At 32.4% G+C, this 72,089-nt stretch overlaps 4 protein-coding genes across 7 annotated transcripts; 2 read left to right on the forward strand and 2 right to left on the reverse strand.

The window, feature by feature from the left end:
* Positions 1 to 4,100: 4,100 nt before the first annotated feature.
* Positions 4,101 to 10,380, forward strand: LOC139491272 (galactoside alpha-(1,2)-fucosyltransferase 1-like). Its single transcript, XM_071278820.1, has 3 exons — positions 4,101 to 4,197; positions 8,258 to 8,297; positions 9,376 to 10,380. Exons 1-3 carry the CDS (start codon positions 4,144 to 4,146, stop codon positions 10,320 to 10,322), a joined length of 1,041 nt encoding a protein of 346 aa, XP_071134921.1. The 5' UTR covers positions 4,101 to 4,143; the 3' UTR covers positions 10,323 to 10,380.
* Positions 10,381 to 16,586: 6,206 nt separating this feature from the next.
* LOC139491295 (uncharacterized) lies at positions 16,587 to 37,233 on the reverse strand. Of its 2 annotated transcripts, XM_071278888.1 has the most exons (4): positions 37,088 to 37,233; positions 35,142 to 35,216; positions 17,696 to 17,841; positions 16,587 to 16,867 (listed from the first exon to the last, which is right to left on the reverse strand). In XM_071278888.1, exons 1-4 carry the CDS (start codon positions 37,162 to 37,164, stop codon positions 16,791 to 16,793), a joined length of 375 nt encoding a protein of 124 aa, XP_071134989.1. In that variant the 5' UTR covers positions 37,165 to 37,233; the 3' UTR covers positions 16,587 to 16,790. The 2 variants fall into 2 exon arrangements, with proteins under 2 accessions (XP_071134989.1, XP_071134978.1); XM_071278877.1 differs by lacking the exons at positions 35,142 to 35,216; positions 37,088 to 37,233 and adding an exon at positions 19,393 to 19,867 and having other exon boundaries at positions 17,692 to 17,841.
* On the forward strand, positions 22,386 to 29,130 carry LOC139491294 (putative nuclease HARBI1). The gene is made up of 4 exons (XM_071278861.1): positions 22,386 to 22,793; positions 24,733 to 25,066; positions 25,548 to 26,030; positions 28,995 to 29,130. Exons 1-3 carry the CDS (start codon positions 22,584 to 22,586, stop codon positions 26,027 to 26,029), a joined length of 1,026 nt encoding a protein of 341 aa, XP_071134962.1. The 5' UTR covers positions 22,386 to 22,583; the 3' UTR covers position 26,030; positions 28,995 to 29,130.
* Positions 26,025 to 34,525, reverse strand: LOC139491277 (nuclear apoptosis-inducing factor 1-like). 3 transcript variants are annotated; one of them, XM_071278841.1, is made up of 4 exons: positions 33,988 to 34,525; positions 28,988 to 29,102; positions 28,592 to 28,763; positions 26,025 to 26,449 (listed from the first exon to the last, which is right to left on the reverse strand). In XM_071278841.1, the coding sequence occupies exons 1-4, from the start codon at positions 34,427 to 34,429 to the stop codon at positions 26,243 to 26,245; spliced, it is 936 nt and encodes a 311-aa protein (XP_071134942.1). In that variant the 5' UTR covers positions 34,430 to 34,525; the 3' UTR covers positions 26,025 to 26,242. The 3 variants fall into 3 exon arrangements, with proteins under 3 accessions (XP_071134942.1, XP_071134934.1, XP_071134949.1); XM_071278833.1 differs by having other exon boundaries at positions 28,592 to 28,766; XM_071278848.1 differs by lacking the exon at positions 33,988 to 34,525 and adding an exon at positions 30,650 to 31,017 and having other exon boundaries at positions 28,592 to 28,766.
* Positions 37,234 to 72,089: the final 34,856 nt, after the last annotated feature.

The raw sequence follows: 72,089 nt of genomic DNA on the forward strand, positions 1-72,089 counted from the left end.
TAAATGAAATGGGATTTAGTAAGCTTGATATATATGTAAGATATCTGCATAGTTTGATGAAAATCCAAGTTGATTTGAAAAAGTTATAAAAAAAATTAAAGATGCCTATCTGAATTTTTATATAATAATTTCTTTTTTACATATTGTAAAATTAAATTCTTTCATTTCACAGCAATAAATCAAACAACTTATAAGCTTGAATTTTGTAAGATCAATATTTAATTTAGTTAGATGGGCTGATTTACACCAGTCAAAACTAGATTTGAAGGTCAAGACTAGTCGAGATAGATCGAGACTAGTCAAGACAGGTCGAGACAGGTCGAGCCTTGGTCAAGACCATTTCAGACTACACAAAGATCATCAAGTACTGAATCAGACTAATTAAGTAAAGTCGAGACCTAGTCGAGTACACTTAAGTACAGTTAAGTACAGTCGAGACAATGTCGAGACTAGTCGAGTAAAATGTGTGCTCGATTTTACTGGTCGAGCACAAAAACTGGTCAATTCAGACTCTGAGGAGTTTGTAGTGAATACATCCATACAGTTTAACGTTTACTTTATATATCAGAGCTTTTAAGGCTAGGTCGCACACTGACGTCAACCCTAGATACAAAACGGTAAAACGCAACGTCTTAACTCCAGCGGAATTCTCAACAAGTGCAGTAACATTGGTTTATGTGTTTATGTTATGACTACCACTGAGTAGATACCTCTGCGGGTGGACTATTATTTCCCGGGGGTATTACTAACCTAGTAGCAAGGACTTTATACTGGCATGCTATTTATAACAAAGAGTCATTACCTAACATTTTAATGAAACAACTCGTACTCATGATAAAGATTAAAAAAAATTGCAAAAGGTAAGATAGCAAAAATACCGAAGTCCGGGTAAAATACTAAACGGAAAATTCCTAAGCAAATGACAAAATCATAAGCTCAAACACATCAAACGAATGGATAACAACTTTCAAATTCCTGACTTTTGTAGAAAGTTTTTTATTCAAATAGCTTAACCTCCAACTTTTATGACTTTATAGTTTCTGCACTCCCAGATCACACATATGTTTGTACAAAAACACACAGTTTGTCTTTCGAAAAATCAAAAGAAAAGATAAATGCTTAGCCGTACAGATATTTTGTATGTCTTTCAGCATGACATAATTTTCTTGATACATGAGTCAAAAAACATATTATAAAATGACTTGCATGATATTCTTTATTTATACTGCACTCGTTCTATTTGAGCAGTCAAACTGCGTTGACAGTATATTTCTATGTCATATACAGTCATTGACCCGATATCACATTTCCTCATGAATATTTAAATAGAAGTTGCCGAAACTATATTCAATTATTTATACGACCTCTTCAACCTGTCCTTGTTTCCAATGACTCAGGCTTATTTCTTTTACATTTTTTGGATAAACATATTTCGCTTATCAATACTGCAGTATACAGACAATAATAGTGCATTGCCAAAAAATCCCCCTTTAAAAAGGTCTCACATCAGGCGGAGAAATATACAACAGAATGAAATGTACATTACCTGTTGAAACCAATGGATGGTGAACGAGTTCGTTTGAGTATGGACTAAAATAAAAAAAAAAATAAGCATAAAACATACTGATTTATAAGTTTCAAACAAAACGTATTAATAAGCGAAATATGTTGTATGTCTTTCAACATGACATAATTTTCTTGATACAAAACATAACATAACATACTTTTGACTTGTATTTCCCCGTTTCTAAGCCTTATATCGTTGATATGTCAAGTCAATGCACTATTATTGTCTATGTCATTAACATACAAGAACTGTTTAATTCTAGTTTATCATTATTGCATAGGCGACATAGGTAACATCATGGACTATATTTATGTCGTAAATAAAGGCAAAAGTAGTATGCCGCTGTTCAAAAGTCATTAATAGATTAAGAGAAAACAAATCCGGGTTACAAACTCGAACCAAGGGAAACACATCAACTATAAGAGGAAAGAATCTGGTTTTGTGGCTAGTCAAATCTCCACACTTGATGGCAATGTTAAATTTACCGGCAAAATGATAACATTACATGGCAGGAATACAGTTCAAATACTTGCAAGAACACCAAAGACAGATAAATACATAAATAAACAATATGATAGTACATTTTGATATGTTAAACACATAATAACAACCAATAACTAAAATTAATCTAACAAAGAGTGTGTCGTAAGACATACAATTATCAACGTTAGATATTGATTTGATTTATAAAAAAAATAATGTTTGGGATATAATATAGATATCTAAATGGCGGTAATTGAATTCAATTACAGATTCAATTGGTTTAGATATTTAAATAAAAATGTGGCGTCAAGAAAATGTGACCTCTGTAGAAATTACTAATTACGACAATGATAATATGATAAAAAATACTTGTAGACTAATGTTGCGACTGTCTTTGTGAAAATAGTGTAGTACATTTAAATGTCGTATGTAATCTTTGAGTTCTATCAATACAATAATCAATAATGTTTTTCGTATTGATGAACATTTTGGTCAACTATGTTATTCAGTCTCAAAATGTGTGCTGCTAAATCTTTATATAATTATTTACCATTCTCTAATAACTTGTGTTCATTTCAACTAAATAATTGTAACCAAAATTTAAAAACGTGTCAAATATACTTCATCCTATCTGTAAACAAATTACCGTACTCTATTCATTTTGAAACACAAGAATCTTTAAAAAAAAAACTTTTAGTCTAACATTATACTGCTCATGTCTTCTAAGTTTTATGACAAATTGATTTACAATCATGGCCATATCAATGACAATGTATATCCACACAGAAGTGCTGACTAATTTGCTGGTGATAACCTCAGAAGTGTCATCGACATGGTGGTTATAAATATATCATCATAGATACCAAAATGCATTTTTTGCGCCAGATGTTAAAATCAAAGTAGAAAATGACAACCAAAGTACGAAGTTGAAGAACATTGAGGACCGAACATTCATCAAAATGTTGCCAACTACATTTATTGTAATGTAAATGTGTATTAATTTGAATTGAAAATAACATGTCTCTGTTAACCCTTATACTAGTTGAAAGCAACTCATATTTGGAAAAGGAGTGGCATATTTTATTTCAGACATTTTCTAAAATAACTGAGACAAAATGAGTCAGAAAGAAAATCAATAATTTGTCAATGGAGAATAAAATAAATTCCACAATGAGTAAAAGAACATCTTGTTCCTTTGTATAATTGAAAATTAATTGTTTTCTTTTTGTTTAAGAAAATGTGCTTGTCACCTCCTTCCTCCATAGAAAGCTGAACGGTCATTTCTTTATAAAAACTGCCCTTTTGATTCGAAGTATTTTTAGGGTTCTATGTATGTCATGATTGCGCAATAAAAGATAGGATCGAATTTCTATTAATTTATTAATACCACTGATTGACTACGTTAAGGAAACATGTGTATCCATGATCTTCATACGGCTCTGACAATCTCGCCAAAGTTAGACGTTCGTTTGGTTGTACAGGTCGTGTAAAGAGTGCTGAACACTTTTGGGAAAAAAATCATATTTTTGTAACAATTTAAACCTGAAGAAGCATGCTTAGTAAGTCCATGTAATGACTTCACAAAAACTTCTTTCATCTAGATTTGGCTGATAATCACATTCTTTGATAACATGTTTTTGATGCTGTAAAATGTAATTGAACCTTGAAGTATATGTTTTTCGGTTGCTGTTTAGGAAACATTTTTTAAACAAACAATTAATATTTAAACAACACTTTATCATAATTTTAAAAAACAATGGTCTTAGAAAAAAAGATATATATTAAATATTTGATATCTGTGCAATGAAAGATGATAATCCCAACTAAACAAAAACTTAATAATATATACATTAGACATTTCATTTTGTAGATATTACTCTGCAAAATTATAAAGAAATTGACGTTTTACAATACTTTTCATGGACAAACTCAATTATGCATTGCTATCTATCATATAAATACTGATACAAACAATAATATATGATTTTATTTCACATGATTGATTTACCGCAAATACATATTGTAAATATAAATATGCGATATGAGAAACAATTTTGGACCAATGAGAGAAAAGGTAACGAACGTTTTGACACATGTGGGCTTTACAAGAAAATAAAAGAAATGAACATAAAGAAATGACAAGTAAGGTAAACGTTTATGAGATAACAAGGCATTGATATGAAACCCAAGAGTAAAAACATCTTGACCAAGAAATTCAGTGTTCAGAACAAAGTCAACAGTAGTCTACCGCTGTTCGAAAGACATTAATCGATTGAGACAAAAACAAATCCGGGTTACAAACTAAAACCGACGGAAACACATCAACTGAAAGACATGCCTCAGAAGTAAATATCAAAGTTTGATTAAGTTGTGACTTGAGAAAAAAATAGTGTTCTTTCTGATCCGATATATTTGTCGTTGTAAGCATACACACATGTTAAATAATGCTCTAATCTATGCATTCAGCGATTCAACGAGAAAACGTAGCATTAAGTGTTCATTCCGAAACGAGTCAGGTTTTTTTAGTATCTTTGATCTCGAGCTACGATTTATACCAACCATAAACCTATCTATTGTTTTAATTAGTTTTAAACATTGATAAAAACGATATATTGAAATAGTGCTTAAAGTATTATAGATACAATGAATACGCGTTGACTGTTGAAAAAGAAACCTTGAGTCTGAATGGTCATGGCGAACTTTTGAATTTTTTTTAATTAACGCTGATACGTTGCATCTCTTTCTTAAACTATTCTGTTAATGATTTGTTGAATTTAAGGATGTACTCCTCTGAGGAGCCAAAAAATTCGAGAATTAAACTTTTTTTCTTGACCTGATTATTCGGTTTATATGACTCATCATTTGGTTGTGCACTTCTTTTTTTGCTACGGCCCTTTGAAAGTACCCAATTTTGATGATTTTCCCATTTTTCATCAACTTTAACACATTTCGGGGGTTTTATCATGAAAAAAATCACAGTTCCACAAGTAAACTTTCGTTCATACTTTCAATAAAGATGAAGTGGAACACTCTGAATAAATGTTACTTAAAAAAACTATAGGTAGGTGTTAATATAGGAAAGTTTTATCATATTTTGATGCTTTTTCGGGTAAAATTTACCATGCTGATATTTTTGTAAATTTGTGGTCTTTCTCCTTTTTAGGAACAAATTGCATATTTTTTAAACTTCTTTGTTATAAATGATTAAAAATAATACATATCTAAGGAAATTTGAAAAGACAAAAGTGATATGGGATGTACACATTCCTGGTAAAATCATTTCTTGTACCTCTCACCCATTTTCTTCAAATTTTGACTAAAAAGAATGACTTGATTGGCAATAAAATTTATAAAAATTATTACTCAAAAACTACAATTTTTTCACAGGGTTAAGTTTGATTATGACATCTTTAAAATTCATTGATATTTTCCATTTGTATCATATGTTTTGGAAATAATTCCAGAATGAGATTTCAACGAGACTGAACGTCAGAAGAATACATCCTTAAAGCCTTTTCTGAATAAGAAAGTATTGTAAGTGAGTTTAAATAACCATGTCATCATGTTCAACAATGCATTAGTGAATACTTGTATAAGTTCACAATTGATTTGTTAGAGAAATGCAAAAATTACATACCACGTTTTCGTTAAATTATCAGGCACCAGAATATTATCTTTAAATTACAAAATTAGACATCTTCAAACTTATGTTTTTAAAGTACATGTGCAAGCGGCTGTATTCTAGTCGCATCACGATTTACTCGAATAGGGATTTGCGAATAAACAGTTGTAAAGATATGAAGTAAAACAGAAGAAATCATACTATATTTATAAAACAAAAAAGGACAAATTGAATGTAAAAATTTTCCATAATAAACCAGGAATTAGTGGGTAAACCTATGGAACGCCACAGCTGTCTTATGTGGAGCTCTGATATTACGAAGTGTTGTTTTGTTATTATTTGATGACATTTTGTCTTTAAATAATATGGTTTAGTCATTACGTATTGATGTTTTAATATAACTCAATATGGAATAGTCATTATTTAATGATATTTCGATATAACACGATATTGTTTCGTATTGACTTGATATAATTTTGGCATTACTTGATATGGTATTGTCATTACTCGATGTGGTTTCATCATTATTTAATGTGGTTGTTTAATTAGTATGTGACTTAACGTAATTTAGTTGTTTCATTACATGATGTAGTTGTGCTATTTCGTAATGCTTAAACATAAATGATGTTTAATTCAAATATGATGTAATGGTATAGAAAAACCTTGTAGCTGAGTAACAATTGACAAAAACATGCTACATTTGAAAAAAAAGGACTGAAAAGATTTTACCTATTTCTGCCGTCGCCATAATGGAATCGTCGTAATTCCAGTTACGGTTATCAGTTTAACACCAGTGGTATTTAAACATTCCAAATAAATAGCAGTTTGATAATGATTAAAAAACAATATTAAAATTTGACTAAAGTTGAAAAGGTGAACGTGACTGCGTACTTTTACATCCCTCTCAACTGAATATAACCCTGTTATTTAAACTGGTTTAATTGAAAAAATCCTTAAAACTGTAAAAGGTCAGTACAGAACAGAAGTCTGGGTTACTGGAAAGAGTATACATATATAAAGAGTAAAATCACAAAAATACTGAACTCCGATAAAAATTCAAAACGGAAAGTCCCTAATCAAATGGCAAAATCAAATGATAAAACTCATCAAACGAATGGACAAATTACACATCTAAATTGCGAACTATTTGTAACCGAGAGGTTTCGTCTATGTGAGTTAAAGTTTTGTTTTTGAATTAATTTCATTAGTAAACAGAAAATCTGTAAATTAGCCAATTGAAACTTAACTAGTAAGGCAGAAAAAGGAAACAATTGAATATAATTTGGTGAACTCATTTTAGAGACAGATTTAGAAAGCGTTTATTTTACAAAAATAATTATAGGTTGGACAATACTTGATCACGTTTTTATCAATATTTAAAGCGCAAGGCGTAGAAAGGGGTATGTAATACACTTCGTTGGTGCAGTTTAGCGTTCACTTTCACAACTAATCTACAGTGAAAAGTCTTTCAAGTATAGCATTTTATAGTACTATGAAAAATAGAAGGCAAAATACCGATTTTCCATTGAATGAGAATGAGTATATTCTTATCTGTAAATGAATAGACTGACGTCACAGTAATGGTTTCATATTAATAATATGTTTTAGTTCAATATTCTCAAAAAAAAAGGTTTCAAAATAATGCTTAAATTTTATATGCTTGCAAGTCAAAAATCAAAACTCATTTTTATCCGTATTTGTGCGACTTTTGTTGGAGATGAATGGTATATGTGTTCAGCATGTCGAGTGACTTGAACGAATGTCAGTGAAACTAGGAAATGCAACCTCAAAGAGACTGATTTTGTCAATGAAATTGACCTGCAAAAACATCAAACATATACAGGTTACCAGTAAATGTTTTACATTTAATCTATATGTTTTTATGTATGAAAATATTTCAAACAAAATTTGAAAATTGACCATTTATACAGTTACACTTGCTGACCTGTTATCTGTATTTCACATTTACATGTCCGCCCATATGACGCCTAGAAAGAAATGCAATAGTAATGTTATAAATTTTAGATTCCAGACAATATGTTTTGTTTTCTAATGAATTTGATGTTAAGTACATAATGCCACTTTAAGTTATTTGTGAAAATTCCAAAAATTGGCCTAATACAACTAAAGCAAAATATGTTAAAAGGTAAACTAAATTATTGGCATTTTGAAAATATATCAACAAATCTTGTTTGAATTTTCTGGTGTATCAAATGAGAACAAAAACAAATACAGAGTGTGGTGAATCTAGGATTTAGAATTGGGAAAAAAAGGTGGCAGAAAATGCCAAGAAAAACAAATCATAAATTAAGTGAAGCTGACAACCTCTTGACAAAAAAAAAGAAAGACAACGAAACGAAACGACAATAAGTTCACATAATACTAAAAAGAAAATGTATGCAGCACGAACCCTATAAAACTAAAGGTGATCTTAGCTGCTCCGGAATTGTAAGCAGATCCACTTCTTCACTTGAAACCCTTCTTCCGTGTAGACAGGAGGCCTTTATAAATAAAATCGTGGTAGAAAATGTAGATACATAATCAAATATATAGATATGATCATAAATGCAAAACGTGTTTTGTAGACAAAGCCCTTGATACAGAAGCTGTTATATTTAGCTCTATGTGAGTATTATCCATGTCATTAAAACAAACAACATCAGGAAACATGTGAACAAGTTTCATAGACACTATTAAATCAATGCTAAACATATTTTGTTATGGCAATGATTACTATTTTCTTCATTATGTATTTCAACACAAATGTTTATGTGATCATATATAAGCTTTACGTTTGTGGAAGTAGGAGGTATGATAGCTGTTGAATTATCAAAGTAATAACTAATCCAAGAATTCAAACAACGAAGTCATATTCACGATTCAGGGTCATTCTCACCGCCTGTAATTCATAAACAAACAGCATATACAAAGTATAGGCACAATATAAATCAAACACTCTAGAAGGATATCTTTTTCGATAATTAATTTCTTTGATTCGTATTTTTTTTTTATAATCTAAAAATTAGAAGATATTATATGATTACAAGTAAGACAACAGAACTAATGGCGTCGAAGTTTACAACTATAGGTCTACGTACGGACTTTAACAATGAGCATAATCTTCACCTCATATAAAAAAGAAGATGTGATATGATTGCCAATGAGACACAAGTCTCAACAAGACACCAAATGACATAGAAATTACCAACTGTAGGTCACCGTACATCCTTCAACAATGAGCAAAGTCCAAACCGCATAGTCAGCTATAAAAAGCCCCGTAATGAACTATGAAATGCCTAAAAATGACATGTGCCCTTACAATAGTAGAAAATTTCTTTGAAACCAATTTTAAATTGTTTTTATGCTACATCATATGAATGAAATTCACATGTGAAATTATTTGTTTATATCTGTATTGAAAATCACGGTATATAACTGCAACGAATGCAGTGACGCATTTTTATTTTGAGTTCCTCGGGACAGTACATACATTGTTTTTGAGTACATTGAATGCAACCTTGTCTCCTATGTGTTTATACAATTTTCGTCGTTTTCTATCGACAATAGATATTGGGCGTTTCAAAGACTGCGATTCTATCGTAAAAATGAAAATAGTGGTGTTTTCTTTTGTATGAATAGTATGTTTGTATGCATTGATATTTGCCTTAACGTTGTATTCTCTGATTGTTGTTATACATTTAAGGTATCCTGTTACTATTTCCCGTTTACGTTCTTGTCAGACATCTGTTTGAAAGATCCACGGTAACAAATTTACCAGTACCTTTCTACAGGAAAGAAAAGTCACCAACACATGTTGATAGAGTAAATAGGAAAAAGAAAGGGTCGATATGTCCTATTTTACAAGGCGGTCTCGGAAATAGATTGTTTCAATTTTCTACTTCGTTTGCTGCTGCAAGAAATAAACAAATGGAGCTTATCGTACCTCCCGATGCTGAAATCCGAACAGTGTTTGCAATTAATGTGACATCCGATAAACCAATAAGATTATGTAAGGGGTTTCGAAAAGTTTTAGATAACGCATCTCCAACATACAACAAAAATTTACTAAATTTTAGTTCTGAAGATAACATTCAACTAGGATATGGACTTCAGTCGTGGAAATATTTTCACAAGTATGATACGGAGCTACGGAGGCAATTAACATTTCAAAAGCATATTCAAAACACTGCAGAACAGACGATTGGGAAAATATTCCAAAAAAGAAAAATTAAGTCTCGGAAGAGTATTACTTTGGTAGGTGTTCATATAAGGAGAGGTGATAAGGTAGGAAACCATGATGGATTTATCATTGCTACACCTGAGTATTTAAACAGATCTGTGAATTATTACGCTAAAATGTATACAGCTGTTTTATTTCTAGTTATATCAGATGATATAGCTTGGTCTAAAACAAATATGCCAACTCATGTTCCTGTAGAATTTATATCCTTAGGCAAGCGAGAATTTGATATGGCAACTGTCGTTGCTTGTGACCATACAATCATGACAATAGGAACATTTGGCTGGTGGATCGGTTACTTGACTGGTGGTGAAGTGGTGTACGTAAAAGATGCTGCTAAAAAGGGTTCACGATTTGAACGCATACTTAATTTTGAAGACCATTTCTATCCACAATGGGTAGGACTTTAAGCAATTAAGATTTGACAAATTTTGTTTTAATGTGTTATTTATTTTAAGCAAACATATTAAACATGAATCATCTTTCACCTTTGACGTCTTATAATTAGTCTTGTAGAAAATTTACTCCAAGAAAAAAAAAAGACATGAACAAAAGTGCAGTAAAAAGTTATTTCTGCGAAAATTATCAGTAACTACATAATAAACATTTGGAAATAAGCTGTGTCTCCTGTCGTATTCTTATTTTGAGAACTGACAACTAAATTTTACGAACTGATTGTCCAAATTTATCAATGGTTGTTGCTAAATTTGTCTATTATAAATATTGAATAAACATTATAATTGGTTGTCAACCATTCAAAAACATTAAATTGTTCATTATAGGCGAGTAATATGAGAGCCAAATTTACATTTTAAATGGACCTAATGACATATGGCTAAATTATGTATCACTGGAAAGTTAAGAACGTGTAATTACTAAATATCCCGGTCGTCAACAAAAAATATGGTGCATTGTTTTTAAATCAGGGTCAAATGTCATGGGTGCAATTTCAATTCACAGATACTTCCAGTAGAAAAATCGATTCAAAACAAATGCAAAAACGAAACAATACTATAGGATTACTGTATTACTGTTGGGAAAGTATATTTCTATCATAGTATTAATTAATTTTGGTCGATGTTAACGGTAACGTATGTTACGTAACGTTTTCTCTCGGAGTCTTTGAAAATGAACCATTAAGTCACACACATGTATCTGTTGTCGACCTTGCATTATTTAAATCTTATAATAACTACATATCAACTGATTGCACGTATTTACAAACATATATCTGCAAATGTGATATAAATAATCCAAAACAAAATATTTGAAGCAAGGAAAACATAACATATGACGTATTTCATAGAAAAGTCCCATGATGAACTGTACATTGAAAAGCCTGACAACCGCGTCAAAATCAGACAACCGTACGGCAGATTTTTTGTTATTATTGTAGTGTATAATGTTGAGCCTGGATCATACCACAATTTCATTTATATCATTGAATATGATATGATAAGAGTACAAACTAACATTACTAAAATGAGTAATATGCTACTAGCATATTTATATCAACAAATAGACAATTTAGATATAAAACATCACAAGGAAAATATGATCACTCAATATATGTCAAACTGTGTTTGATTTTACTTTGGTCGGCCGTCGTGTATCTTGAAATATCTAATTAATCAAACAACACTTGACAAAGTACTTTGTACTTTTAATTACACTGGTGATGACGTTCGGCTACTTTGGCACTAATATACTTACTTTGTTATAACTTGTTTCACCGCTTCAAGCGAAGAACAAAGTTATCCTAATATTGAACCTTTTATTTGGCTTTCTTATGCTAATATTCCTTTATCGGATAATAAAATGATCGAAACGTCGGACCAATGGGATGTAGGACCATATAGGTGTCGGAATATTGCGATATCGGAATATCAAAGCTTCATTTTATCTTTTAATCTCATCATTGGTATCGGTCAACATATTCATACAAAGACACCTTTCTTGAGATGGGTATATATATCCGTACAGCAGAGGTTTTGCTCGAAAGCGGACACAAGATCTACTACAGATTGATTTTAAAATCTGGACTGGACATGAGGAATGTGTTAAATAAATGCAACAGTAGTATACCGCTGTTCAAAATGCATAAATCGATAGAGAACAAGAATGTGTCCATAGTACACGGATGCCCCACTCCCCTTATCATTTTCCATGTTCCATGGACCGTGAAATTGGGATCAAAACTTTAATTTGGAATTAAAATTAGAAAGATCATATCATGGGGAACATGTGTACTAAGTTTCAAGTTGATTGGACTTCAACTTCATCAAACACTAACTTGACCAAAAACTCTAACCTGAAGTGGAACGAACGGACGGACGAACGAACAGAAGGACGGACGAACGAACAGAAGGACGAACGAACGGACCCACAGACCAGAAAACATAATGCCCCTCTACTATCGTAGGTGGGGCATAAAAACCAAATCCGGGTTACAAACTAAAACTGAGGGAAACGTATCAAATATAAGAGAACTACGACACAACAGAGACACAACACCGAAATGTAACACACACAGAAACGAACTACAATGTTACAATGGCCATTTTCCTGACTTGGTACAGGGCATTCTATGTAAATATGGACGGTTGAACCTGGTTTTGTGGCATGCAAAAATCATACAAGACTAACAAAGGCCAGAGGCTCCTGAATTGGGACAGGTGCAAAAATGCGGCGGAGTTGAACATGTGTTTTGAGATCTCAATCCTCCCTCTATACCTATACCTTTGTGTGAACAGATCAACTCGTGTAGAAAGTCGGATGACATCATACCAGTAAATATAGGTGGCATCGGACCGATGTTGCCTTTTAGCCAACTAAAGTCATACGGAGAACTTTTATTGTTTCTGTAGTTAGGTCGATATTTTCTTGGATAGGGTTTGACCTCCAGAAGAAGAAATAATACTATGTAGAATGCATGCCCCATAATCTGTTTTTCTAAACTCATGATCAGCCAAACTGGTTAATAGTTATTAAAGGTGTGTCCATATATACGGTGCATTTGTAATGATAAACCTAAATGAAAAGGAGTGAAAAAAAATGTCTATTTATAGATATTATACATTATGCTAAAGCCATACATCTTAGACCTCTGTCAATAGGTATATCGTTATCTTAGTTAACTCCCGCGTATGCGCCATCATCCAAAAGACAATACATAAATGTTTTAAAGCAGGTGGCATTATTTCAATTGAATGATCCAGTGAAACGTCTTTAGATAATCGACATTCATCTGATTGGATTACAACTTCACCTATCTGGGTCAACTTTTTTAATTAATTCTCCATAGGCGATAATGGTAACGTTTTCATCCATTGCTCAGTCCATATCGTTTACTTGAACATGTATGATGGCTCATATCGAAGCTGATACATTTATACATGTCTGGTTAAATTTTCGGGGTGGCAAGTGAGATTACTTTTTTCGCAAATTGCTGGACCCCGGAAGATGGTGAAAAATGTCACTCTCCACATGAAATAATCCCAAAATTTTGATCATAAAACTTAATAAAAAATTGTCCTTTCTAATAATTTATTTCAGGTCAAATCTACATATTTCTTTTCTCATCACATCAGCTCTATAAAACAGTTCTTATTGTTCATTTATGTCCATTTTTAAAATCACAGCATCCACAATTGTATGGCGGACTAATATTGTTTTTTAATTACGTCATCTCAAGGTCTATTAGGGATCCTGACCCATATTAGATCAGCAAATGTCAGATTCCACTTGTATTGCAGTATGAATTCCTTCGGTACACCTTTTCGAACAATTCTGTGAAGTTTTTTTCCGCATCTGAAATAAAATAAGTGAATTTTTAGTATTTTTAAGTAAGCATGCTTATTACTGTTCCTTATATCTTTTAGTAGAAAAGCACAAAATCCATATGTTATCAATTCACAATTTAGACATTGATTAAGACTCTTCATAGCTTAAAGTGCCATTCTACAAACCTTCATTACCTAACTGACTTTATAAAAATCATCATGTTTAGATGATGAATCATGAAAATATTGTGTTTTTTACTGTACATAAGGTAGATTTAAGGATTTTTTCACTCAGAAAATAATGTTTTTGATATTTCTTTCTTTCATAGAAGGAATAGAACATTTTTATTTTTTTATAACTGTTAAGATCACCGGGGTCAAAGTCAGTTCCGTGAGGTATTGCGAGCAAAATTTAGTGTCGGTATGTTCCCTGGAGCTACAAAGGCCCAGAAGAATGATATTAAAATAGCTTTTGCCAATGATTTAAAATTACGTTCGCATGGTATAATGAAATGTTTATTTGCAAAATATAATGGTGACCGACAACAAATTTCAAAATGTTTGCCACGCATTGTTAAGTCTGTCGTGAATTGTTATAGTGGTATTTGTAGCGATACGTGTAGATGGAGCATAACACTATGTAATGGTGGTATAAAAACTAGTTGGTGATACAAATCTATTTACCTTAGCAGTCATGGTTTACAAAATGGGTCTTTGAAACCAAATAAGACTGACAAATTATTAATAGAATCATAGTTAGAAATGAAACTGTCTCAGACCGCATTAAATCAGATGCAATATTTCAGCAATACTAATAAGTACGAGTCCGTCAATAGGACAATGTTTACATACCTACCTAAGAATAAGAATTTTTCTCGCAATGCCTTAGGCCGTGCATCTGCAGCAGTCTTGAAAGTCAATAATAAACGGGATGTTGCATTGGCTAAGACCCTAAAAGCTGTAGGTTGTGGTCTGGGTAGAAATTCTCGTGCTGTAGTGGCTCTGAAAAAAATACGTAAACGTGAAATATATGATTGTGCATATCAAAAAAGTTTACGTGTCAAATTAAACAGGTTAAAAGCTCGCAAAAAACAGGCTATCGATTTCTTGTTAAACAAGAGAGTGCGAAACAGGTTGATTAGTGGATATAAAAAACATCAATTAGAACCAAAGCTATGTCAGAATTCAAGTCCGAAAGAATTCGTTCCACAGCCAGGTTGTAGTTCTTGGCCAGATTAACATTTATATTAAAAGGTTACACAATATGGTTTTCTTCCAGCCTTTCAGGAAGCATATTTAGTTATTTATTTATTTATTTATTTATTTATTTATTTATTTACAGAGAATACTAAACATCTAATAATATATTAAAACAAACACTTTTTCAGGAATATATGAGCATGATATGAGTTACATGTAGTTGTGTTTTTTTTTTAAATTAAAAAGTTTGTTTATTTTGAGTTTGTTATGAAAATGGGATAATGGTCCAAGACACTGAAATAAACTTTGTATCAGACAAAAAGACCACTTCATATCTCCCAATGCATGCATGCATCCAACCACAGTACATACAATGACATGAAATAAAATTATAAACAAAATAAAACCATGTAAAATTAATATTACAACATTAGGTCATTCACAGTTTTCCTTTGTAACTCGATGTCATATTTGGATTTTTTTCTTTCTGTTATTCTTTATTTTGTTTTTTGTTGTCTTATTTAATTAATGACTGTCATACTTTGTTCATTGATTTGTCTCTATGTTTCACTTTCATTTAGTTCTCTACCGCATGTTTACTTCCGTTGATCAGCTGTTGATTGAATGACCCAGTTTTCTGACACAGTAATGAAACCATCAAGAGTTACTCCCCTTGCACTGTAAAAATTAGTAAACACTGTCGAAAAAAAACACATAAATGTTTGACTAAGCTTATAATCTTGCATAAACATGTTTACCATGTTTGTTTCAGTGTCTTGGGGTTATGAGGGTGGGCTTTTTTCCCATTTTCGTTTTTTACTTGTGTTAAAAACTTGTATTTTCAGAAATGATTAATGTGGAGGTAAAATGTGCAAGGCATGTTTACTACAAAATAATAACAAACCACAATTTCTGATTCAGCATGCAGTTAGTATAGTTAGTGCCATGCTCAATATGTGTGGTGCATTGGTGTGAAGCTACACATATTTTTCTTTGATTGTTAATCTCCCGAGGTTCTAAAACAATATGGTCTGTATTCAAACACAATGCATTATGACAAAGGTGTGAAGCATCTAAATTTTTGGCTAAATCAGTAGATTTCAATTGCAAAATGTTTGCTAAACGTGCAACATTCATTTTAGTACGTTTGGCATTTGGGAATGTAACATTGATCATCCCTAGAATATAATTATTTCTCCTCTGAGTGGCCCCAGTCCAAATAATGCATGTCCCATTTTCTGCCTCTTCACTGTTTATAAGTATAAAATTGGTATATTTTTGATAAAAATCAAAATTATTGGAAGCCATTTTGTATTCTTTTTAATCAAATAGCACTAAAAGAGTGTAACTGACCTCGATTTCAGCAGCTCCCATCCGAAATTGTGATCATTGAACCATGAAACACTACAACACCTTTGAAATAATAGTTCACAATTTGAGTCAACTTTTTTAATTAATTCTTCATAGGCGACAATGGTAACGCTTTCCTCCATTGCTCAGTCCATATCGTTTACTTGAACATGTATGATGGCTCATATCGAAGCTGATACATTTATACATGTCTGGTTAAATTTTCGGGGTGGCAAGTGAGATTACTTTTTTCGCAAATTGCTGGACCCCGGAAGATGGTGAAAAATGTCACTCTCCACATGAAATAATCCCAAAATTTTGATCATAAAACTTAATAAAAAATTGTCCTTTCTAATAATTTATTTCAGGTCAAATCTACATATTTCTTTTCTCATCACATCAGCTCTATAAAACAGTTCTTATTGTTCATTTATGTCCATTTTTAAAATCACAGCATCCACAATTGTATGGCGGACTAATATTGTTTTTTAATTACGTCATCTCAAGGTCTATTAGGGATCCTGACCCATATTAGATCAGCAAATGTCAGATTCCACTTGTATTGCAGTATGAATTCCTTCGGTACACCTTTTCGAACAATTCTGTGAAGTTTTTTTCCGCATCTGAAATAAAATAAGTGAATTTTTAGTATTTTTAAGTAAGCATGCTTATTACTGTTCCTTATATCTTTTAGTAGAAAAGCACAAAATCCATATGTTATCAATTCACAATTTAGACATTGATTAAGACTCTTCATAGCTTAAAGTGCCATTCTACAAACCTTCATTACCTAACTGACTTTATAAAAATCATCATGTTTAGATGATGAATCATGAAAATATTGTGTTTTTTACTGTACATAAGGTAGATTTAAGGATTTTTTCACTCAGAAAATAATGTTTTTGATATTTCTTTCTTTCATAGAAGGAATAGAACATTTTTATTTTTTTATAACTGTTAAGATCACCGGGGTCAAAGTCAGTTCCGTGAGGTATTGCGAGCAAAATTTAGTGTCGGTATGTTCCCTGGAGCTACAAAGGCCCAGAAGAATGATATTAAAATAGCTTTTGCCAATGATTTAAAATTACGTTCGCATGGTATAATGAAATGTTTATTTGCAAAATATAATGGTGACCGACAACAAATTTCAAAATGTTTGCCACGCATTGTTAAGTCTGTCGTGAATTGTTATAGTGGTATTTGTAGCGATACGTGTAGATGGAGCATAACACTATGTAATGGTGGTATAAAAACTAGTTGGTGATACAAATCTATTTACCTTAGCAGTCATGGTTTACAAAATGGGTCTTTGAAACCAAATAAGACTGACAAATTATTAATAGAATCATAGTTAGAAATGAAACTGTCTCAGACCGCATTAAATCAGATGCAATATTTCAGCAATACTAATAAGTACGAGTCCGTCAATAGGACAATGTTTACATACCTACCTAAGAATAAGAATTTTTCTCGCAATGCCTTAGGCCGTGCATCTGCAGCAGTCTTGAAAGTCAATAATAAACGGGATGTTGCATTGGCTAAGACCCTAAAAGCTGTAGGTTGTGGTCTGGGTAGAAATTCTCGTGCTGTAGTGGCTCTGAAAAAAATACGTAAACGTGAAATATATGATTGTGCATATCAAAAAAGTTTACGTGTCAAATTAAACAGGTTAAAAGCTCGCAAAAAACAGGCTATCGATTTCTTGTTAAACAAGAGAGTGCGAAACAGGTTGATTAGTGGATATAAAAAACATCAATTAGAACCAAAGCTATGTCAGAATTCAAGTCCGAAAGAATTCGTTCCACAGCCAGGTTGTAGTTCTTGGCCAGATTAACATTTATATTAAAAGGTTACACAATATGGTTTTCTTCCAGCCTTTCAGGAAGCATATTTAGTTATTTATTTATTTATTTATTTATTTATTTATTTATTTACAGAGAATACTAAACATCTAATAATATATTAAAACAAACACTTTTTCAGGAATATATGAGCATGATATGAGTTACATGTAGTTGTGTTTTTTTTTTAAATTAAAAAGTTTGTTTATTTTGAGTTTGTTATGAAAATGGGATAATGGTCCAAGACACTGAAATAAACTTTGTATCAGACAAAAAGACCACTTCATATCTCCCAATGCATGCATGCATCCAACCACAGTACATACAATGACATGAAATAAAATTATAAACAAAATAAAACCATGTAAAATTAATATTACAACATTAGGTCATTCACAGTTTTCCTTTGTAACTCGATGTCATATTTGGATTTTTTTCTTTCTGTTATTCTTTATTTTGTTTTTTGTTGTCTTATTTAATTAATGACTGTCATACTTTGTTCATTGATTTGTCTCTATGTTTCACTTTCATTTAGTTCTCTACCGCATGTTTACTTCCGTTGATCAGCTGTTGATTGAATGACCCAGTTTTCTGACACAGTAATGAAACCATCAAGAGTTACTCCCCTTGCACTGTAAAAATTAGTAAACACTGTCGAAAAAAAACACATAAATGTTTGACTAAGCTTATAATCTTGCATAAACATGTTTACCATGTTTGTTTCAGTGTCTTGGGGTTATGAGGGTGGGCTTTTTTCCCATTTTCGTTTTTTACTTGTGTTAAAAACTTGTATTTTCAGAAATGATTAATGTGGAGGTAAAATGTGCAAGGCATGTTTACTACAAAATAATAACAAACCACAATTTCTGATTCAGCATGCAGTTAGTATAGTTAGTGCCATGCTCAATATGTGTGGTGCATTGGTGTGAAGCTACACATATTTTTCTTTGATTGTTAATCTCCCGAGGTTCTAAAACAATATGGTCTGTATTCAAACACAATGCATTATGACAAAGGTGTGAAGCATCTAAATTTTTGGCTAAATCAGTAGATTTCAATTGCAAAATGTTTGCTAAACGTGCAACATTCATTTTAGTACGTTTGGCATTTGGGAATGTAACATTGATCATCCCTAGAATATAATTATTTCTCCTCTGAGTGGCCCCAGTCCAAATAATGCATGTCCCATTTTCTGCCTCTTCACTGTTTATAAGTATAAAATTGGTATATTTTTGATAAAAATCAAAATTATTGGAAGCCATTTTGTATTCTTTTTAATCAAATAGCACTAAAAGAGTGTAACTGACCTCGATTTCAGCAGCTCCCATCCGAAATTGTGATCATTGAACCATGAAACACTACAACACCTTTGAAATAATAGTTCACAATTTGAGTCAACTTTTTTAATTAATTCTTCATAGGCGACAATGGTAACGTTTTCCTCCATTGCTCAGTCCATATCGTTTACTTGAACATGTATGATGGCTCATATCGAAGCTGTTACATTTATACATGTCTGGTTAAATTTTCGGGGTGGCAAGTGAGATTACTTTTTTCGCAAATTGCTGGACCCCGGAAGATGGTGAAAAATGTCACTCTCCACATGAAATAATCCTAAAAGTTTGATCATAAAACTAAATAAAAAAATTGTCCTTTCTAATAATTTATTTCAGGTCAAATCTACATATGTCTTTTCTCATCACATCAGCTCTATAAAACAGTTCATATTGTTCATTTATGTCCATTTTTAAAATCACAGCATCCACAATTGTATGGCGGACTAATATTGTTTTTTAATTACGTCATCTCAAGGTCTATTAGGGATCCTGACCCATCTGCTTCCGTAAAATACTTGCAGCTGCATAAAGTATTTGCAACCAGTTCCGTAATCACTGCTCAGATCTTTAAGTTTGATAGACTGTTTATCACAGTCATTTTAAACTGTTAATTTTCTGTCTTTAAGGCATCAGACAACTAAATATAGCTACTGTATACAAAATTGCACGTATATTGGCCTTGTTGAGGCTGTATACATGTAACTATAAATTGACCGAAATATGTTTTTAGGTTTTGTTGAAGCTGATATTTTGCATTGTTTTCTCGGCTGCAATCCTCGGGCAGAAATTAAGTCCGGTAAACTTATCAATTAAAGTTGTTCACAAGAATACTTAGTGATGGAAGCTTGATGGTAAAAAGCTTTAATAGTATAATTTTCATGAGTTATTTTTTTTTAAATCAGATCATTGTAGGAGATATGTGTAGCAACACTCTATACAGCTTGAGTTTGCTACTCATCGGATACCTTATGAAGTTTTGTAACTTGCTGACAGGCTTTATACATTTGCAAAATATAAAAACAGACAAATCAGAATGAGTTGTAGATCTACTGCCCTCGTTGTCATATGAGAAGAGACTGGCTCGGTAGAATAGGTACTTGTGTACTTGTAGTACAAAGTCTTTGTACAGACAAAACAGAAGACGATAAGTTGTGTTTACTTTTGAAATATGTATAGCAATTCTTACGATATTTTATACTTCCAAATTGTATATTTTCATTTTTGTTTCATATTCATCGACCAGTCTTCTGTAAACTTCATCTTTTAGTTTTCCCACTGCGGCAATGCAACTGTATCTTTATTTAAGTGTTGAACTATATAGTTTCTATGTAGTAAATACCTAAATGACTATGCATCAATGGATACGTTTTGCTTTTTAGAATAGTAAGGGTTTCATTTTAACTGGTCTGGGAAAATCCGACATGACTCGGAAGATTTTCGACAATTTTCAGATATGATTCCTTATTTAGAAATGCGTGAATTCGACAGAACTTAAAAACTATGCTTTAGTTTGATTTGATCTGAATTTTCGGACGATTTAATTGCTATTTAATCTACACTGAAGTGTAAGATAGAAATGAAACCGTTAAAATATGATTTATCGTACTTTAATAGCACTATGAAAGTACACGGAAATCGACTAACATATTCGGTCAAAAACCGATAACGAAGTAGATAAGGAAATCTTGAAACAATAGTAATTTTAACCAACATCATAAAATAGTGATTTTAAGAAATGTTGAGATAAAGTCTTGGTATTGAATGAGAAACGATACATGACGAGTAATTTCGTGTGTTCTAAAACGAATAGAGTGCAAAAACATTTAAAAAAAAAATAATTTTAGATCCGAAAAGGTCATGTTAATGATTTGTTTTGTATAAAATGTCAAATATTTAGAAGGAATGCAAAAGCATGCGGACTTACAGTTGTAAATATTGATTTTCAATATTTTGAGAATCTGATTTACTTGATTATTCTGACTAAAAGAAAAGATACGCCTAATTTCCTTTGTTTGAAAAACATGTCGTAATTATATAATTTTCAAGTAATGTCGGAAATAAACGTCAATTTTACAAAAACTGCACCGTACAATTCTGTGACGACCGGGCAAAAATCAAATTTAAATAATTATTCAATCAATTTAAAAAACAAATTTAAGCCGTTTGTTAGGTGGGTGCATTTAACTGGACGTCTTTTTCAAATATTACACTCGCCAAATAATATAATCCATAATAATGTAGGTCAACAGTAACATTACACCCCGGGTGCTTTACAAAAATACGAAACAATATTAGTATAAAGACCCTTAAACATTAAAAATACCAAATTTCCCTTTTAGTATTTGTTAATTTTAACGCATATTGTGTTACTGGCTACAGTGCTTTATAATCTGAACAAAAAAACAACAATCAAATGCCAAGGTTTTTTTTTTCAATCATATTTAATGGCTATTATTTATTTTGAATTTATTGAACCATACAATTAAATTTTGACTCTTCATATTGAACAATCTGCAGAGTGAATTATGTAAAATGTGAAGAGTCAAAGTTATCAATGAAATGACGTGTGCTACAATGTACGTAACGCAAGGCTACGTAGTTCCCTTAATCAGTACTGGCTGATACAGTGTACCTAATTAGCTAATATTCCGTGATGATCTACATTGTTAATTTCACTAAGACAGTTTTATTCTTATATTGTAAATATTAGATTGAAATATAAAAATGTTTAAACCTTGATAATGCACTAGAAATGTGTATCGATAAATATTTTTTCCCGCAAAATCTGAAATTTTAACACCTCCTTAAGGTTGAGGATATGTGAGACTAATTTATACGAGTTAGTTGACTATTATGACATATCTTTTTCACGGATGTTAACATATATTTTCCTCATGTTTTAATTGTACAATATCGTACCGTTTCTTTGAATGTGACTTACCGTATAAGACTTATTACCAGGACCCGGTTGCACGAACGTTAGTTAAATTTAACTAACCGTTATCTCGGCTTTAACGCGACGTTAAATTTAACGAGGGATTAAAAGCGTTGCACAAAAGTTAACAAGCAGTAAACTGACAGTTAGTTCCCCCAGTTAAGTAACAGATTTAACTAAGCCCGAGGGGTAACATTAAATATTTAACAGTCAGTTTAAATCAAAGATGGCAAACCAGTTATTGTTTGGTAATGTGTTTGCACTGCGAAAACAGCGAGTATATCGCGATAGGATAGAGCTGGCCACCCTTAGTGATAGACAGATACGATCAAGGTTTCGATTCAAAAGAGAATCAATCCAATTTATATCAGATTTGCTACGGAATGATTTGTCCCACACCACAAGAAGGAGTCGGCCAATTTCAGTTGAAATGCAGGTATACTCTTTAGAATATTATCTTTTTGTAAGAGTTAGACAAATATTCATTTTTCTTAGTAACAAAGAAAATCTCTCTCTATAGACTATATATGTGTACCGTTCAGTTTGGGGGTAAGAAAAGTCTCCATTCAAACGTAAACATTACAAAAAATAATTGAAAAATGACTACAAACATGGATTTAATCATCTCTCCCACCACAATCTATCCTAGTATATAATTCCATACACACCAACACACAATAGATCACAATAGCTGTTTCATGGGCTTCGATCGTCAATGAAAATGCGAATGTATCACCCCCTCTTTTTCTAGCTTAATTTTCACACAAGACACACGAGTTTGATATTATGTTTTCCCCGATGGAATTTATAAATATATAATCCAACTCCGGCGTAATTATAAACAAAAATATTGTAGCAGTTTCATATTTTTCCAAATTTCCATCTAGCAGTTTAGATATATGTATGTGTGCCTTTTTTAAAAACAACAGTGCTTTCTATCACGTCCGCAAGCTGGGTCATTTAATAGGTCGTTAATTTTTTTTGGAGGAAATAAAAACGAAACTTAACAAAGGAGAAACGAAGTGGTTTCGTTTCTGATTTTAGTTATTATCCCAATGATATTACACTGTCTTATATATATTTCGGAAAACTATATATACTGTCGTCACTGTGACCTAGAGCTAAATCAACTGTAGAAGTCTGAGAATTTAATTGTTTCGAAGGGATTAAAATAAAAACAAATTTCCGAATTATATAAAAGAATGGGTTTAATTGTATGATCAAATACGTGGAGGCTGTTTTTAATATTTGGATTCAGTGACAAGAAGTCCTTTCGTAGCTTGTAGAATGCTTTCAATGCCTTATTGTACAATTCCTTCTTTTAAGCAAAGAAAAAGATCCTGATGCACTAAATGTTATATACCTAAATATTAACAATGTAGAACACAATCTATCAACATGTCATTAAAATAAAAATTATGTTTTATATGCCTGTCTGCCTTGTTAAATAAATGTAATAACCGACACATTTAAGGATATATGGATGTATGATCATGTATAGGTCTCTCATTTCTGTATTCTTTTTTTTTCGATCATTTTTTTTTTTTTTTAACATAATGGCTACTTTTTTACTTAGGTATTATGTACATTGCCTTTTTTGTAATCAGAAGTTGTTTACCCAAATCATTTTTTTTTCAGTTTATCTTTCAATTTCTACCCACAAGCACTTGTCTCTCAGTTTGATAATTTTATTTACCAAAGGCAAATATGTTATATATTTCAAAATGACCTAGAGCTTAAGTATAATACACATGTGTAATAATAAATTGCTGCTGTTACACCCCCCCCCCCCCCCCCCCCCCACCACCACCAACATTAACCTTTTATGAAAGATTAATTATAATAAGTCTTATGTGAAAAAAATGCTTCAAAAAGTCTTGAAAAGTTTTGGTTGTCAGCCTCCCCCCCCCTCCTCCTCACCCAGTCACTGCAGCGATGTTCTAGATCCGCCACTGTATTGATCTTATATATGTATGGAGTATCTCGTTCCTGAATGACTAGTACTGATGAGCTACATTGTCTTGCCGAACAATATACAGAATACCAGTAGCTAAGCAGTTTGAACAAATAATGAAAATGGTCCTCAACCCATGTATTTCTCAGAACTACACAATTCGCTGAATCAGAATGAAAGTGTTGTATATATGCAACTCTACATATCAGTCTCCTACCAAATATCAAAGAAATCTGTAGAGGAGTTGCAACCACAAGACCCATATTTGGTAAATGTTGAAAAATTGTTCCATAACTCCACAAAATTTGCTGATTCAAACTCATGGTGACGGGGGAAAAACAAATATTTTAACATTTGTATGTATATGTATAAATGAATACTGTACTTAAATATAGTACTAATGTTCATTTTTTTTATTAAGGTAATGCTAGCACTACGATTTTACGCTTCTGGAAGCTTTTTGGAAGTTATAGGAGACACGATGGGTGTGGATAAAGCCACAGCCTGTAGGGCAGTAAATGATGTAACAAATGCTCTCCTCTCAAAGAAGGACCAGTTTATTAAATGGCCAGCACGTCAAGAAGAAAGGGATCGAAATAAGCAGGGTTTCTTCCGCGGAGGTTTATTTCCAGGAGTGATTGGGTGTATCGATGGGACACACGTAAAGATACAAGCCCCATCGGAGGATGAACCCGCCTACGTTAATAGAAAAGGTTGGCACTCCATCAATGTGCAAGGCGTATGTGACCATGAAGGTAAATGTAAAAAAAAACAAATATCTGAATATACGCTTATCTAGAGCCACAAATGTGTCAAGTCTAATGTTTAAAGGCAAATTCTAACTTAACAGCCTTTCTTTTGCGTTCAATATGAGATGAAACAGCGTCACAGGAGATTAACAATTTATCACAATATATCGAACACTTTCATGATTTAATCTCAGCATGTAAAAATAACAAAAAATGAAAAGACCCCGTTATCTCCCCCTTTTTTATTCAGGCAGACAAACATTGAAGTGAAAAAAAATCCCTTATCAGACTTAAGTGTCAGACCAGTAAAGTAGTTCCTTTTGATAATAGTTCTGTATATTGGTTCATTCCTATGGCGTGACATTACATCTATGTCGCGCTTTTTTTATTCTGTTTCATTGTAGTGGTTTGATTAACTTAAACTTATGTAATGCGCCATCATGGAATTGCAAATAATTAAAAGCTTCCTTTGAATTAATCTTAACAGGAAAATTTATAAACGTTAATGCACAGTGGCCAGGAAGTACCCATGACAGCCACATGTTCAGAGCCTCTGATGTCAGTACCTACCTACAAACTAGACACCGTTCCATAGATGATGGTTTTTTACTTGGTGACAGTGGCTATCCATGCTCAAAGTTCCTACTTACACCATATCTACGTCCGGCTACACCTTCCCAAGAGGCATATAATAGAGCACATACCCGCACGCGTTGCACTATAGAAAGGGTTTTTGGTTGGTGGAAGCGAAGGTTTCATGTGTTACATGGAGAAGTTCGCATGAAGCCCGCCAAAGTTTGTAGAATAATTGGTGCTTGTGCTATCCTACATAACATAGCTATCATGCTCCGGGAACCAATGGAAGATGATGAATCTGGTGAAAATCAGGAAGATGTTGGTCAGATGAACTACAATGGTCCAGAGGATGGCAGGACAATAAGAAACTTTATAACCACATCATATTTCTGAAGTATGTAAAGTAAATTTTTATTATTCAATCATAAATAAGCCCGTGAGGGCATACATCAATACATTATATAAACAATATGACTGTTTAAACCCATACATCACTCTCATTAAAAAAAAAACATTCATTCCCTTTTCATCCTAATTTGGTTAATTGGTGAACAATACAAAACATATAAAATTTAAAAGTATCAATACTGTATGTTCAATTAATATCTAGCTACAATAATTGTCTGATTGCACCGCTGACAATGCTAACATTGCATTCTCTTCACTCTGAACAGACTGTTTCAACATCCTTATCTCTAAACGAAGCTTAGTGTTTCTTAATTTCAAGTTCTTTGTTTCAAGCTTTTCTCTGTTTATCTCCATCTTCAGTTTAGTGGTCAACAAATCAGCTTGACTTCTCTGCTTTTCAAGGACCTGTAAAATTAACAAGGCGTGACTATCACATGCATCATACAATCAATGTTTTAAATTACACAAGATAACGTTAATAGTTATATACTGAATTCTATATAAATGTATATATATATAAACAAGTCTAAATTTAAAACAACGTTCAAACGTATACATATATATATAAACGGAGTCATGACAACAGACCTTCACACCAAAAAAACTGATAAACACCAATTTCTCTCTCCGAAGAGTTGTCACCCGAAACACTGCTCCCGGAGCATTCCGTACAGCCAAGCCATCAGGTTAAAACGGATTTGTTCATCGGAATCAAAGTTAAACCATCGTTTAGGGCAACTCAGACAGCAACTCAAATCAAGAGGTTATAAGAACAAAAGTATTTCAGAAGCTTTCGGAAAAGCAAACGAAAAAGAACGAACAAACCTACTTGAATACAAAGAAAAGACGGCCCAGACAAATAAAATCCCGTTTGTTGTTAGCTTTCATCCTCATCTGACAAATATTTCATCAATTGTCCACAAACACTGGCGTCTTATTGAAAATGATCCTTCCTTAAGCGAAATTTTTCCATCACCTCCCGTTATGGCTTACCGCAGACCAAAAAACCTCAAAGATATTCTAGTATCATCCAAAGTATCTAAACGGGAGATATCAACAATCGGAGGTTATAAACAATGCGGAAGGGGCAATTGTAAGTGCTGCAAAGTCGCCAATATAGAAACCCAGTTCATCAGCACAGTCACAAAGAAAAATTACAACATATTTATAACATCAAATTGCAAAACGCAAAATTGCATTTATGTTCTAACGTGTGGAACTTGCAAATTACAATATGTTGGTGAAACAGAAACCCCATTTAACATCCGACTAAATAACCATCGGTCATTTTATACAAAAGAAAGGAACTGCCCAATTACAAGACACCTTTTAAGAGCAGGACATGATTTTGAAAACATCACATTTCAAATCATTGAGAAAAATCAAAATTGGGATACACAAGGAAGACAAAAAAGAGAGAGATTTTGGATGCACCAGTTACGAACTCTTGAACCTGATGGACTCAATGAGAGAGACGAAAAAAGATTTCAAAGCAAATCAAAACCATAGTTATCTTGAAATCATACAAATTAATTTATGAAAATTCATGCAATTAATCGAACATCTATAAATGTGTTAAACTTTTATTCCAACTTCATGTAGTTGTAGCTACAAACATATTTTATGACCGAATTAATATGTTACACCCATCCCTCAAATCTTGTATAGATTAAGCTACAAAAATATTTTTCTGTCATGCATCCGATTTCACCTTGAGAGATGCACACGCCTGATGAAGCTAATTTGTTTAGCGAAATATTGCGTATTTCTATTTAACATCTAATAGAACTTTTTAATGTATCAATAAGTGTGTTTTAGTTATATTCTTAGACATTTATATAATTTTAATTCAGTAACTGTATCAGTTTATTTTCACAAACTGATCCACGCTTAATTAGATTGAATGTTGATTGTTGCTATTTTTAGACATTATATATATATATACACAGTGAAACCTGCTCAAGAGACCACCTTTATTAAGCAATCACCTGTGTGGTCACTATTTATAGATACTCAAGTAGTGCATTTCATTTAAATTGAACCTGTATTTAAAGACCACCTGTTTTATGAGACCACTTTTTTGCTCTCCCTTAGGTGGTCTCTTAATACAGGTTTCACTGTATGTTAATAATAATCAAGCCAGCTCAATTACATTACGCTACGGGCAGCTCACATCAAATTAAACATCGTTGTATGTCTGTTTGTTTGGTTGGGGTTTTACGACGTTTTCAGCACATTTTGGCTATTTCTCAATCCTTGTCAATTAAGATGGGAGTAATACACACCCCGCCACAGTGACATTCGAACTCACAACCTCAGTGTTGACAGGCTAGTGATCATTAGTAGTCATGACGAACTACATAGACCCCTCTGCCACCGAGGCCCCCATCGTTATTTGTTGTATTTAAATATAGTGTTCGGGGCTCATATAGAGTATACAGTATATATATGTATACATAAAATATTTTTTCGAATATAATAATATATAATATATCAGAACTATAGATTAAAAGATTACCGTTTGAAAAGAAAGCTAAGAAAAATTACCTCATACTGCATCGTTTGCAAATCACCAAGAGAAACCCTTTTCCTTTTCCCGTCTGGCTTTTTAGCGATACTGGAAGAACTGGCATCTTCTTCGACTGCAAATTCTTCTGTCAAACTAATAAGTGCTATGGAGGACGTAGAGTCTGTGCTTGATCTTGGTATTGATGTGAAACTACTAAAAAAAATCACTCATCGTTAATCTGTTTTATAATTCTATATTGAGACAAATGTGTTTTACGTTTTCATAAAATTATCAAAAATCATTTCAAATTCCGAGAAGTGTTTGAAAATCTAAATGTACATACAGTATTATAGTGTGTGCGTGTTATATTTTTGAAAGCAGTTAGCAAATTGTTGCTTCAACGAGGACCGCGCTTAATAACTAGTGTTCTTTACCTTTCAGGAAACATTGATGAAACACTGCCTGTCTGGCCATCTCCAACACGTGCGCTAAAACACGGCTGTTGACTGTTGTCTAGTTCAATTTCTACAAAAGATCCATTTGGAGTGCCTACAAAACAAGAGTTGTATATCAAAAGGACATGTTTACACATCATAATACATCATTTATATATTTATTTATCATTAAACGATTTACGTTCACAAATCTTGGCCGAAACAAATGTAGATAATGTAATACCGAAACGTGGTTTGAATATAGAATAGTGGACACTGTGCCTGTGTGCAGGCAAAGAGGGGTGGGGGTTATTTATGTGATTGGTGTTTGTTTGTTGTATTCAGTGAATGTTCTGTGTAACTTGTAAATGTATATTAAATTATGATTGAAAATTGTAATTTGCTTCTTGTGAGACCATAATTGGAATAAACCTTTCTAATATTTTAACTTATCTTAATTATAGAGGGGGGCGAGACCATTTTCGGGACGCCGGGATTGGCCGATTTTAACACCGGGAAATCGGGATTGCCTTGTTTAAAGGTCGGGAATTTGGGATAGATATACATTGGGAAATGGGAAAAGCATGTTTTTAGGCACGGGAAATGGGGATTTTTATGCTAATATTTAACGGGATTGACAAAAAAGTAACTGTTTTTAACTATATCCGGTAATTTGGGAAAACTTACAATTCCGGCAAATCCTTAAGAATTTAAAAATTAAATGAAAAACAGTTTACAGTAAACTTATGATTTCTTTATAAGTTTGCGCGGAAAATCGGAATAATAGTTGGAAAATATAAACTTGCGTGGTTCCTATACTCCGTTTGATTTACATATTTATTTAGTTTTTCTGTATTCCGTGACAGACATGGATAGTAATTAATAACTATTAAACAAAAGCTCAAATACAATTAATTACGTTTATCTGAAAAGGTTGTAAGTTTTCGATTCTTGCAATTCAATTGAAAATAAGCTTTATAACTTTTCTACTTTTCTAAATTCTTTCCCCACAAAAGCCTCGATCAACATTAATTCATACCTGTCAATCACCACTAGAAAATTTGACCCATTATTGATCATTATTGATTTTCACAGGGTCAGACTTTTTATCTCGAAATTACTACCGATGGTAGGTTAAATACCAAATTTATGATCATTTATGACAAACGCGATGATTTTAATTTTCCTATAGTCAAATTTCCATTTATATGTAGCAACATCCCAGCGGCATCAGCATATGGAAATATGTGTCTCAATTAATACATTACTCATTAAAACCGGGAAATCGGGATGAGACCCCCCCCACCCCCCCCCCCCCCCCACCCCCCATTATATGAACGGGTCATAATTTATGTGCAAAAATACATGAATGAATCGGATTTTTCATCTCGAGCAATATTATTAGGGGGGTGTTCAAATTTAAGCGTTCGCCTGTACCCCCCCCCCCCCCGCCCCCCTCTCTCCCGTGTGTGCAGTTGGCCTTCAGGCATCACCAGCCGGTGAATAACGACATGAAGTAAAAGTTAATGCGTTAACCTAGTCTACGTATACCTCAGCAAGAGTTATTCCTCTTTGTATACACCAAAAAGCTTTAATTTCAACAACAAGCAAACCGCGGTTTTTACGAGTCTATAATATTGATCGCATTAACAAGGATATTACCTCCTTGTCTGTAATTAACTATGAACTGTACAATGTTATGTATTAGAGATGAAATATCCCTTGACGAAATATCTTGCAGGCTTGGATATTTTGAGCAAAGAAAGTTCACAAGCTCATCTATCTGGTTTTCGGAGTAACTAGACTCAACTGAGGGTTCCAAGAAAGGTATAAGGTGAACATCATTTGCTCTGGGTAAATTGTACCTTTCAGTATAATTTTCTAAGTAGCTCTGCATCTCTGCATGCATATTTTTAGCTTTCTCTACCAGACCAACTGCAAAAACAGTCAAGCGAATGTAAAAAGTGGTATATTAAAAGAAAGATGGTATGATATGTTGTATATATGATAAATTAATTGAGTCAGGCACCGTTTAGCCCCCCCCCCCCACCCCCCCCCCCCCGAGTTTATTTGGCTATTATCTTAACAATTATAAGAGATAGGTAGCACAAGTAACGATGTCTGAGTTGTGGTCCCTTAGGGAGCAACCATTTGATTTTCTAGAGAGGGGGCATGGATTTTACCCCTGCGACACACTTGGCGAAAAACAAGTGTTTTCTTTCGCAACAAGGCAAAAACATTTTTTTTTATTTCAATTATACCGTTGAAGCAAGTAAACTAAGATGGAAAAACATTTTTTTTTTAATTTCCAAAATTTCCAAAATTGTAGAAGCAAACTATTTTGTTTTAAAAAAAAACCACCCACCCCACCCCTCCCATCCCATCCCAACTTCCCAACTTGATCACTCGCATATCCTCCCCCCCCCCCCCATCAACGCCCCCCTCCCCCGATTTTCAAATGGTTGCTCTCTTAAAGGTCTGTTTTCGTCGATTTTGGTTTATAACTCTGATTATGTTGCATAGCCCTGATTAATTAAGCCTCAAATGCTGGCTATTCTGTAATTACTTGCTGAAGTACTGTTTAATTCAAAATGTATTCATTGGGTTTTTTTTTGTATATTAAATTACCCCATATTTTTTTTTGCAGTTATTCTTTATTTCTTATTCCCCATTATTCTCTGTTTTAAATATTTTGCCTATTTCTCTCCGTATTCTTTCTGTGATTCATTCTTGCCAATTATTCTCTTTTCTGTAAACCCTCATCCACACCCTTATGGTCATAGTTACCCTTGGGTTGCCCCAAGGTTGCCCCTGTTCCGAGGCGATGCAAAAGAAATTTGTGTTATGACGAAAGCTTTATTTGTATTAATTTATTGTCTCATACAACGTGAAAACAATAGAAAAGAAAAAGATGCATCTGATCTTAAAAATTAACAGATTTTTATATATATAACCCAGATAGCAAACATGTGTTGGGCCAATGTTGGCATTCTGTTGGCAACATTGTTGGGCCAACGTTGGAAAACTATGTTGGGCCAACGTCATTTTGCTCATCGGCCCTCAGTTGGCCCAACATATTGGGTCTTTGTTGGCCCAACATCAGTATGCCAACAAAGTTAACTATTTGCCAACAAACTGCCAACAATGTTAACTATTTGCCAACAGTCTACCAACGTCGTCTAGTTTTAAAATTATGTTGGGCCAACGATGGCTTTAGTCTAGTCTGTCAAACATGTTATTCATGCATTTCATATTATGTATTAAGGTATATTTATCTCTATGACATAATGTATATTATGTTGGTAGGTCAATCTCGGCTGTCATATGGAGAGTGTGAATTCACACTCGTGTCAAATGAGCAGCTGAATTTAGATGACTAGATTAACAATTTGCAGAAACTATATTCAAATTTTATTTGTTTTTTTGGGCTGGTTTTAAGTATTTTTTGTTTGTGCATAAAATTATTCAAACATTAAGATAAATACATTTAAATGACTACACAGATTTGAAAATAGTAGATAAAGAGAATGAAGAGCACATTTTTTGGTTCGCATTTTGAAATAATATTTAAAAAAAATAAAAAAAATCTGTGGTATAAAATGGGGAGATAAGAACTTAATACGTTGGCATATTGTTGGCACAATGTTGGCTCATATTTCAATATTGTCATTAAATATCAATGATATGTTGTTTTTTTTTATAAATACTGTTTTAAAAACTTTTGAATTATTCAAAATACTAAGAATTTTCTAGCTCTTGGCACAGACGGTTTAAAATAGTCCTATTTGGTAAGACTTTATTATTTAATTTTTTACTAAGTCCTCAATGCCCTTCAAACACAATCTATATTCTCTACGATAACCTAGAATCATTCAAATAAAGTTCGATTAAAATTGGTTCAGTAGTTTCAGTCAGAAGATCTTACACTGAATCAATGGATAAAGTAAGTCAAATATCGTTGGGCAAGCTACTTAAATAACAGTTGGTAAGAAAATATTGGGCCAACATTGGGCCAATAACACCAAAATGACAGTTGGCGGAAAGTCGTTGGGCCAACAAGGGGCCAATGGTGTCGAAATGACTGTTGGCTGAGTTTTGTTGGGCCAACAAGGGGCCAATAGTGTCAAAATAACTGTTGGCTGAGTTTTGTTGGGCCAACGTCGGTTTCTTGTTGTGCTGCCAACGCCAACTATTCACCAACAGTGCCAACCAATCACCAATGTTGGCCCAACAAAGTATTGCTATCTGGGAAGCAATCAATCAGTCAATTTTATTGTCATAAAACATCTATAATGCTCGTGTTGAAGGCCGTACTTTGACTTATAATTGTTATTTTTTTGTAACATTGTGACTTGGATGGAGAGTTGTCTCATTGGCACTCATACCACATACATGTATTCTTATTTATATATAATACATTATGTTTGTATAAGAAAGTAGTCATGAAGGGCTAACTTTTTTTTTACTTTCGACTCGGCTATTAATTAATTTGGGTGGCCTCTTCTGTGTACACACGTTTTAAAAGATGACGTCACGTCATGTTCTTGATATAAGTGTGCATGATTGGAATGTCAACATTGGGATTATACACTCGAGTTTTACTGGAAATTCATACTTTTTAATCGATAGACATTCAGTGAAAAGTCAGAATGACTATAAACATGTATGATTTTAGAAAACGTCAAACTTGTAATCATGCAATCTAAGTAAAGGGGAAAAAAAAGGATTTAGTGTGTTCAATAATCGCTTACTCTGTTAGATTGAGTACATATAAAGAGAAGGAATAACCAGTATTTGAAAGGTAAGTTCTTTTTTTCTTCGAAATCGTAAAAAATGTGATTATTTTGCATTTTTGTGACGTCATTAAAATGACTGTAACCCCAGCGTTTGTGAACAAAACAAATAGATACATGACAATAAAGAAAGATTGTCTAGCTAATACATGTATCTGTATATTTTATATAAAGTTATTTAGCATATGCATAATAAAATAATCGTACTCTCAAACACTGGAGGCATAGTGGACTCAAAACCACAGGATATTCCACTAAAATTTGGCCTGTCCTTCATCATTTCAATGATTTTTTCTTCCACGGCTGATGGTGGCTTTGGTGCCGGCCCTCCTCCAGTCAATTTCCTCTGTTTTTTTACTTCACTATATGTTTTTTTTGCATTCTGTTGTAAGTTTCCCCATTTATATATTACTTGCTTCACGGTTCTTTTTTGAAGTCCCATTGCGTTAATTTTAGAACATATTTCTGCCCACTTTTCATTTTTTTTGTTATTTGTTATGGTGTTTGTTTGCTTTGATTTTAACACGAACTCATCCTTTTCTACAAGTTCTTGTAATAGAGATATTTCTGAGATGCTCCAGTTTGGTTGCCTTTCTCTCTTAGACGCCATGTCTGCCAAAAGTACGCGAAATTGCGCGAGGTCGAACATAACTGATTGTTAAATACCAAACTACTAGTTAAACGTAAATTAGTAAACTCAAACGTAACTAACTGTTGTGCAACGGATTTTTAATCAATAGTTACGTAACTTGCAGTTAAGATTTAAACTAACAGTTAAAGGCTTAACAGTTAGTTAAACTAACTGACGTTCGTGCAACCGGGTCCAGGTTTGTAACAACATGAACAACACGACGGGTACCACATTCGGAGGAGGGTCTGCTTTCCCTAATACTATGATCAACCCCCGTTTTTGGTTTGGTTCGTGCTGCTCAGTCTTCAGTTGTTTTTTATATATCTATGTTGTGTTTCGTGTACACTATTGTTAGTCTATTGGTCGTTTTCTTTTCTGGACATGGCGTTTTTCTGTTTATTTTTGACTTATGAAATTGACTGTCGCTCTGGTATCTTTTGTCCTTTCTTATACACATTTAAGATATTATTATATATTGAGGTGAATGTGGCTCAACCTTTTAATGTTTAATCATAGATCTACTTACTTCTATTTCAGAAGCTGGTTAAAGTGCGTATATGTTTCCGAGTCGCAGGCTTGACAACAATTAATAATAACGTAATCCGTGTCATTATATCGCTAGCTACCCCTCCACATGGACAAAGAGTTAACGTGCATTAGAACGTCCCAAATGATCTCTTCAAAACTAAAGAACTAATTTCTTTGATATAATGTTATTCTTAGGTCTTACCTTGGATCGAAAGAGTGGACGTCACATCCGTAGGGTTTTACTATAAAATCATCAAAACTGAAGTCGTTGTTTATTCTGCAAGATAATATTAAGCTATTTGTTGCTTTCATAATATTGGTATGAATTGGTCAAAGTACCAGTGTAGACAAATTAATGTATCACTAGCTTATAAATACTGAGGTTGTAAGTTCGATTCTCGCATGTTGCAGGTGCGCTCGACCCCAATCTTCATTGAAAAAGTATCGTGTACTGATTAAACTTGTTTATTCTTGCATGTGTTTGTCAGTATATTGCTCCACATTCAGATATCATTACTTTCATTAAAACGTTCTAACTGCTCTCTTCTTTAAAATATTGTCTCTCATATAAACAATCCTATGTCTTTTGACATTTTGTTACTTGTCCTGCACATATGTACAAATACAAATTGGAAAGGGACCAACAATACCGTTATCTAAATTATTGCATGGATATCATATAACGGGAAAAGAAAAGAAAAAGAACAGGGCACTATGTGTGGATTTATTCAAAATTGCTTGGCTAGAATAATAACAATTACACAAGCAGGTACTTATCATGTTTAAATAACAAATGTCTATTCATTATGGTAATAATTAAAAATCATTAATTTTTTTCATTTATGTTTTAAATTCATGTGAAAGATTTCCCCACAATTTGACAAGCATCACATAACACAGTACAGATATAATTTATTCCTGTTGGTTTGCAAATTAGCTGGACACATGTCATCAACTATGAGAGTCAATTATAATCAACAAAAACACATTTCGAAGGAATATTCAATTTCTATGATATAAATAAAGAAGTCTACATAATTATGTATTGGTATTACAACCCATTGGGTGTGTAATTACTGTTTATTTCATTTCACTGTTTTATGAGAGACATAATTAAAAAACAAATAAATGGTTCAGCATATACTGTGATTTTCCGTAAGTTTAAGTCTAAATAGATATCGATCAATGTGGTGCCACTGAGAAAACTCAGGGGAGGGTTTAGATCCCGCTAACATGTTTAACCCCGCCACATCCTCGATGTATGTGGCTGTCCCAAGTCAGGAGCCTGTAATTCAGTGGTTGTCATTTGTTTATGTGTTACATATTTGTTTTTCGTTCTTTTTTTGTACATAACTTAGGCCGTTAGTTTTCTCGTTTAAATTGTTTAAAATTGTCATTTTCGGGCCATTTATAGCTGACTATGCGGTATGGGCTTTGCTCAATGTTGAAGCCCGTACGGTGACCCATAGTTGTTAATTTCTGTGTCATTTTGGTCTCTTGTGAAAAGTTGTCTCATTGGCAATTACACCACATCATATTTTTTATATTAACTCAATTAAAAACGCAAATTAACACACAATGAACGAATGAATTTGATATGTGATACCTGGATGCAAAAAAATAAATAATGAATAAATAGTTATGGTAAAAAGTAAATAAACCGGTTTAAACAAAGTTAAAATATGATACTGCTGTGAAATGAGAAAAAATTTTTTAGAAAATCATTACTTTTGAAAAAAACTGCGTCAAATAATACACAGGTAAATGAAAATAATTTTGTTGTAAGGGTACTTCATCTTTTGTGTGTGCAATCCTCCGTTCCGGAAAACCAATAAATGTCCTGTATATCAACAAAACCAATCCAAAAGTTAGCACATATGAGTGAATATCAACAATAAAACTATACAATTGGTGCTAGATAAAACTTCCCGTACAGCTGCTAGAACAGTATTTAAGGAGAAAATAATTAATGTTGATGTTCATAGTACGAAGAAGTGAACATTTGTAGCAATTCCAAATAATAAAAGATGGTATATAGACAAGTTCTATGTTTACATTAAATAACAAAAAAAGCATTAAAAATAGTATCAACAGGTAAAATTAACAAGACAGTACGATAATCAGAAACTCAATTTCATTTTGACTCACCCAAATGAATAAACTAAACACGGGACAGGAGGCCTATAAGGTTTGTCATGACAAACATTCCATCCACCATCGGTCATATCACCTATCCGTAACACCTCCTTACAATGTGTTTGTATCGATGTTAAATATCTACAAAGTAAGAATAGAGTCGTTAATTTTACTAGGGCCGTGTTCACATAAAACGCTATGTACAGTAAATATGTTTACAATTAGCTTAATGTAATGAACAGTGGTTTCACATTAAAATTGTTCACATCTATACACCTTGTTTAATTACCTGTACATAAGATTTGTTCACACATATGTCATTTAGATGTTCATTACGTAGAACCGAACGCACATTTTTCGAACAACTTTTTTTTGCAGTAAAGGAACGACCATTTGACTCCAAAAGGGGATTGGGTTGGGGGAGGGGATGGTTAGGGGAATGTATTTTTTCCTTGATAAATATTCTGATCCCCAATTTGATAAAAAAAAATATATATTTTGGTTTTACAGATGATTAAATAGAATATGCTGAATCCAGAGCTTCTCCATACATTAGAGTTAAATATTAAAAAATATTTGATTGCTAGCATCGAAAAAAAAACGGAATAAAAACGTTCGCGCGAAAAAAAATCTGATTCAGACCCCCCTTTTTTTTTTAAAGTTAAGTGGTTGCTCCTTTATGAATGCCATTTCGATGATTTGCAGTAGTTTAAAGATACTATAGATGCCTCGGTTACGCATTGTAAAACGTAGGCTGCACCAGCCTGCTTACAAACGAAGAAAACCGATTGAGATGTTAAGGATCACTACATTTCTATCTTTTCTATTTGTTTCTTTTTCTTTTGTTGGTATTTGGCAAAAGGAGGGGGTAATGTTTTTTTTTAATTTCTAAGTGTATTTTAACGAATCTGAGATACTAGACAAACAAAACAATTTGCCTCACACTTTTTTCAGTTATTGCATTTATGAGTGAACCGTTGTTTGAGTAAATACTAGTGGCAAATATTTCTGTGTACGTCCAGTCGATTCGGTAAGACCTTTTCAACTGAATAAGTTGTTCGGAAATGAGGATGCTTTGAGTCTTGATGAGGGGTTCATAATGCTACGTTAAGTGTTTTTTATAACACATGATTTTAAATATTTTTGTGGAAAGACCTATTGTGTTTCTTCTGATTATTTTTTTTTTTCTTCCGCCTAATATTTGTTTAGCAATATGTTGCTTATATATTTGGTATATGATATCGGACAGTTTATGTGCTTTTCAAATATACCCTGCTAAACCGAATACTTTTCTTTTGTAGGAGTTATCTCCCCAAACACTGTTTTCCTTGTGTCCACTACTCCTTTGCAACCGTAAAAGATTACGACAAATTTATATCCTTCGCATGATTTGTCCTATTTTGACCGAAGCGATATGAACGCTCCATATGAGAGTTATTTCCCCTTATGCATTTGATATAAGTAATATGCATTTCTATCTTGTAAACCATAAGTGATAGAGACCTAGGATCATTTGATTTGAGGTCCTTGGTGCAAAAAAAAATGAAAATTAGGGCAAGGTCAAGGGTCAATGTCATATTCTAATTTTTTAATTTGGCTTATTTCCACTCATTTGCGGAAACCGTGTAAGATATCGACAAATTATTTTTTTCTAAATTGTTAGTTGCGACATATCGTAACATGTAAATTTTGATTGCAAAGGTACGTTGAACGTAAAAGGGAGTTTTCTCCCCTCTTGTATTTAAAAATATGCGTATGGTGATATAACTCATTAACCAAATATAATTAAGACCTATAGTCTTTTGATTTGAGGTCCTTGGTTTATGACCTTGAAATTGATCTCAAGGTCATAGCCTAATTTGACGTTCTAGATTTTAACTTTTGCGTTTACCTCATATGTATACATGATAAAGCCATGAGACTTGTGGCAAAAGGTATCAAACCATTTAACCTTGAAAAAAACCGGAAGTGACCTTGTGTAAACCGGAAGAAGCTATTTTTTGTATAATATTAGTATAAAAGTATATAGAACCAGATATTTTTGGAATCAGTGTCAGTTAAATATTCAAATATTATCGAAAGTAACATTTTTCAAACCGGAAGTAACAAATTATCTCCCTTATTTAAAAAATATTGTATAGAAACCATATATCTATGAATCAGTGTACAATAAGCTGTCATTAGACGATTGAAATGACACTTTAAACTTGATTTTACAACTTTCATATTAAAATACATTGTTTTTAGTGGAAAGACCTTCAATTGTTCTCTGAACAATTAGTTTTTAATTGTTATTTGTTATGTTTATCTTGTCAATTCCATTGGGTATAAATACATGTTTATAATTGTAATAAGGATGATTCGGACTCAGGACTTTTACACTGTACACAGTCCATCTGTAATAAAAATATCTATGCTTTATTATTGTATTATTTATCGCTAGTTCCAGAGTCTCAAAAGTAAGTTTTCTCCAGAGTCTCAGTATCAGAGTTCTCATTGCTATTCAGAGTAATCGTTCATTGTGTGATCAGGTGCATCACACAGTTTCAGAAACAAGGGGCCATTCAGTCAGGCTCTTGTTACACAACATTACAAGTCACAATGTTCCCCGGTGACAGATTTAACTATTGTATACAAAATACATCTAATCTAAAAGTCGTTGCAGAAAAAACATAACAGTATTTTGGTATACAGAAGTTGAAAAATAAATGACAAACAAATGGGAGATATCGTATAAACATGTGAGGCGAAATATGCATGGATGTTAATTCGTTCTTTCGACACATCTGTGCAAGTCAGCTATAAAGGCCCCGAGATGACAACGAAGAACCAGTCAAACGAAAAACTAACGCCCTAATTTATGTACAAAAAATGAACGAAAAACAAAGACGTAACACATAAACAAACGACAACCACTGACTTACAGGCACCTGGCTCGAGAAAGGCACATACATACAGAATGTGGCGGGGTCAAAAACTGTTGTGTGTTTCTTAGATTTCTGCATTTTCGTAAGAATGCCTTTTGATGTTATATATTGTATATTTCCTTCTTCCTCTCAATCCTGTTCTTGTTAGTAATAATGTTTTTTTGGCATTTATACAATACCTCCTTTTGTCTGTGCATACATCAACTAAGTTTAAAAGTCCGATATCAGAACAGGTAACAAGAGAAACTAAGTTAAACGACAATAACACATTCATGAAAGCAGTTACGGACATGCCACTGCCAGACCTCAGTTTAAAATAGTTAAAAGAGTATGTCTTCATCATATGACCATCACGCAAACCTCTACTGTTACGGGTTTCGTATCATATCATCATACAATTTATGATTAGAACTTACCCGTTTCATGCCAATAACTGATGTAAAAATATATGTGTTTATTTCCGATATTTCCGATACCAAAAATTGATATCAAAGTATGCTATCGTTAATGACCCAACTACAGTATCGTAACAATATCCCTTGTAAATAAATCTGTTATAAATGTTAGTAAGCTTTTGATGTTAATGCCGACATTTGTGTGCTTTGTCTAGAATAATAACATAAAGGATTGGAAGTAAAATACCAGAACGTGTAAGATGTGTGCATATTGATCTTATTTACGAATGATGTACTCCCTTTTACCAATGGGAAAACATAGTTATTTGTTTGACTAGTTTATGAAATTCACAATTCATGTGTAATAGTTCTATAGTAACATAGAGATGTATTTCTTTAAAATCAAATACATTGTTACATACACGAGCGAATCGAAGAAATTCAGACATTAGATACGTCACCATCTAAAAATGAATATTTAACAATAGTTAATGATAATATTTTCTTTAAAGATCATTTCTGGTATTGAGCTTCCCTTTAAAGGTATAGATGTTAAGATCTGGGAAAGGGCAGTGTTCATTGTTTGTATTACATTTATTTATAATCAGTTTAGGAGGAATAATTGTTTTAGTGTAAAAACTGAATTCGTCATGATTGAAAGCCAATACAGCATCCAAATATATATATGTGTGTGTGTTTCAGTGTTGTTTTGAATGGTCTATGCTTATTTCAGTCATAACGTGTAGCTCATAACAATACAGAAACAGGTCCGCAATAATTAGTGCACAGTAAGTCCCCAATGAAATTCCGATAACCTGAGGATAACCGGAATCTCCATTGCGAACACAAATGTTATCTAGCAAAAGTTCAAGGGCATATTTAATATCAAAGCCGATACAATTGACACAGTTCTGTTGTTTGTCGTTACTAAATAAATGAACTAAACGAGTTTATACAATGATGTATGATGTGTATTCGCATTCTGAATACTTAAATGCCAATTGAATTAGACGTGTGCACTTCTTTGTATTGCGAGGCAAAGTGGTATATAGAGTAAAACATTAAAAACTTTGAACAGATTCGAAATCACCATTAAAAGCATGAAATTTATTAATTACATTTCACACTCCAAAAGTAAGTAATATCACTTCTTTTGAAGGCCTTATTGGGATAATGTATTACCATGTTTTGCATTGTAAGTTTAGTTATGACCGAAATAATGTTATCTTTCTTTTGTGCGTTTTTGTCAGCCTTTGCCTTTTTCCAAAAAAAAAACTTAAACAACTAAACGTTAATTTGAACTTGAACTCAATGACAACTATACTCATTCGAAGCACATTAAAAAACGAAAGATGAAAAACGTAGAACAAAAAGGTCACGTTGTTGTTCCTCATCAAGTAATTTGATAAAAATATCATAGAATGACAGGACAATATCAAATACTGGAACGAACACATCAATTGTGATATCGTAAGATTTTGAAATATCAGTATGTAAACTATATGGCATAAAATCAAATTAAGAATTACCTAATCGCCATTACTGAATAACAAAACTACATCATATAATGAAACAGCAACATAACGTTAACCCACTGCCACATCAAATACTGTTTCAAACAATTACTTTATGTCACAATCGAATTGAATTATGGTGAAACCACATCGAGTAATGAAAGAAACATGTTATGTAAGGACAAAACCAAAGTGAATCATATAAAACTTCATTAAGTATTGCCAAAACCATATTATATACAAACATACCTATAAATAATTAATAATTAAACCATCCCATACTATAGTTCACTAAATAACATAAAATAACACTTGCATATGTTAGATATGCATTTTTTGTGATACACAATATACAGTTTATAGTATGAAATGTTATAAAAACATTCTTAATGTTTTCTTAAACCCTTGGAGATAATTAACTGTTATTTTTTACTATAAATCCTTTCAGACTTGAAACAGGGCTATTATTCATATAATTTTTTATTATGATTTATCACTTTTTATTGCATTTTCATATAGACAAACATTTTTTAATGATTTAGGAGGTGTATGTTGGTTTAATAATAAAAAAAAATCACCAAAAGGAAATGTAACATTTTTTAAGTCAATGGTGTAACCAAAGGACAAATGAGTAGGATAAGAGTTATCTTTCGCAAGATTTGGTCATTTACAACAGTTTCTGCCTTAGCAAGCTACCTGTACATGCTGTAAGCATGTTATGAAAAAGAAAACAAACAATTGTGTTGAAAATTTAATGAAAAAATCTTAAAAGCAAGTAAAAGCTATATCATAAATGAAAATAGTATCCATGGTGTACATGTACCCTTGTAAAAATCATTTTTTGAAAACATTTCCTTAACTTTGAATTATGAAATATATTGATTATAGAAAAATGCACCAGTAACAACATATAGAATAGGGGAATGGAGCACTTATTTCGTAACTGAATCTTAAAACACACCTTAAATCATTGGTGTTACTGTCAATGGTGAGACCATTATGATAAAATAACACTATTGACCAGTTTAGTATCACCACTGAATACATCATGACAATCAGCAGTGTTTTGTGTTTCTTTCATGTTTAACAAACGAAACATCATATCATATATTTATGAAAAACAATACTTATTTAACAATGTTTTAACAATATCATGTATTACATATACAACGTTGTCACAAACTGATGTATGCTGGTAACACCAATGACACTATTTAGTAACAATATTAACATTTTTAGTAATGGATGTTATGTTATATATTTTGAGATTGTTTAGCCTAAGAAGCATTTTTTATCTTTTTCTTTTGCTCGGTGTTCTTGGATTTGTGTTCAGTACTTAATTAAAGTAAAATTTGAAATGTGATGTCAATGGTGATACTTTTATGTCATTGGAGTAACTGAAGGGTCAGTGGTGTTACTATATAAAAATGCGACATTTTTTTTAGTTTTATTATAAATGAAAGTGTTTTTAGGTCGTATACGAAGGGTTAGGTATATTATTATCATTCAATCTTATTCATTTTACATGTATTCAGTTTAAGTGATTTTTTTAGTATTAGCAACGGCCATAATTAGGACAGCCAACTTTTTTTACGACAATGTATTCTGAAATTTATGTTTGAATATAATGCACAGCTATATGAATAATGTCAATTAGTCGTAATTTAAACCTAAACAACAAATTGGAACAGTTGTTTGATGTTTAACAATAATATTTAGTACCTAAATGTATGTTTTTAAATTGGTAACACCATTGACACGATTCTATCAAAGGATGACTTACAATTGTTAAAATTGAAGGAACTCTTCATTTTCCCCATTGCACATTTCTGAATAGCATTGCTACCATACTATAGAATAGAGGGCCACTTTCAAATGTTTTAAACAATGACATCATTTTTCAAAATATTACCTTGTCGAAATTTGAACTTTTTTTATAATGACTCATATATCAGTCAGTGCACCGACAGAGAGAAATTTGAATTTGAGTCTCACCACAGCGCATTTTTGTCACCGTAAACCTTTTATTGTATCCGTTTGTCGTCTGTTCGTGCTATCCGGAAAAGTTTGACCAATTTTTCCGCATTTGGTGCAAAGTAAAGCAGAGTAGCTGAGATCTACGTGAGAAAAAAACAGGGTGTTGTTCGGCATAGTTCATGAAGTGTTCAAAATCAACCATAAATAAGGATGCATGTGTGAAACCCTTACATCAAACGTCTTATAACAAATCGTCTACTTTGTTAAATATCTTAATAACCTATCAATAAGTTTAGTATAAAACATATAAAAACAGTGGATATTTTAAATAAATCACGTCATTTCGCGCATTTTCTTAAGCTACAGGTTGTGACAAAATGACACATTTTGTATGGATTATACATGAAAAAACACCATTTTGTGATTAGAAACTAAACAAAATGATAGAATTGTAAAATAAATTAGGAAAAGATAGCTTTCAGACAATGCTTTGAGAATATCAAAAGAAAAGATATGGTCACCGCACTTTTTTTCTGGTTAAAATACAAAATAGGAAAATTCCATGTAGATTTCTTCAGAAAATGCACTGTTTTAGAATTACCTCCCCTTAAAATACCAATTTGAAAATATTAAAAAACAACCAAAACTAATCTACAATTGTAAAAATATAAATATTTATAAGTTATATTCTTATAAATTGGTTCTTTTAAATGAAAATTCACATTAAATATCTTCATTCCTGAATCAAATTTTGCTAACTTGATAGAAAATCTGGACCTTAGATTCTCTGTTTTGTACAATCGAAGATGGCGAAGGACACCCATACAACCTTAAGGGCATACGATACAGTTACAGGGGAGGTAATGACGTTGCTATTGTAATTGTTATTCTGGTGACGTCAAACTATGACTTATCGGGAAAAGATTCAATTTTCGACTGATTTTTATCATTCAAACTTATTTAACTTTAAAAAGAGTTCATGGACCCTTCTGTTTTAAAATGCCATTTGGTTTGATTACACGAGAAGATTATGTGTGCCAATTTTCATGAAAACGTAAATAGTGCATTTTTTTTTAAATTTGATAAATATACAGCAAAAAATTATGTTTTTTTCTACATTCATGAACATTTGATGAATATGAGTTATTTCTGAATAAAAAATGTATAAATATTTAGAATACTAATAAAATTCAGAAATTACAAATTTTTTAACAAAACCCAATTTGTGTTTATCTTTTAAAACAAAAAAGTTATGTCTTTCTTTTGAAGACAAAATACGGCCACAAATCCGAATTTCTAGCAAATATACAAAATTTCGACCTAATTTTACTCAAACAGTAGCACATGAAGGCATCTTTTTTTATTACATATTTAATATAATCAGGTAAAAAATAGTCTAGTATATGGAAATGTTTATCAAAATTTAAATACGGGATCAAAACTGTATCGTATGCCCTTTAACACATATGCACTTTTAAAGTACTACAATTTATTGATACCTATATTTTGACATTAGATGTGTACTGATTTATGTTTAAGTCTAAAAACATTTGTTACAGACTTTGAACTAGCTGTCACTACCTGCAGGTGATTAGTTTTTTGTTGTTGTGGGGATGAATAAATACCATGCTACGTCCGGTCTGTGTTCTTCGATCTGACGAGTTATATATCAGCCTTTTCAACAGAGTTGTGTAGTTATTTTCTAATTTGGTGCGGTAACACCACTGTCCCACGCTAAGGTCGATGCCACTGCTGGTGGACGTTTCGTCCTCGAGGGTATCACCAGCACCAGCACAGTAGTCAACACTTCGGTGTTGACATGAATATCAATAATGTGGTCATTTTTATAATTTTTTTGTTTACATAACTTTGAATTTTTCGAAAAACTAAGGATTTTTTTTATCCCAGGCATAGATTACCTTAGCCGTATTTGGCACAACTTTTTGATATTTGATCCTCAATGCTCTTCACCTTTGTACTTGTTTGGCTTCATAAATATTTTGATATGAGCGTCACTGGTGAGTCATATGTAGACGAAACGCGCGTCTGGCATACTAAATTATAATCCTGGTACCTTTGATAACTATTTACACCACTGGGTCGATGCCACTGCTGGTGGACGTTTCGTCCCCGAGGATATCACCAGCCCAGTAGTCAACACTTCAGTGTTGACATGAATATCAATAATCTCATTTTTATAAATTTAATAATTACCTTAGCCGTATTTGACACAACTTTTTGATATTTGATCCCCAATGCTCTTCAACTTTGTACTTGTTTGGTTTCAAAAATATTTTGATATGAGCGTCACTGATGAGTCGTATGGGACAATATCCCTAATGCACCTTGAAATGAGAAACTCAAAAGTCACGTGTAAACAAAAAATCTCTGTGTAGTGATATTTGACACATTTCTATGATAAACAAATGACTGAGCTGAACCATTTGTGTTAATATAGAAAGTAGGGGAACACAGAATAAATGTGTAAAATCTCTGGAGCTATTAAATGTGTACAAAGTATTAAATTTTCAAAGAACTCATTGTGTTAAAAAATGGATTTTTTACCAGGAGGAGCCGCATCGCAAAAGGATACTCGGGGTTTGCTAATTTACGGGAAAATGAATCAAACTTCGTACCCCGAAAATTTAACCACATATCTAAAAATGTCTCAGCTTCGAAACAAGTCATCATACATATACAAGTTTACGATATGGGCTGAGCAACAGAAGAAAACGTTACCATTATCGCCTATGGAGAAACAATTACGCATATTGCCCCATATGTAGACGAAACGCGCGTCTGGCATACTAAATTATAATCCTAGTACCTTTGATAACTATTTACACCACTGGGTCGATGGCACTGCTGGTTGACGTTTCGTCCCCGAGGGTATCACCAGCCCAGTAGTCAACAATTCGGTGTTGACATGAATATCAATAACGTGGTCATTTTTATAAATTTCCTTTTTACATAACTTGAATTTTTCGAAAAACTTCCGATTATCCCAGGCATAGATTACCTTAGCCGTATTTGGCATAACTTTTTGGAATTTCTTATCCTCAATGCTTTTCAACTTTGAAATTGTTTGGCTTCAAAAATATTTTGATATGAGCGTCACTGATGAGTCGTATGGGACAATATCCCTAATGCACCTTGAAATGAGAAACTCAAAAGTCACGTGTAAACAAAAAATCTCTGTGTAGTGATATTTGACACATTTCTATGATAAACAAATGACAGAGCTGAACCATTTGTGTTAATTTAGAAAGTAGGGGAACACAGAATAAATGTGTAAAATCTCTGGAGCTATTAAATGTGTACAAAGAATTAAATTTTCAAAGAACTTATTGTGTTAAAAATGGGATTTTTAACCAGGAGGAGCCGCATCGCAAAAGGATACTCGGGGTTTGCTAATTTACGGGAAAATGAATCAAACTTCGTACCCCGAAAATTTAACCACATATGTAAAAATGTCTCAGCTTCGAAACAAGTCATCATACATATACAAGTTTACGATATGGGCTGAGCAACAGAAGAAAACGTTACCATTATCGCCTATGGAGAAACAATTACGCATATTGCCCCATATGTAGACGAAACGCGCGTCTGGCATACTAAATTATAATCCTGGTACCTTTGATAACTATTTACACCACTGGGTCGGTGCCACTGCTGGTTGACGTTTCGCCCCCTAGGGTATCACCAGCCAAGTAGTCAACAATTCGGTGTTGACATGAATATCAATAACGTGGTCATTTTTATAAATTTCCTTTTTACATAACTTAGATTTTTTTTCGAAAAACTTCCGATTATCCCAGGCATAGATAACCTTAGCCGTATTTGGCACAACTTTTTGGAATTTTTAATCCTCAATGCTTTTCAACTTTGTACTTGTTTGCCTGCATAAATATTTTGATATGAGCGTCACTGATGCTTCATATGTAGACGAAACGCGCGTCTGGCATACTAAATTATAATCCTGGTACCTTTGGATAACTATTTACACCACTGGGTCGATGCCAATGCTGGTAGACGTTTCGTCCCCGTCTGTATCACCAGCCCAGTAGTCAACACTTCGGTGTTGACATGGATATCAATAATGTGGTCATTTTTTATAAATTTCCTGTTGACCAAATCTTTGAATTTTTCGAAAAAAAAGAATTTTCTTTTCTCAGGCATAGATTACCTTAGCAGTATTTGTCAGAACTTTTTGGAATTTTTGATCCTCAATGCTCTTCAACTTTGTACTTGTTTGGATTTATAAATATTTTGATATGAGCGTCACTGATGAGTCTTATTTACATGTAGACGAAACGCGTAACTAAATTATAATCCTAGAACCTTTTGATAACTATTAAGAGAAGGTTGGACCGTCATAGACATGTTTAATCCCTAACGTTCTTATTGGTTGTCGGTAGTTCCTGTCTGTCATATTTGTTTTTCATAAACTGTTTGTAATAATTAAGGCTGTTATATTTCACAATTGAATTGTTTCATTATTTTCAGGTTATAGACGAGTATACGATTTGGGGTTTTCTCAGGCTGTACGGTTGACTTTAATTAAATACATCTTTTTGGTATGATGTTTGTGTATAGTTATTTAATTGGTAATCATACCAAATCTCCGCAATTGATGTATGTCTAAAACACAGTCCTTATCTTGTTGTGGTAAATCAAAATAATTATGCATGTACTCATATACAATATTGTTTTACAATTTAAAAAATAAATAATCAATCCTTTCCTCTTTAGAAAATTTGTTTCGATATTTGTAATGTCTGAATAATATATTTACACGGTCATTCATGTTGTCTTATTCATTTTAATGTAAAACAAAACACCCACACAAACTCAATTTTTAATCAGATTGGTATTCCTGTCTTATATGCAGGCTAAGATGACTAGACAATTTTATATCTTTTGTAAATCTGTTATTTGGTCAAATAAAAAGAGGATATATTTTGTATAGCATGTTGTGTCTGTAGGCCTTAATCAAATCATTTGAATGCAGTCTCAAAACTAGATTACAAAAAAAAGAAAAAAGAAAACAATTAAACAATAACTTAAGGCATATGATTATCTCCAGGTCAGTTGAAAAAGGAAATAAACGGTTGTCATAACATTTATGTATACAAATTAGTGTGCTTTTGACGCCTTCAAGATAATACAAAATGAGCACATTTGTCTGTCTTATATAAACAAAATTTGTACAATCAGAACTGTCCTACATTGCGCCAATGGTAAGCAATTAATAGAACTGCCTTCAATTACTATATTATCTTTGTATCACAGTTCATTCTGTATTTTAACAAGCTAAACTGACATGTTAAAATACTGTAGGTATTCAATTAAAATCATTATTTGTTTAACGACTATTAGTTAACACTATCAATGTAATGGGCGGAAATTTATTAATTTACTTTTTTCAAAGTCTCATTCACCAAAAGAACTTAAAAGTTTAAAAGGTTGGAGTCATTTAGAACAACTAAAATAAAATTTTCATTTAATTTGGGGGTGTTGTTGATGTATGTTCAGTGAACTATCTTATTAAAGAGGGTAACCAGTGGATATATAATCATTGGTTTAACAGCCGTTATTACATAGAAGATTGTTATGATAATTTTATGGTCAGAAAATCTTTAAACTAATTTAGATATTTAAAGGGGAGGAGTCATTTAGAACAACTCAAAATGAAATGTTTATTTAATTTGAGGGTGATGTCGATTTATGATCAGTGGACTATCTAATTAAAGACGGTTAACAGTGGATATATAATAATTTCTCAAATGGCCGTTATAACAAAGACATATATTATCATCAATTTTATTGTCACCAAATCTTTGTAGCTGACTTCTTAAATCTAAATCTGTAAACGAATTAAGAAGTTTAAAAGGTTGATGTCATTTAGAAAAACGTGAAGAAATATTCCTTAGATTAGAGAGTAGCATCGACCAATGTTAAATAGATTTTCATATGTTCGAGGGTAACAAGTGCGGATGAACTAATTGTAAAGTCCATGGTGACTTATCTTAGGTAAACATAAAAGAAGTCAACCATGTTGTCGTAAGGTTTTATTTGTATCTGCAAGTTTTAAAGAGTAAACCCTTTGTCCATAAAAAAAATAAAGATATCTGATCGTTGCATCAGTTTTGTTTTTCAGCAAACAGTTTATTATTTGCAAAATATCAAATATTATTTTAGGACTAAAATATTCCTTAATGTTATTTATGAGAGACAAAGGGATTATAAACACAGCACAAGTCAACCACTACGATATATCATAGAGAACCCCCAATTATAGCCCAAATGCTTTTATCTGTTGATATGAAAGTATTCACCCTAAATTACTTTATCTTTGGCAGTACTATACAAAAACGATCTTACAATGCAACAACTTTAAATACAAAAATACGACTTAGTACCTCTTTAAGACCAAACAGCCTATTCATTTCTATCAGTGATTTTTCCTTAAAATTTTGTGTGAAGGTGTTGCGTGATTTGAGGAACAAAATATGATGAAAAAAATTGGGGTTCACCGACTTAGTTTTGTCACTATAGCAACCACAGTTTCGTGTTTTCCCGAATATTAACATAACATTTCCTTGTTATCTAAACTCTCAAAAAAATGCATTATATCCAACCTACAAGCATAATTCTTGTTTCACGTTAAACAGTAGATTTTTATCTTTCAGATACAGGTTCAAGAGTTTAAGGCTCATATTGATTTGATCTTTAAAAATATGATTTATTTCATTCCCGCCAAAAATTAAACGTAAAACTGAAAAACGTTTCCAGTATTAAAAAATATCTACCAGTGATTTCTTCATAAACATTTAAAGAAGGAAAGTGCAATATGTACTCTTCAAAATAAAGCAAAAAAAAGTGTATGTCACAGACCTTTCAAAAAAGTTATGAGTAATTGTCATGTTTTTTTTTTTCTTGTTCGTTTTGAAGAAAAAGAGTTGTCTTTCTTCAGAACATTGCATCTGACGTCATAGTACAAACTATTTGAAAAAAGAAATCGCAAATTGGACGTTTGAAACCCACATTTAAATTTCCAAGAATAACAACTATATTCACCTACTTTATTATCCGGTAATACTAGAGATTAAGCATGTATCAGTTTCAGATCTTTATGATGTTGTTGCCGCACAATATAAACCTTCAGAAACTCCATCCGCCGGAATGGAAAATTGTGATTTTAATTCACGTTCGCTGAGTATTAGTTTTATTAACATGTTTTGCATTACAGCTAATTTCCTAATGCATGTAGGATAAAACTTTGGTTGGCTTCCTTGCTTTGTTTGTATAAATGTTAACTCAAGCTCTGTAATTAAGATTGGCATCTATATATATAGGTATGTAAACCTGTATATATGCTATTTAATTGAATTGAACGTTATCAAAATATAATTATACAAAATATACAAACAAAGAAAGCAGGCAAACCAAAGTGTTGATCTACATGCATAAGGAAATTAGCTGTAAGCTACAGTGAGATTAGACAATATGTTTATCATTTCTCCTTAAGACAATTTGAAATGAAACAAATGACAAACAGAAATGACCCTTTGTCATCATTTTATTTTTTACTATAAGATTTTGTCAAATAAGCAGTATAAATAAATTTTAACTTCATTGCAAGATCGGACATTATTTTACGAGAATCATCCAGACGTCAGTTACATGCACATGTTGCCAGTATGTCAAAACTTTTAGGAATAATTGATTATCGGCGTAACCTTGTGAATACTCAATTTTTTTTATTTTTTTTTAAATTGACACTAACATTAGAAGGATCATGTTCACTAAGTTTTAAGTTGATAGGACTTTAATTTCGTCAACAACTACCTTGACCAAAAACTGTAACCAAAAACTTTAACCTGAAGCGAGACAGACGGAAGAACGATGAGTGACCAGAGAACATAATGCCCATAAATCGGGCATACAAAAAACTTTCACCTAACCTATACACAATCGGCGCAAACGACAAAATCTACGCAAGTGAAGAAGAAGAAAAAATACAGATCGACGCAAATATAAGACAAAATCTACGCATGTGAAAGAATAAAAAAAAATGAAATGAAGAACGGCGCAAAAATGCAAAAAGTCGAGATCAAAGGAGTAGGTTCAGTAAGACCCCTTTTTGGCCCCAAAATATAGTAGTTTTACAAAATTGTTAAAATGTAAACCTTTAGTTATTTATTGGACAGTAGAATGCTTTTGCTACATAAATATGGGCTGTTTTTGACAATACAATGCACATTTATCCGGTACTAACACCATTAAGTCATGCTAAATTACTGAAATCCTCATAATTCTAGCATTTTAGTTAAATTTTAGACGGTTTTCGTGTAAAACGAAAGTGGCCGCATTCGTGAACACGGATGCGGCCACTTTCATTTTCACCAAAATCCATCTGAAAAGTGACATTTTTCGGCATATTAGGTAGATTTTTCATATTTGAGCTTGAATCGGATCGTTTTTAATGACTAAATCTGTTAAAATCTTTAACATAAACTAATTAATTCAAATAAAATAGACACTTAAGTGTTTAAAAAGTAGTCAAAATCTTTCGTCAGATGAACCTGAAATTTTAGGCCAAAATCGGTCCTTACCGGACCTACTCCTTTATATTTTATTATTTTTATTAGAACGAAGGTTAAATATAGTGTAGTATCGTATGTGTCCATTTGTGTTAAACTTCCGCATCATATTAAAGTAGCGTGACGCATAATAGTTCCTCTTTTCTTGGGAGACGTAGCGTACCTACGTAGCGTACACCATGTTGGAATCCGATAAAAACGAGAAATAGGACGTTATAATTTGACGTTTTTTTCATTGCTATAAACAACGTCATAGAGCTTTTATGTCACTACCAAGTTGCGTTAGCTGATGCGCATAAACAATAGGCTGTTTGGTCTTTAAATACAAATTGGCACTTTAGTCTAGTCAATCTAAGTGAAATTTGGCCCTACCTTGAACAAGTTGCAACAGAAACAAATTTGGTTTCATTTGAAAGCTATAAATATACTTCATTATCAGATATAAAAAGTCCTAAAAAATCGTAGTTGCCCAAAACACATTTTTTGGGGCAAAAAAACGCAATTTTAATGAAAAATCGCTGAAAACTGGATTTGTTGTATATAGTGAAATTATAAATAAAATCTTCAACTGACATGATTTCAAATAGTTTTAACTTCTTAAATCATGCCATATCAGCGAATTAAAAGGCATTAGACCCCTGTCAAGCCATTTTGGGGTAACCATAGGTGATTTTGTCAATAAATCGTTGAAAATTGATATTTTGTGATTGAAATGAAATTCTGAAGCATATAATTTTAATATGTATACACATAGTTTCTCAAAGTCAAAAGGCTGTTCAATAGTCTTTGTATAAATGATGTTTTTCAAATAAAAAAATACCATTCTATGGTCGACTCGTTGTTAATTCAATATTTACGTTGAATTTAAGTCACACTGTGTAAGATTTGGCGAATTTGTACACTTAATACATTGACATTCCCCACAGCCTATTGAACAGTCAATTCCATGTTTCCTGCAAGTGGATAGCTTGTTCTCACGATTCTGATTACAATTACAACGAATGATTTTCAATAGTTTGTCTGGTGCAGGTGGTAATGTTGATCGAATTAGGAGCACTTTATTTTCTGATATATACGAACCCCAATCGATTTGGTTTATTTCTAAATCATCGTGTATCCAGATTTTACTTTGGTAGAACGTTCTATTAAAGAGAATGAAATTTGACTGCGTTGGATGTAGAGAGTGTACCTGTACGTAAATGTTTCCAACTAGAACATTTGAGGCAAATTTCCTATATCTGAGCAGATCAAAACTCTCAAACTCTAATCATCCATGCAGATGAAGAAATATTTCCTCACCCGCCTTTGCTATTTCGTTATGATTCAAGTCGTTCAAAAATGTCATGGCTTTCTCTTGCAGGACTTTTTTCAAAACAGTACCCTTTCCGTGTCTTAATATATGCGTCACGGTGTCACAGCCAGTGAATTCATGAATTACAGGCAAAATGTTGCATATAGTCTTCCCTATTTTTTTCTTAGTTTTATTTATGTCCCAAACCCTAATTCTTAGGGTGTTTTGTTAAGCCTCAATTTGAAGTCAATGTTATGACGATCGGATTGATAAGATTAAAACAATAAGTTTCAAACACACCGGAATGTAAGAGGTGACCACGACTTACTTTTTTGTATTTTTTTGCATGCATGTAATTCTATCAATTATTTCAAGATGTAGAAATTCAGATTTCGGATATTACTGTGTCACTTTTCTGTACAAATTCGGATGCATCTTCAGGAAAAAAAAACAATTACAGTTGAAAGATAGTTATTTTATTAATTTGGTTTAATTAGAATGATGCATGGAGTCTTTGCAATTGTATGCTTGATTTGAATGTTCCTTTAGTATATGTTTCCTCATCTTTTTAAAGTCATTGCTCACAAATTGGTTTTATAAATTGTAAGACGTTTAGCTTATGCAAATATGCATGAAAAACGGAAATATCTGGAATGTTGTAGGAGAACCGTTTTAGCTTTTTTTTATGGTCAATAATTTACTTAGGCAGTTGACTCATATCGTCAATGGAAGTCAAGCCACTGCACGAGTGCGGGTTGAGGTCTTGGATACGAACCACGCCCGTTTCAAATCAAAGATTAATAGTAGATGCCTTTCTGCCAAGAAACCAATATTTAAGACTTACAGTAGAGATCGGCCAATCCGGAGTCAGAATCAAGTGTCCAGGAAGCGTGACATGTCTTCCTGCGGTATAATACAAAGACGAGTTCACACTCATCTTCTCGTCTTTAATATGGATATGCAACGAACACCTTTTAAGCTCCAACTTTTAAAATCGTGGATCCGCAACTAGCTTCCAAATCTTATTACAGTGTAACTTACCTAATCCGACAACTGAGTATTCCAAGATCCTGCTTTAACTGACACATGTTCATAGTCCCGAAGTATGCCTACCCTTGCAGACAAAATCCTGAGTATTCAGAAACCTTGCTTAATCCGGCATTTTTTCTGGTCTCCCAGTGTGTCGGATTACACAGGTTAAACTGTCTCTGATGTTCTTCTATGCTTCTTTCCCAATACATACATTTCAGTGATTTATACATGTATTAAAAGTAATTTGGTGCTCTCCTATTAATTTTTCTATCTTTAAAATTGATAACATTTTATAAGTTAATGCATATACATAAATCAGGCCGTTAGTTTGTTCATTGTCATTGTTCATACCCCATCTTTGTGTTATATTCAAGGCATTCAAAATCGTTTGCCTGGAAAAGTCTTTTATATTTTGACTTCGATTAAACTCCTGTTAAATATAACAGAACAGTCCCTGATCGAGCACACATTCTAAAATAGTACCTTTAAAGGTAAATGTTTATCTATACATTTTATGATAAATACATAATACGTTTTTATAGAAATGAAATGGATGCGATAGTTTTAACACTAATTCTAATATGACGTCCTTCAAACGCTTTTAGTACACATCCGTGGTAAAAGAAAAATATGTTGCCTGGGTTGTTCCTATCGTACTCCCATGTCATATGTTGTTTTATGAATGAGGTACCCGACGTCATAGAAAGATGATGTAAGAATATAAGCATTTTAAGGAAAAATACACGTTTGTGAAACCGAAAATCATCACAACAAAGAAAAGTTAACAAACGATGCTAAAATGTGGTACAAGTCTTTTTTTATACATATAAGACATATAAGTAAATTATCATTTAAATGTATACCAAAACTCATTGGGGCTTGCATAAATCGTGATTTTACCATGGATAAAATATTCCTCAGGGTAAAAGATATAACATAAAGGGCCTACCCGTGGTAAAATCACGATATATTCAAGCCCCCATGAACCATTTTTTAACTTTGACATTTCTGAAATTGTCAAAAACATATCCTTTTAAAAACATTTATCCCGCAAAAAAAAATTAAAATAGGATATATTGTAGATAATTACAAAAAGAAGGAACATCGGATACCGAAAAAAAAACACTATGTAAAATAAACAATAATGGGGCGTCAAGTATTTTGAAGAATAACTGTCATAATCAAAACTATGGAAAAAAAACTCAAATCGATCGTATGATAGGTTAAGGACAAGTGTGTTTATACGTAATCTTTTGTCAGTTAAACTATAGGCGGGAATCTAGAGAACCACGTGTTAAAAAAAAAGATTTTTATCATTTTTCATTATGATCAAATTAATCTATTTGGACGAATCTTCCAGTGTGTGATCTCAAAAGTCGTTGAATAATTTATTTAACATATTTAATCGAAATTCAATGATTGAAAATAATCAGTCCCAAAAGGTTAGTTCGTCCAGTCGTTTTTATTGGACATCTCTTTAATGAAATATACGAACATTCGCAAACTGTTTACGTTACTCTATTTCTCTTCAATAGGACACGAACCAGTTGTTCCAAGTTTTCGTTTGTAGTTATGGTGTGTATGTAGATAAGATCTTCGGTTTCCTGTTTAAATTGTTTTACACTAGTCATTTTGGGGTTCTTAATAGTTTGCTGTTTGGTTTGGGCTAAAGCCCTGTGTTGAAGGCCGTTCTATGACCTGTTTATCCTCCAAATAAATAATCCTTTAAACGAGGGACTGTCACTCAGACAATTGGTCATTTTACTGATGAAGAAAAGAAAAAGGAAAAACTTTTTAAATCAAAATGGGAATTGATCGTATCTAAAACAACATTTCACTTATTTTATTATATCCTGAATAACAATAGTCCATATGTAAATAAAATGCTTAATAAAGGAAGTGTCCCAATCAAAGAAACACAAATGTATATCACACTATCCTGCATTGGTTCAATACCATGAAGGAACTGCTTGGATACTGGTGACCATAATATTGCAACCAATTACAGCAAACTAGCGCCTGAAAACATAAAACAAAAACAGCAGAAACTATTCTATAATATACTAGATTATGGAGTGTGTGTCCGAGCGAGAACTTCTCTTGTTCATAACTTTAGGAATATTTATCAAAAGTATAGGGGAGGGTTGAGATATCATAAACATATTTCACCCCGCTGCATTTTTGCGCATGTTCCAAGTCAGGAACCTCTGGCCTTTGTTAGTCTTGTATTATTTTTAATTTTAGTTTCTTGCGTACAATTTAGAGTTTAGTATGGCGTTCATTATCACTGCACTAGTATATATATTTGTTTAGGGGCCAGCTGAAGGACGCCTCCGGGTGCGGGAATTTCTCGCTGCATTGAAGACCTGTTGGTGACCTTCTGCTGTTGTCTGTTCTATGGTCGGGTTGTTGATTCTTTGACACATTCCCCATTTCCATTCTCAATTTTATCATTTAGGTTGTATGGGGGTTTTAAATAGTTAAGGTGGTACCTACCACTACAGGGAGATACATTGTAACTCTGTAAAATCAGTTAAACGTTCTAATTATGTTGTGTTGTTAAAGGAATATTAAGCTTCTCAATGATCAAAATTAGTGTTTGTCAAACTGCTATATAACCAGTGTAATTTTTCTGATAAATTCTTTGGTTCAAATTTTTTGAAATTTTTATATTTTTTTCAAAGGGTCAAAGTAAATACTTTGTCAAACTTTTATGAAAATTAAACGAGCCAAATTAATTTAAGTGAAGGTGTTGGGTACCACCTTAAACTTTTTTCTACAGCACCGGCTTCGTTGTCGACAGCATATAAACAAGTAATAAAATGTACACATATCAACAGCTGAAACCCCCAAAACCTTGAGGTGAACACAGGAAGGAAACGAAGTTCCTGCTTCTTGCAAGACAGCCGTCATGTTAACATTTTAGCAGTTGATAAATAGTTGTAATGTCATACTACAATTGGTAAATCAAGTTTATACATTTTTTTTTATCAATATTGTCAAACCTATTATTGTTTGTTTACTCGCTCGCCCTTACTCAAGCTTCACCTCAAACATTTGAAAACTAAATTATTTTTGTTACATATTGACCTTCAAATTAAAATGCTACATATTTCTAGCAGGAGTAAGGTTAGTAAACCTTTAAATTAATAAATGCACTGTGCTTTTCAAAAGTCTGATGCAAACATAGATTATGATTGATACTAAAATGAGTACAACTGTCCTATACCAGGAATACATTTTAAAATACAAAATATTGCTACTATTTATATGAATTGGTAATCTAGAATTAACTGAATTTGATTGAGCCTAGTAGCTTTTTATAAAAAAAAAACTTACCTTCATTTTCATAATGTGCTTTTGTGTAAAAAAAATGCGATTATACATCAGTACGCCTGACAACTCTTATGAAAACTCTCAAATTAGATGAAGTTGTTGACTTCATTTCATATATGATGAAATGGTAATATTTTCCTCAATCCTATTGTCCATATCGTAAACTTTGGTAGATGATGGGGTCGCTTTGTGTTGCGGCTTCCCGAAGCAAACAGTCTTCTTTTTGTTGCAGATAAAAAGCTATATGAACATTTAATTCGTTGCATACATTAGCTAACTCCATCGTTTTTTTCCCTTCTATTGTATGTTGATCCGCTTCTCCAATATGCAGGATTGGTTAAACCCAGTCACTTAATAATTATTGCAACATGTCCAATATCACTGCACAGAGGTTTTTAATGTATGCACTATACTATTAGTTTTAGTTTTTAATACCTCAATTTAAGGCGTATTATACATTTTACCTAAGTGCTTAAGACTTTAAATAACAGTTTTTCACATTTCTGCATGGTTGATTTTGTGTACATCATGGAGACATACAAACATGCCTTCCAATACTATGATGAAGTGTAAACATGTTTGTATTCGGAGTATTATATTTGAAATTATTGATAATTGCGTATATAAAAAAAGGTAAAATTGATTTCTGAATGTGTTCACAAGTATCATAATGTAGCGTCAACAATTAACTTCCCAATAAAAGCAGGCATACGACGCTACTTGTAGGGTAAGAACAAACTTAATCTTAAACGAATAATTCTTGAATTGTCTTTGTATCATTGTAAATATAACGGAATGTGATGAGACTGTCATCACAGTGAGAGGGTTGGCGCTATAAAACCAGGTTTAATCCACCATTTTCTACATTTGAAAATGCATGTACCAAGTCAGGAATATGACAGTTCTTGTCCAATCGTTTTTGATGTGTTTTGTTATTTGATTTTGCCATGTAAGTATGGACTTTCCGATTAAATTTTCCTCTAAGTTCAGTATTTTTGTGATTTTATTTTTTGTGGTAAAAGTTTGATGTTTATGATTTGATATCTACCTCAGAATTACGATTTATGCGTATGGATGCAAATAATTTTGTACGTGAAGGCGAATGCATGCATGTCAGAACAAATAAACAATACACTATAAGGTTTTACATGTGTAGAGTAGTATTGTGTTTGCATTATTTCATATTTTACTCAATATATAGATACCAGGTTTAAAATTGTGTTCACCAGAGTAAATATATATATATGTATCATTCGTAATTTGTGTTTGTTGTGTACATATGTGTGTGATGTTCAATTGTTATTGCTTTGAGTTCTGCTATACAATTTATCAAATCTTTTTCTCCGGTGTGTATGTACAAAAACGTGATTCCCTTAGGAACAACGGGGTCTTAAATTAATGATAGTTTCATCGTCTTGAGAAACTCACAACAGTCTTTTGAGATAGGAGATAAACACCAGAGGAACAGTCAATCTCATAAGTCGAACAGACAACGCCAATGGTTTCCGGATAACAAGACTAAGTTCAAACGTAAAGAGCATTCGTTGAAATACAAATGTATGTACAGTAAAAATGGTTGAAAATATGACTTACATAAAATTACTAAACAATTTAGTAAATATCTGTAATCACTTATCAATTTATAGGTACATGCACATGAGGTAGTCAATGATTATTTTGTCATTTTTACAGCTATTTCATAACTTTACATTTGTGTTTCAACATTTTTGACGGTTTTCAAGAAACCTTATGAAAAATACAGGGGTACGGATTGTAGAGCTGACTAAAAGGAAATAGTATCTTAGGTTCAAAGGGGGGAAGTACTTAATCCGCTACTTATTTCATTGTATGTGAATGGTCTTGAAATTTAGTTTCTAAGTGATGGTTCTCCCGGATTAAGTACATGGGTTGTTTTTTTTTTGTTTGCTTATGTATGCCGATGATATGATTGTTTTCTGATTCTGTAAAAGATACGAAACAAGTGTGTTAGACACATAGTTACTGTACTCTCGAAAATGACTAAAGTTATGTCTTTTTGAAAAGATTGTTATGTGAAGATAGAAGAAACATGGTAATTTAATGGTTATGTTAATGACATTGTTGATGATTTTGTTTTACTTAGATTCACAGTTGATTTATATCAGTAATATTTTTGGGAACTAAGAAATATTTAGCAGAACAAGGTACAAAAGTGGTATTTGCCTTGAAACCAAAAGCATAATTCTTATGTTTGAATGTTTTCAGATTACTCGAATTTGTTTGATACACATCTTAGTAGTATTTTATGTTATGGTAGTAAGACATGGGGCTTTCATAAAGCTCCAAATATTGCAAAAGTTCAGTTAATATTTTCACAAATATTTTTAAAATCAATCAATGTACCACATATGCATTGTTGTATTAGCTTGGTACATATCCTGTGACATATTTTAGATTATATACTTAACTTTTATCAACAAATAACTGTTTTCTTCTATTGACTCATGGAAGAAGGTTCTTAATACTATTATAAAACCTTGGTCATTTTCATCGGCCATTAGTGTAAATGCCACATTTCAAGCTTTGAAGAATTAAAATTACCTATAAATCAAGACTGAACAACACGAACCAAACAACAGTATGTTGTTGACTGTTTGTGCTGCGGAAGGGTTAGCAGATCCTGTTCTACTTGTAGCACATACTACCTAGACTATAATATACCCCTATTGCTTACAAAAGCACGCCAGGAATTTGACAGTTAATGTCCATTCATTTGATGTGTTTGAGCTTTTGAATTTACCACATGATAAAGACATTTTCGTTTTACTTTCCATGTAGTTCGTTTTTTGTTTATTTGTTATTCTTCTTTTTAGATACATGTAAACCACAAACTGAAAATGCCAAAGGACAAGAACATTGCAGTTAAAACTCTTTAATATCTAACCCAACTTCAGCCAAATTTTGAAGACTACATAAAAGTTATACTTTACTGTAATGAAAATGGGATATTGTTTTATTCAAGGGTTTTTGTTAAACCATGATTATCTTTTATGATAAAGGTATTGGTCTTTTGTATACAAACCGTGTAACCACCTGAAATACTAACAATACATTTTTTTGTATATAATATTCCAAATGTACGATGTTTGCAAATCTTCATCGGACTGAGAATAATGTGATTTACTAATTGAAGGATGGCTATAACTCGTCAACATTATTTCCGTATTAAGGTATTACGAATTCGAATTTGTCAATTGTTAAATATTACACGAAACTTTAGCTCAAAAACACGTATCCACATAACATCATTATGATACTTACATGACGATTGTATATTGAAGATACATAATAGCTACTTGCTGTAAAACATCATCAATTAAAATACAATATACATGATATAGCTTGATGCCTTTTATCAAATGAAAAAATAATCCCCTTAAAACACTCAATCAACTCTATTTTTTTGTATTTCATGGAAGGACACGCTTAATCTTTGCAACAATATATATTAATTACCTCAGATTTACTGACACCAAAATAAGAAATGTTTGATATGCATTAAATAAATCCAATTGAAATTCTGTCTTTAATGGATTTTAATAAGTTATTAAGATGGATCTTTTTATATTTTCGAACATTTATAAATATATTAATTAATATGCCTAAATTCAAATTGAAAAGTGAGTGGACGAAAATAAAAAAAAGTACTAATTACAAAATATTCCTCAAGTTTTAACCTCTGTAGTAAAAATGTTATACATTTACTAAGCTTTTTCGGTTGCTCAGCAGTGATGCTAGAATCAAAAGCAATACAAATTTTCAAATACAACTGAGACAAAAACTTTTCCTGGTTCGGAAATTATTAGTTTCTGAAAAAAATTCAAAGTTTTGAAAAACGGTAAAACGGATCAGTATGCTGGTGTTTCTTATTGGAAGCATATTAAATTTTAATTAAGTAAACCATTTAAAAAGTGTATGAGCCGACACGGTCTGTGTTATTTCTAGATTTTGCATTCGACTTGAGTTTAAGTATCCTGAACTATCTATCGTCTGGATTAAAAAAGAATACTTAGAAATGTAAAAATATTTGAATAAGCTCTCGCCGCGATATAGCCTGTTGTGGCGTTAAGAAAAACACCAATCAATCAATCAATCTCTGACCTCTTTTTTATATTTATATAAGTTGATGCCATTTTAGATACTCGTACAATAAAAAAAATCATAGCAGCCACATCACTTAATTTCACATTTCAGATATATTGACGATGTTTTTTTCCATTGGCAATCGAAACTTTTCTAGTTGGTTTCGTTAAATATACAGAAACAAAGAAACATCACACACAGCTTTATCTTTCTCACTTTAAGATTTATATCTCAGAATTGGCATAAGCGGTCATCTAAGTACCATAATTTATGAAAAATCATTACAGTTAAACCTTTACTGTTTGAAAAAAGAAGATGTGGTTTGAGTGCTTATGAAACAATTCTACACAGTAGAATGTATTATACATGAATTAACAACTATAATTCCAGAGAAGTGTACATACACGAATCAAATCTCATTTTTTTTTAGTATATATGTAACACTCAGAAAAGTGTCCTGCCCTCTAAACGTGTCCGACTCCAATAAACGTCTTTACATTGTCACTGAACTGCAAGACAAGTCTTAATGTAAAAGGGTGCTAAGTTGTGTCATTTGTGTCATTGTGTCATTTTTATAAACGCCAAAACGTGTTCATTGTTTAAATGAACACCCAAACGTGCCCGGTCCCCCAAATATGTTCATATCAATATTTAGTTTCTTTTGAATAAACTGTCATTCATTTCCATATCATAATTACGTACTATGTTATTTTGTAATTGATTTTACATAACGTATACTCTTTTCCCAATTTTATTACAAAATAGAAATAAATTACTATTGGTTTTTTTTCTTAAACCGGCGGTTTAGAGTAAGTAACACTGGGGCAGTCGTCCGTTCGTCTATGTTGTATGTAAATGTAAGCAGCTATGTTCAATTGACTTGTAGATATTAAATCAGATAGTTCGTGGAGGGAGAATATTTTATTCTCTGCGCATTTCAACCTTAAATTTGTATAGCAGTACTCTTTCATGGTGCCATCAGCTGTAAGGCAATTTTTGTTTTATTCTTTTCACAACGGAGATAAAAGTAGCTATATAGTTTCTCACTGAGTCATAAAAAAGGTCTTTACTCGCTATGAGATTTATTAGATATTAATTATATTATTATTATCCCAAATAGTTGTTATCCCGCATAACCGTAAAAATTTAGGCCCAATCATAAATTCCCGTGATGATAAAAGAACCTATCTATAGTTTTCATTGTTGAAATGGCGTCGTTCAAATAATGCATGACATATTTGGCACTGGACGTCATGTCTCTTGTTCGTGTGTCTTAAATGATGCTCGACACCTAAAATTTATTAAAAAACCTGATAACCAGTCTATGACTGGAAGAGCATTTAAAATACCAGAACTGTGGAAAAAGTGAAGTGAAACTGCTAAAAGCCCGACGTACAATATTCGGATTAATCGAAAAGGCATCATCGGAGTTTATTGGAACAAAATAATTAACATAGTAAACGATTATTTCAACTGTACTAGAATATTTTCTATGTTAGCTCTAAATGAGCATTTTCAAAAATACTATCAACTGGGCAGTGAGCTTTTCAGACAAAACTTAATTCATATGTTACATATCAAATTTGCAATAATGATAATAAATAATGATCGGCATTGGACAAACTCATAATAATAAATGACTATTTCATCAACTGCGTCCACCATAAAAGAATTGCCGTTAAAGTTACATGTATTTATGTCATTAAAGACATACATGTATTAGCGTTGAACACGTATGACGCCCAGGTGTTTAACAGAGGACACGTTTTGGCAATAAAACAGTATCGGACATGTTAGGAGGTTATGCAATCGGACACGCTTGTGCAATAATAAATAATACGGACACGTTTAGGGAGAATAGACACGTTTGGTGATAAGGACACGTTTGGGGGGATAAAAACGTTTGAAAGTTTTACATATCTATTTGTAAAGATATGAATAAGTGTCTTGAACGTTTGTTTTTGTGCATATTGCAATTTACACGACTTTATTAGTAACTGGTGTTCCAAATTTCCTAACGTACAATGAGCATGGCAACCTTTACACTCGTGGCATCAGATTTAACTTCCTTCTGGTCGGACATAGCTGCAAAATTGAACATCTTGCACAGCGAGCGGATGCTCAACGTTAAAAAAAAGGCTTAACTGCCGGTCGGAGGTAGGCCAGTGATTATTTATATCTATTAGCATTTAACCCTAGAAAGTATAAAACAAAATTAGTATCCATACGGAACAGCGGAGCTTGTTCAATATTGTTCATGTCTTGAGACATGACATTTTTTTGAGACATTTATTTCAGTTTATTATAAAATGCATTAATCTGCATGGGTTATTACATATTCAACATAAACAATGCCCAAGTCATGAAACATATAGTAAATATCTTACAATATTAAGTTAAACTGTCAAAGTATCTGCAATGGGCCGTCTATATAACTGTGTTTGTCTATATGATTATAGCTTTGAAAAACAGGTTAAATTGTTTTTGAATGATTTCAAAACTTTAAGTCATAAATTATGTTAGACAAACAGATTAACAACTCACACAGTGACTGGATACGAAAATAATAGCACAGTAACCACAACACATACTCATGTGGATAACTTTGAAATTGTCATTGTGCCAAAAACAAAAATGTCAATAGTGATTTGATCATTAGTCCACTTTTAAACAGGATCTCCATGTATTGATGAGGTCCTGTTGCTTATTCTTTAGTTTTCTATAATATGATTTGTGTAATATTGTGTGTATGTTTGTCTTTTTCCTTTTTTAGCCATGGTGTTGTCAGTTTATTTTCGATCTATGAGCTTGACTGTTCCTCTGGTTTACGTATTCAATCAAATATTCAAAAAACGCGAGAAACATATTTTGTTGAAACATATGTCAAAAGATACTTCGAATTTGCAAAGTATGAACACCTTCCTTAATTTTCAATTTAGGCTCCAATACCACCTTAAGTCGTTCATGAAAGTTTTTTTCTAAAAATGGGAAAACAAATTGCAAAATACTAAGCCTTACAAAAATATTGTATGTGTATAGGTTGCAGTTTTGTCACAATAAACAATGCAATTTCCAACTAGAATTACCTTAACGGCTAAAACTGTGCAACTTAACTATGATGTTTCGTAAAAACAAATATATATCCTGTAATGGAAGCACTATTGTTGAATCAAAAGGTCAAAACATGGGACTGTGTGGAATATTTTGATTATTTATATACCTCGACCTTCTACAGCTTAAACTTGTACTTAAATCTGTAATACCTCTTCCTTCACTTTAGGTCTTCAACATAATTCAATATCACCTGCTATGCATGTGTATCTACACCATTAACATTCCCAAGTAATGAGATGAAACATAGAGATCATACCTTGGAACCAGTACGTAAGCAAAATGAACTATCTATGAACATAATATATCTCCCCAGAACAGGCGTTGTTTGTCAAACTGCTGAAAGTGAAACCTTAAGAAAAAAGAATGTTTTTTAGATTATTGTAGATGTCTTCGGATTTGTTGTATTGTTATGTCGTATTTTTATTTTGAAGAAACTAATTGTCACCTACGTACACATTTATATATGTTTGTTGTCTTTGTTCTCATTCACAGCCTACAAAATAGCACATGCAAGGCGAATCGAATCTTACAAAAAATGCAAGTATGTATCAAGATATTAATCACATGTGTCAAGATCGAGATAAATGATCGTAAAAGAATACCTAACGTTGATCAGTATTGCGATTGGATCCTGATTGGATCATGAAAGCTATAGTATTTGACTGTGAATTCAATTTTATCGATTTAATTAATTACATGGACAAATTTACAATGAAATAAAACTGTCTGTCAAAATGGTTCAACATTATGATCAGAATGTGAGAAAATCCGGTTTAAAAGTACATCGTGTTTACAAACTACAAAACTACAGAAGCCAGATTGCTCCTAGATATTTCAATGACATCAAAAATGTAAACAAACATGATATAATTCATAACTCGAATAACTAAAATACTTTCCTTCAAAATGGTCATTTCATTTGAAAAAATCAAATGGTTATCAAAGTTAATTTGTGAAAGCATACAGATGGGTGCGGTCCTAACCTTGACAAAAGTTAACTTAGAGTTAACTTGTTGACTGCTTTCTAAGTTAACTTGAGAATTTTTAAGCAGTCAAGCAAGTTAACTTCGTCGTTGGTGGACCAGACCTACGGTCTGCTTTTTTAGGACTGCTGCAGACCTATCGACAAGTCTGCTCCAGACCAGACCTGTGGACAAGTCTGCTTTTGACCAGTCCTGAGGACAGGTCTGCCCCAGACCAGACCTGTGGACAAGTCTGCTTTTGATCAGTCCTAAGGACAGGTCTGCCTCAGACCAGACCTGTGGACAGGTCTGCTCCTGACCAGACCTGAGGACAGGTCTGCTTTTGACCAGACCTGTGGACAAGTCTGCTATTGACCAGACCTGAGGACAGGTCTGCTTATGACAGATTATCGTTATAAGAGTTTTCATATCAGACTTGAGCTTTCATTAAAATATGTGAACAACATTCGCATTGTTTTTCCACAGATATCATTTATTATTTACTCGCTAGACTCTACTAGATATTATACAAATGCTATCTTTTATTTGATATACATGTATTTTTATATAAATAAAAAATGGCTATACGATCACACAGAGTTTTTTTTTTATTAGAAGGCGGATAGAAAGGTTATCCAACGCATCGGAACAATATTCTTATATCACGGGATATCGACAACATTGTCTACGTTACTTCGTTCCCCGTTGTTTACCTGTCCCTTCCTAAATTTTACTTTATGCATAAATTTATACTTGCATGGATATTTTATTGATATTCAACTTGTTTGCATTGGATTTACTATTCTATTTCCCGCAGAATATTCTAACAGAAATTGTACAGTGTCCGTAAGCATACGATGTGGTAAAACTATCAACAATCTCGTCAAATTCGTCAGATTTATCGAGAGATTTGTCATTGCCGATATTTATATGGGACGTCATAAAATTATACTCAATGCGCACTTTAATGAAATAGTTGCCACTTGACGTTTAACTATAAACAAAATCAATCAACCGACATAATAGATTCCAAGAAGAGAACCTCGTATACTTTTTTTTTTATTAAATCATTGTAAATAGTACAAATGAATTCAGACATGTCAGTGTTGGTACTTTGATGATGTGGCATAATAGTTTTGTTTTACACGTACACAATCATGAACTCCTATATATGATGTGACTGTTATTATAAATAAAGAGATGAAATTCTGACATTCTCAATTTATTCAGAATATTTTTTGCATTATAAATGGTTTTCCAATATTATTGATTACGTGTACATTTACGGTCCTACTAAAATGTGAACAGGAGCGCCAGGAGAAGACATTAAGGCGCTCGGTACAATGGTATTCGGGTATATAGATTTGCAAATAAAAGTGCACATATGATCAGTTTTGGTCAAATAGTTTTGTTTTCCAAGTCAGCATGAGGTATTAAAACTACTGAAATTTTGTTACGTATCAATATTTTGAATAAAAGGAGGACACGCTGGTATCCTAAATTTATGCGAACAAAAATTTGTTGTTATTAAATTGCAATATTGCTGTCCATTGTCATGATTATATTATACAATGATTCCTGACATAAAAAATATGGCTGATTAATACTATGCGGGTACGTCATGGTGTATATAGATTTACAAATTAAAGTGCACATATGGTCAGTTTTGGTAATGCGGTCAAATAATTTTGTTGTACAAGTCAGCTGGAGGTATCAAAACTACTGAAATTTTGTTACGTATCAATATTTTGAATAAAATGAGGACATGCTGGTATCCTAAATTTATGTGAACAAAAATTTGTTGTTATTATATTGCAATATTGCTGTCCATTGTCATGATTGTATTATACATTGATTCTGGCATAAAAAATATGGCTGATTAACTATGCGGGTATATAGATTTACAAATTAAAGTGCACAAATGGTCAGTTTTGGTGGATGCGGTCAAATAATTTTGTTGTACAAGTCAACTGGAGGTATCAAAAGTACTGAAATTTTGTTATGATCAATATTTTGAATAAAATGAGGACATGCTGGTATCCTAAATTTATGCGAACAAAAATTTGTTGTTATTATATTGCAATATTGCTGTCCATTGTCATGATTGTATTATACATTGAATCCTGACATAAAAAATATGGCTGATTTACTATGCTGGTATATAGATTTACAAATTAAAGTGCATATATGGTCAGTTTTGGTGGATGCGGTCAAATAATTTTGTTGTACAAGTCAACTGGAGGCATCAAAACTACTGAAATTTTGTTACGTATCAGTATTTTAAGTAAAAAGAGGACATGCTGGCACCCTTAATTTAGGCGAACAAAAATTTGTTGTTATTATATTGCAATATTGCTGTCCATTGTCATGATTGTATTATACATTGAATCCTGACATTAAAAATAAGGCTGATTTACTATGCTGGTATATAGATTTACAATTTAAAGTTCACATATGGTCAGTTTTGGTAATGCGGTCAAATAATTTTGTTGTACAAGTCAGCTGGAGGTATCAAAACTACTGAAATTTTGTTACGTATCAAAATTTTGAATAAAATGAGGACATGCTGGTATCCTAAATTTATGCGAACCAAAATTTTTTGTTATTATATTGCAATTTTGCTGTCCATTGTCAGGATTGTATTATACATTGAATCCTGACATAAAAAATATGGCTGATTTACTATGCGGGTCTATAGATTTACAAATTAAAGTGCACAAATGGTCAGTTTTGGTGGATGCGGTCAAATAATTTTGTTGTACAAGTCAACTGGAGGTATCAAAACTACTGAAATTTTGTTATGATCAATATTTTGAATAAAATGAGGACATGCTGGTATCCTAAATTTATGCGAACACAAATTTGTTGTTATTATATTGCAATATTGCTGTCCATTGTCATGATTGTATTATACATTGAATCCTGACATAAAAAATATGGCTGATTTACTATGCTGGTATATAGATTTACAATTTAAAGTGCATATATGGTAAGTTTTGGTGGATGCGGTCAAATAATTTTGTTGTACAATGCAACTGGAGGCATTAAAACTTCTGAAATTTTGTTACGTATCAGTATTTTAAGTAAAAAGAGGACATGCTGGCACCCTTAATTCAGGTGAACAAAAATTTGTTGTTATTATATTGCAATATTGCTGTCCATTGTCATGATTGTATTATACATTGAATCCTGATATTAAAAATAAGGCTGATTTACTATGCTGGTATATAGATTTACAATTTAAAGTTCACATATGGTCAGTTTTGGTAATGTGGTCAAATAATTTTGTTGTACAAGTCAGCTGGAGGTATCAAAATTACTAAAATTTTGTTACGTATCAATATTTTGAATAAAATGAGGACATGCTGGTATCCTAAATTTATGCGAACCAAAATTTTTTGTTATTATATTGCAATTTTGCTGTCCATTGTCATGATTGTATTATACATTGAATCCTGACATCAAAAATGTGGCTGATTTACTATGCGGGTATATAGATTTACAAATTAAAGTGCACATATGGTCAGTTTTGGTGGATGCGGTCAAATAATTTTGTTGTACAAGTCAACTGGAGGTATCAAAAGTACTGAAATTTTGTTACGTTTCAATATTTTGAATAAAATGAGGACATGCTGGTATCCTAAATTTATGCGAACAAAAATTTGTTGTTATTATATTGCAATATTGCTGTCCATTGTCATGATTGTATTATTCATTGAATCCTGACATAAAAAATATGGCTGATTTACTATGCGGGTATATAGATTTACAAATTAAAGTGCATATATGGTCAGTTTTGGTGGATGCGGTCAAATAATTTTGTTGTACAATGCAACTGGAGGCATTAAAACTTCTGAAATTTTGTTACGTATCAGTATTTTAAGTAAAAAGAGGACATGCTGGCACCCTTAATTCAGGTGAACAAAAATTTGTTGTTATTATATTGCAATATTGCTGTCCATTGTCATGATTGTATTATACATTGAATCCTGATATTAAAAATAAGGCTGATTTACTATGCTGGTATATAGATTTACAATTTAAAGTTCACATATGGTCAGTTTTGGTAATGTGGTCAAATAATTTTGTTGTACAAGTCAGCTGGAGGTATCAAAATTACTAAAATTTTGTTACGTATCAATATTTTGAATAAAATGAGGACATGCTGGTATCCTAAATTTATGCGAACCAAAATTTTTTGTTATTATATTGCAATTTTGCTGTCCATTGTCATGATTGTATTATACATTGAATCCTGACATCAAAAATGTGGCTGATTTACTATGCGGGTATATAGATTTACAAATTAAAGTGCACATATGGTCAGTTTTGGTGGATGCGGTCAAATAATTTTGTTGTACAAGTCAACTGGAGGTATCAAAAGTACTGAAATTTTGTTACGTTTCAATATTTTGAATAAAATGAGGACATGCTGGTATCCTAAATTTATGCGAACAAAAATTTGTTGTTATTATATTGCAATATTGCTGTCCATTGTCATGATTGTATTATACATTGAATCCTGACATAAAAAATATGGCTGATTTACTATGCGGGTATATAGATTTACAAATTAAAGTGCATATATGGTCAGTTTTGGTGGATGCGGTCAAATAATTTTGTTGTACAAGTCAACTGGAGGCATCAAAACTACTGAAATTTTGTTACGTATCAGTATTTTAAGTAAAAAGAGGACATGCTGGTACCCTTAATTTAGGCGAACAAAAATTTGTTGTTATTATATTGCAATATTGCTGTCCATTGTCATGATTGTATTATACATTGAATCCTGACATTAAAAATAAGGCTGATTTACTATGCTGGTATATAGATTTACAATTTAAAGTTCACATATGGTCAGTTTTGGTAATGCGGTCAAATAATTTTGTTGTACAAGTCAGCTGGAGGTATCAAAACTACTGAAATTTTGTTACGTATCAAAATTTTGAATAAAATGAGGACATGCTGGTATCCTAAATTTATGCGAACCAAAATTTTTTGTTATTATATTGCAATTTTGCTGTCCATTGTCAGGATTGTATTATACATTGAATCCTGACATTATAAATATTGCTGTTTTACTACGGGGTATATAGATTTACAAATTAAAGTGCATATATGGTCAGTTTTGGTGGATGCGGTCAAATAATTTTGTTGTACAAGTCAACTGGAGGCATCAAAACTACTGAAATTTTGTTACGTATCAGTATTTTGAGTAAAAAGAAGACATGCTGGCACCCTTAATTTAGGCGAACAAAAATTTGTAGTCATTATTTAAATGAATTAAACTATTGCTGATTGTGGCTGCATAGTTCAAGGATGTATAACTAACAAGGACGTATACACCTAACATCAAATATACTTCTTTTCAAAAATATACATAATATGATTGAATTTGATCTCGGAATATATATATATATTCAGTGCCTGTTATCATTGTAACCGAGATCGTTTTTATAATAGATAGATTGTCAGATCACAGATAAATTTGTGTTACGTTCTGTGCGTACTTATTTTCAATTATTTGTGTTTAATCCTGTTCATAAAACGGAAGTATTAATTTTCAAATTACTTTATTTTCGATGTTTCTACTGCGAAACAAAGATATTAAAAATATTTTTTTTTTAAATCAACGAAGAGCGGTCCTGGTTACAAGTTAACTTAGTGTTGACCAGACCAGTCAAAAGTTAACTTGGGAACAGGTCTGGTTTTGATCGGATTTGTTCAAGCAGAAGTTA

The sequence above is a fragment of the Mytilus edulis genome, chromosome 1, assembly GCF_963676685.1.
Source record: "Mytilus edulis chromosome 1, xbMytEdul2.2, whole genome shotgun sequence".
In the NCBI taxonomy this organism is placed as follows: Eukaryota; Metazoa; Mollusca; class Bivalvia; order Mytilida; family Mytilidae; genus Mytilus; species Mytilus edulis.

Excerpts from the sequence above, each read along its gene's own strand:
- LOC139491272 (XM_071278820.1), top strand. The coding sequence starts at position 4,144 with ATGTGGGCTTTACAAGAAAATAAAAGAAATGAACATAAAGAAATGACA. Across the intron at positions 4,198-8,257 it reads ATAAAGAAATGACAAGTAAG|ACAAAGCCCTTGATACAGAA; the intron begins GTAAACGTTTAT and ends CGTGTTTTGTAG. Across the intron at positions 8,298-9,375 it reads GCTGTTATATTTAGCTCTAT|GTATCCTGTTACTATTTCCC; the intron begins GTGAGTATTATC and ends TATACATTTAAG.
- LOC139491295 (XM_071278877.1), bottom strand. The coding sequence starts at position 19,532 with ATGGAGGAAAACGTTACCATTGTCGCCTATGAAGAATTAATTAAAAAA. Across the intron at positions 17,842-19,392 it reads TGGGAGCTGCTGAAATCGAG|AGCCACTACAGCACGAGAAT; the intron begins GTCAGTTACACT and ends TATTTTTTTCAG. Across the intron at positions 16,868-17,691 it reads AAATTCTTATTCTTAGGTAG|ATGCGGAAAAAAACTTCACA; the intron begins GTATGTAAACAT and ends ATTTTATTTCAG.
- LOC139491294 (XM_071278861.1), top strand. The coding sequence starts at position 22,584 with ATGGCAAACCAGTTATTGTTTGGTAATGTGTTTGCACTGCGAAAACAG. Across the intron at positions 22,794-24,732 it reads CAATTTCAGTTGAAATGCAG|GTAATGCTAGCACTACGATT; the intron begins GTATACTCTTTA and ends TTTTTTATTAAG. Across the intron at positions 25,067-25,547 it reads AGGCGTATGTGACCATGAAG|GAAAATTTATAAACGTTAAT; the intron begins GTAAATGTAAAA and ends TAATCTTAACAG.
- LOC139491277 (XM_071278833.1), bottom strand. The coding sequence starts at position 34,429 with ATGTTCGACCTCGCGCAATTTCGCGTACTTTTGGCAGACATGGCGTCT. Across the intron at positions 29,103-33,987 it reads TATGCCTCCAGTGTTTGAGA|GCACTCCAAATGGATCTTTT; the intron begins GTACGATTATTT and ends CTTGTTTTGTAG. Across the intron at positions 28,767-28,987 it reads TCATCAATGTTTCCTGAAAG|TAGTTTCACATCAATACCAA; the intron begins GTAAAGAACACT and ends GATTTTTTTTAG.